Here is a 72089-nt window from a genome sequence, read left to right as displayed (position 1 = left end):
AAAAACCACAAATGCGCGCATACCTCTCGTAAAAAAATTAAGTTTTTAACTTTCAATTCGGGTGATAAATGTTTTCACAAATTATAGAATAAAGGTTCGTGCCAAATATTAATAAATTACTGAAAGATAACATCTGGTCAAAATATTCTTGCGGCCACCAAGATTTTCCTTATCAGAGTTCTGCTCTATGGCTAATTTCCTTCTGGGTGTTTTTGATTTTTTTTCTATCTCTATGGTCATTTTCGTAAGATAAAGTTTAAAAATGAACAGATGTAAATGTACGCTAAGAGGCCGTCTATGGGTTTTCGTGTGATTAAGCATCAGCTGTAACTGAATTTCATCCAAAATAAACTGCCATGTAATAATACAGGTATTCGATATATTCGATGGCGTTTCTATAAATTAAGCATTAACTATTTCAATTCAGTCATAGTCAATATTTAATTTATATACTATATATTATATGTTAAAAAATGGCTACTTAAGATTTCTATGGAGGCCAGATTTATAATCAGTTTATGTAATGCATTGATTTCATCAAATGATAAATTTTTTGATGAGAATCTCCAAATTTTCTCAAATTCGGGGGGGGGGGGGGGGGGCATATTTTAGCGACCATTAACTTAACGTCAGAGATAATGGTTGATAATGTTCGATTGGCATCAGTTAAATCAAAAGGCGGCAAGAAACGTTTATAAGCTATATGTTTTAAGAAAGGACTATATATGATAAGGGCCTAAAATGGCCCCCTAAAATGAACATCATCATTTTACTATCATTCTTTGTTTTCTTAGTACAGATATGTATGTGATGTGTTTACATAATATTCATTTTTGTTCAAGTGCCTACAATTTAGAAATATGACATTGTAAAGACAACCTTTTCCCGCCATTTTTGCATTTTTAGCGTAAAACAGCGTGTTTTCAAGCAGTTTTTTCTTCCGAAAACATAGAGCGCATTCTTGAACAAATAAAATATTTTAATCAGAGATGTATCTAGCCAAGACTAATAAGTGACAAAAAAATTTTCCTTGTTCAAGCATGCGCTCTATATTTCCCATTCGTAAATAGATAAGAAAAATGTCATTTTTTGGCTGATTTTGATTGAATTATAGAAATGGGGTCACTTCTGACGTCATATACTGCCAGTGAGTGCAAATAAATCAAATAAATAGATGAAAAATATATTTTATATTAGCTCTTCTAAAAAATAACATAACATTTTATTGTTCCCGAAACACTTATAAAATGGCGAATTAAGGGGGCCAAATTTAACTCTTATCATATATAGTTCTTTCACAGGTTTTCGAAATGTTTAACTTTTTTATTTTTACAGAGATAAGACAAATGCTTCAAATAACGTTAACAGTTTTTTTTTCGAAGTGGAAATGAAGCTTGTTTTAAATTGCCACCCACACAGTAACCCCCCCCCCCCTCCCTACCACCACCACCGCCTATCAATGAATATTTTTTTGACTTTTAATATGAAGGGAGGATAAATCAAAAAATAAATTTATTTTCTTTTGCAAAAATCATGTATTAATATATATAAAGAATGTGTTAGGTTGCACAGCCTGCACTAGTTATAAGGGCGTCTTCTTTTACCAAGCTTAAGATCATTTGCTGCGTTATTGAAAAAAATGCAATAAACAGTTTGCTACGGCGTATTATGATATTTTCAATTATATTTGTGCAATAAAAATAGTCCCTTCCCAGGCACGTAGCATCAGGGGGGCCACTTTTTCTCGCAGCACCAATTTTTTAAAATTTACGTGTAAAAATTTGAACTATAAATGAGTTGCCCCCCCCCCACACTTTTTTGGAAGTATGGAAAAAATTGATAAGAGAATAAGGAAATGAGGTGTGCGATTTTTGCAATCAAAGGTTTGATTGATTTCCGTTCTTATATTCCCAAGACAACCATTAGGGCAAAACCACAAAGGCATTGAGTGTTTATTTGATATTAATCAAATGAAAGTTTATTTACAATGGAACAATAATAGCTGTTGAGTCACTTTATATATTATACTCTTGTTCAATTTTTTCACTGATTGTTCTCATGCAAGGTTCAAACAGATACAATTCCATGCATATACATGTAACTAATTTTTTGCCATCTTTTGTATTTCCCTGTAGGCAGTACTCTAAAGAAAGGGGGTGGAATTCAGACGTTTCTCTTTCATCAATTAAATGTTTGCATGCATCGCATGTCCACTGAGGTAGTTCATGTAACCCAGGACTAGGTGTTCTTGATCAATTAACTCGAAAATCTTACACTCTTAATATTAAATAATTTTCGCAGACTTTCCGTCATGCGAGGTTCTTGAGAAATTAAAATCGTTCAAGAATGATTTGCTCGAATATCAACAGCATGGTAGTATTAAGTAAATCAATATAGATATTTTAAAAAGGGTCTTGGACACGATTTGAGATCAAAAATTTTGTTTTTATTTTTTATGTATAAAATGGTTTACTGGTGCATTTTAAATGATTGACTAAAATATTGAATGTTAAAGTCAAGTTACAAGCGATATATACAGAGGTAAGAATTGGTTGTTATGTAAACAAAGCTCGAGTCTTATAGTTGTTTACAAAAAATGCACTGTATAGTATAACCATTTCTTAGACAAAAAATGGCAAGTAAAAAACAATTTAAACTAACTCAATATCTTCAAAAATTCTAGTATCAACCAAAGAAAAATGCATTTGATTGAAATTTTCGAGCTTTGTTTACAAAACAAAGAATTATGAACTCTGTATCTTGCTTTTAACTTAATATTTGACTTTCAAATTTTGACATAGCATTATAAACTTCTATAATATTTATCAGTATAAACATTGAAAATGGAAAAATAAAACTTGAAAATTTTAGGTCAATTCGTGTCCAAGTCCCATTAACTAAAACTACTTTAATGTGTTTAAAAATCTTAACCCCACCTACATCTCATGTGTCGACAAATCTTCACCATTGACAATGAAAGTACTGTCATGGCCAAATGTCATGATTTCAATACCGTTTCTGCCACGCAATGTTTATAACAGGTGGACACAGCTCTATGGTCAGTAAAATTGATGAAAATTTCAAGGGAAATAGTAGAACATTTATTAAGGAGTGGTCCACACCCTCTCTCTAGAAAATGTAATACGCAAATTTCGTTTCAGAGATGTAACCATTTCTTACTTGTTACCCTTGTGAATACACATCCTGTAGTACACTTGTCATTAAGACATGCACATATCTATAAATATCTATATTTAACCTTGAATGCCAAAGTTTGCTGGCCTTGAACACATTAATTCATATACATTGTAACATGCTTTCAAGTTTCCGGTCGGTTTATATGTGAAGTGCATGCATGTTGTCGTCTGCGAAGGCACGCGCTGACATCTGTAATTCAGATAATGTTACTATCGTTACAATTTCACATATATAATTAGAAAATATGTTAAGCGGAAGAAGTACTTGTTAGATCGTGAATTCATTAAGGAATATTTAGAGAGAGAACAACTGATATTTAAGATCATGTACTTCAATCTTCGTAAACATATACTTGCGAACCCTTTCATTGATCTCCAGAGGATAAAAAAAACCCAGCGTGGAGAAGTGCCATGTCTACTTAATAAGATTTATCAGAAAGTTACATTATAAACAAAAAGCTAATGCATGAAATGTGTTTAAAATTTACGTATTTACGATATGTTTTGACAAGTTAAAAAAAAAACCCACATTTTTCAAATACACTTTGGATCTGTCTGCACTCTGCATCTGCTGCAGCTTAAGTGCATCACAGCAGTGGAAATGTCAATCTTTACCAAAACTTAACTGTTTGAAAGGCTCTAAAAGACGCATGCTTTTTGAAAAGATAGCGGTGTTTCGTCTTGTATTGAACATCTATCCCTCTATAATTAGTTCCGTGGCAATCCTTAGAACATCACTGTCAGCCACTTACGCAAATTGTTCAATAGACTACCGACATTTTTTTTTACAACTTCAGTATGTTGAACTGCATGTACCTGGTTTCTAAAATGTAAAACACAAAGAACACTATTTTGGCTTTATACCTTTGGAAAACATTAGGAGTATATCCGCAGTATAATACCCCATATCAAATTAAGTATTTGTGTAAAAGCATTGTTATTTTCCATAAAACTGTACAAATGCATTATTGATTGTGGTTTTGCATTCCAAAACTCGCATAATGCAAGTATAACGTTTTAATGCTTTTAAAATAAGACAACGCTTGCAAAAATCGAAAATGTCAACCAAGATTGGTTTACAATCAATGAAATGTACAAAGCATACAAGTAAAAGCAATTGTTAAAATGTTCAACATCTTAATTATGTCATCATAATAAAACAACCCCCCCCCCCCTTCATCATCATAATATAACAGCAACCCCCTCCCCCCGTACAATCAGTGGCCATAATTTGCTTATCCTTCGATTTCAATTTTGGTGGTTTTAACCATTTGTGACAACCACTAGCACAAAGTTAACGTTCTAAGCGTACATAGTTCCAGTACTGAATAAAAATAACTTTTTTTCCTTTACATTGCTAAAATCGAACAAGTTATAAAATATGGAACAATGTAACCTCGATTGTCCTCGAATGCATGTTTCTGTTTTTCTGTCCCTCGAAATACCTAGTTCATGACAGTGTATGACATAGCATCCAATTTGTATACAGTGAGCGTATTTTCCATTTAATTATCTGTTAACATACAGTGTACCTCTTTATTAATAGTACTCGATTCAAAACTTACTAGTAACTTAAATCACGATTTTACTGTTTCATTTTTTCAAATTATAATTACAGTTCAAAGCCCCGTTGGTATAATGTCTGCTGTTAAAAATTCAATTTTAATTGCAAATGGCACGTTGCATTTTTAGGACAATGTACCTTAAATATATGTATCAAAGTCGGCGTTTGTACGAACAGCAATATCATACTAAAAACACAGCACGAGCCTAGCACATAATCAATATCTATATAACGGATTGAATTCACAACAATACATCGGTACAATGCATAATTTGTGTGTTTTGTTAAATCCTTTTGTATTGATTATATTTGATTATTAAAACAAAACACAAAAAACCCTTGCAGTATAAACATATATGTCAGACATATCCAGCGCATCTTGCTCCATCAATTAAAAAAATAAAAATAAAGGTTGGATTGGACGCAATCAATAGGCTGTAATTCAAAAGAACTACATGTATAAACGCCACTTTATGTTTGTGACTATTCAATATTTACACAAAATGTAGCTCGTCAATCACAAAAAGGGCCATGGTTTATCTCCCGGAAGGAGAAGATATATTAATCAGGACCAAAAATTGTCACCCAGTCAGTCATGCAGGCCTTCTGGGTAGGGGGTGGGGGGGGGGGGGGGGGGCACGACCTGGGAGATTTTGGTCTAGTTATTACTTAATGCACTATACGTTGGTCTACTGTAAATTAAATCGCAATGGTGAATCAAAAACACAGTCTTGGAGGTTTTTTTTAGTCTAGTTTTCTTTTTAACTGGTTCACAGTGAGATAGTAGTAATGCATTCATGGCGGTCAGCTTCTTGGAGTCCTGGAATAAACTACCTGAATGTCTCTGTGCCAACGGAATGCCCGACGCTGTTCCTGGATTGAACTTTCTTGATTAAGTTAACTTCCAATTAAAATGTCAATACCAATTCAACAATGCGTTTTTCTTTTATCGGCCATTAGTAAGAAAGAGTATTTGAGAATCATTCTCAGTATTGAACGCACGGTTTTTTTTTATAAGTACACCTATTTCATCATCAAGGTCATTTACACTATTACGGGTTGGCCTTTTTATAAATATAAAACCACTTTTAAAGCCTTCTCTGTGATAAAAAAAACGAATCTTTTTGTAAAATCAAAATCTTTGATGACCCTTCCACGATGATATCTTTTGCAATAATGAGCTTGTCAATGATTTATTTTTTGCACCGCCAATAGTAATATTCCATTGACCTGAACGATGCATATTAACAAGGTGACACATGGCATTTCACCTCCATACCGACCTCATCAATATGATCCAATCAATACACATAATTATGCATGTATATTAAGATTTATTTTTGGCAGCTGTTGCATATTATATATTTTGATAATCTCTAGAATATCATTATGATTAATATATATATATATATATATATATATTTTTAAGGATGTTTTTATCATACACAAAATTATTAGAAGAACAGACGCACAAGAATATACGAGATAAAGTTTGATAAACATGCAGACATGTACTGCCTTCGAAACCTCAGGATTTTTCAAGCAGCTGTTTATTTACATCTCGGAACGATCAAAGATTACTTCCCTGAGAATAAAGAAAACATGTCCAGATCAAAAAAACACACACAGCAGCAGAACCACGGAGATTCATTATGCCCCTACTTAAGAGTGTTGATTAGAATATCTTTTTTTCTGTTGGATGCTGTACATAGTTACGTTTGATAAATTCTCAAAAGAATTCAAAAATTACGTAATATATGTACATGTACTAAGCGCGTTTGTCTAGAAGCAAACATTGTAATATTTGCTAAACATGCGAAATAAACAGATGATACCGTCGGGGATTTGCTTATTTATGACGCATGCCCTGCGTTTGATATCTGGTTAATCGATATCGATAAAAAAGCAAAGTACAGTTAGTGTAGTATACATGCACCCACTTTCCCTTGTCAATCAAAAAACTGGTGCTTGAAAAATAAAATAGACACTTTATTGATAAAGTGAAAGAAATTAGAAATTAAGAGTCTCAAGTCCATGTCTATATATTTTCCATCATTTTTTTCCCTTCTAGTGGGTGAGACTTTCTCGAAAAATCCTTAGGGAAGGGTTTCAAAAACACCATTCCCTACCCCCTACCCCAGCCCCCCCCCTCCTGCGGCTTTGAAGATCTGCATGCTGACGGTGAGGTGATTGACAGGTTAATTGAAGACCTCTGAGTTATTTTGTGATTAATCTATAACAAAAAGCTCTATGAAATTGCATTCATTTGACATTTGTCAACTCTACAATCAATTATATCGGCTATACTGTGCTCGCTGTCTTCTCCGGAGTGGAGATTAGATAGAATTGGCTTTATGGAAGAATGTAGTATTTGTTTTAGCGTCCGATCAATTGTTAGCGATACACATACAACAGTACGTTTCCATTTTGTTGAGAAGGGAAACAATTCACCACTATATATGTACACTAAAAAAGGCCTTCCATACCAAAAATCATTTAACTAGGTATTTAACGAAAGGAGCAGACAATTTTAATGTAAGGCTTCTATCCTCGGTAGCATTGAGAACCAAGCATGCGCAATGGCAGATCTTTATAAAGTCACTTTCCCGATAAACGAGATGCCATTACCTGGGCTAATTTAAATTTTTTTTGAATGCGATCAAAATGAACTGAAATTAATTACAAATCAAGCAATTAATCCTTAAACACAAAAAAATCCAATTAATATTGTCTGCAGGTGGATGGAATAAAACTCTAACGAAGTTTTCTTTTGATCGAATGATATAATTATACGTAACGGAATTTTCATTACACGTTTATTTCACTGACATTTTCTTTAAAAAAATACCATGTAGTCTTTAAGATGTTCCTGCACCTCTTTAAGGCTATAATAAAAGAGTGGCCAGAAGCACCATTGGATCTCTTCAAAAGAAACATAATGATTAATTGTAAACTTGTGTGCAGCATTTTGGTCGCCTTTTTATACAATTAGACGTATACATCAAATGTCTATCTTGTTAGAGACGCTCTGTAATTCTGGACGCAGGCACCAATAAATTTTCATTTAACTGATTTACACACGAACAGGCCCGCTTGTGTATGATATCTATCTAATGGAGCTCTCTGAATAAAAGACTGTAATAACATGCAAGGTTTATGACCGAGCTCTTCTGTTATCTCAGTTTTACGACATACTTAATTCTTTAATGAGAATTTCAAACCTCATATCGAATACCTCTTTCCTCCTTCTTGGAGATGAGTGTTCCAGATAAATCACACAGTCGTTAGATGATGGAAGAATTAAAACGCTACACAGTTTTTAGGGGGTGCTTTTAAACTTGTTTTGTTGAGGATCTTCCAGTTCAATGTAAATTCAAGCCCTTTTTAAAACATTATATTGACTTATTCCCGTATCACTGGTTTTTTTTTCCTTTTTCATCAGAACATGCACAATTAGAGTATAAGAGGTCGTTAAATTGACATTTAGCGCATCACTAATGTAATCTGCTATTAAGATAGTTCACTTTTTATGTGTTTTATCTAGATTTTATCTCTCTCTGTTGCCGAGTTGTTATTTGTTAAACGATGGCTAAATGAACCCGTCATATTAAATCATGTCATTCAAAAGCAGCAGTGAAAATTATTACAGCGAAAGCTGCATTTTTTGTATTTAGCTTTACAGTCTATTGTAAAGCACTTCGATTTTACAGAAGCAAACGAAGTCATCAAATTTGATCGTCTGCAAACATTTCGCATACGACACAATCACCTCAATCACGTACGTTTTTTTTTAAAAGAAAGTTCTATATTATTCCGATATGAAACATCTTAAAAACAAATCTCTCTCTCTCTCTCTCTCTCTCTCTCTCTCTCTCTCTCTCTCTCTCTCTCTCTCTCTCTCTCTCTCTCAAATGCACGTATATAATCATTAATATACCAAAGAATAATTAACCAAAAATGAGGTATCTATTATCATAAACTGGTTTTAAAACTTTGCATTTCAGAAGCATATACCAGTGGCATGATTTAAGAACTTGTGAACTTCTTTTTAACTTTGCGAATAAAATAGATTGTTTGTATTTCGAGTTCACTTGTTTCAGTTTTAAAAGAAATTCCTTTTGTATGATATTTGCCTTGCAAAGATTTGACAAATTTCAGAATAACATATCAACAGTGCTTTAGGGTTTCCAATAAATACTGCGCGTTTTGAAACGCTAACGCCCATGTCTTATCTGTCCAAGGAAGCATCACCGCCTGTGAAATCTGCCCAGGTATCAACATCTCGGGATGAGTTTGTTTCTTAACATAATAATGCAATCTTACAGTGTTGACTCTGTAAGTTTTGAGTTTTTAAAGTATGTCTTTAGAAAAGCATTTGGGGGGTTTCATTTTGACAGTTGCGATCTCCTGTACTATAATGTTAAAATGCGCGGAGTGTCTACTTAACAATTTGTTTGGTTTAATTTCGATCCTTTGCAAGGGCACGAGTAGAAGTTAGATACAATATCTATATCTATACTAGTACTATAATAGAATAATAGACTCGAAATTTTGGGCTTCCATACCGAGAAATCGGAAGAGTACTGCCTTTTGTTTTCTATATCTTAAACATCATTGGTACTTGAAGATTACCAATTTGTTCTTATTTTTTCTCAATCAAGCTTCGCTAATTAATAATCAACGAAAATTCCTTTTCAAAATCGGGAAATCATCTGATTTATTGGGGATTTTACAATCTCGCGCATGCGCATTACATTCACCCTACTCAGGCTCTTTAGCTTATGTTTCCACAATATCACATTTGCATGGATAAACTCAGAAACGATACTACAAATGCGTGTAAATTTTCATTGAAGAAAATAAGGGAGATAACTCTAACTCAGTGCATTTAATATGAAAAATCCCGAGAGTTCCGAATGTCAACATGATGTGTAAATTTGAAGCGAGTACAAAATGTTAATGAAAAAGTGTTGAATTCTTCATTGATGTGAATTAAATTTCTAGATGAAAGGTATTTACAGCCTCAAAATGGTTTGTTATGAATAATTTGACTGTTATTTTTAATGCAGCTTCATTAATTTTCTCCAAAATCGTTTTGGAGCGATTCTGCAATTTTTTGCTAAATTACGGGTATTTTAACTGTGGTGAAGGCCTGTCCCGAGACATAGTTACATGTACATTATTCTAACTAAGCAGAGTGTAGTGAAATTAATTATAGCATTATTGTAGGCTTAAATATATAAGCTTGATTATGTAAAGGTCAAAGTACGGTGTGTCGATGTATCTATTTCCTGATGTCCGATATCATATGCAATATGCCAACTCGTGCACGCACGGGTCAGAGTGTAGTGTATACTATATGTACTATGTAAGCTTACAAAACAGGCTCTGCTAAGAAGACTGGATGGTCAACAAGTTAACTCTCATGTTTGCCTTACATTTTAAAACATGGCATTTGTTTTTTGCCATAAACTATCAATTAGTACAGAAACAAAATTTGAATATTTCAGCCTTAGATTTTTGAACATTTTCCTATAACTTCATGGATACAGAGCTCTTCGTATATTGGAGGTAAATAAAACCTTAATCTGGCCATGACCATTGAGCCCTCTTGATTGGTAAAAAAAAATGTGTCAGAATACGTCACATACTGTCAGTGAGCACTACTAAGAATTCCATATTTAGATTTTATTGCAAAGTGTGCGTAAACTTCCATGACGTCAAATGTTAGGATGGATACATGTACATCGTCATACTCTTTCAATGTTTTTTTTTGTAAACAGAATCATCAGAAGCTAATACTAATATAGATTCAGTTACTGTAGATTGAATGGCAACTTTGACACGTCCATATTATACCCTGTTAGCCATTCGCGCATCTTTATTTAATGATTTTACTATATTAATGAGGTGAGTCTTTTTTTTATTTTCATTTTTTTCATTTTTGGTACAACGCCAAAAAATCCGAACAGAATGGTGCTCGATCCTCGATTACTTGAATTATCTCCCTTTGTTTGACGGTATGGGCGGTCATCATCAATTTCTAATATTAGATACAGATAAGGTATCACTATAGGATAACGGCATTACAACAAATACTCTGATAGATCACTGGGACAAATCGATAAGTAGATGAAATAGTTCAGAATTCCCATGCATACAAGGATGTTACACCATTTAGAACAATGCTGAAATCTTTCAGGCAGATATAATTTTGTATGTATCTAAACATTCTGCAAGGTCGTTTTCATTTCAACGTCATTTCAGTAGATCCAAATCAAAGTCTTTTATTCTAAAAAAGAGAAAACTCATAACTTCTTCATATATTTCCATGTGCCCGTTGCTTTTACTGAATTAGTCATCGTCTCTCATGGATTTGTGTCCCCAACCCAGACTCCAAGATTCACATCTACACTTCCAATATTGATTTGGTTTCATCGATGCACGTTTTTGGGTTTATCAGTTTTCGTGAAATTGATAAAACTCTCAGATTTGATAAACAAATTTAATGACATTGGTCAAACTAATAAATCTGTTGTTACTTATTATACCATATCCTATCTGATGAGTGTTTGAATTCGTGATTTTACCTCATGATAAACAAAGTAAACCGCGAAAATTCATATTCATTGAATAGTATTAAAATTGTATTATATTCAATATGAGTTTCATAGCAAGGGTACTGGTTTGTCAAGTGCTAAATTATCCGATGTTATGTCCTTTTAGAAAGGTTATAACTGCAACAGTTGTTTCATTGATAAATAGCGTACAATGTACCTAGCAGAATGTACATGTACAAATGTATACAATGTGTAAAAAGGTCAGATTTGTATGCGGCCGTCCAGAACTATCGGCATCGGGATCTATCATCTGAGCCATCTGTGTGGGTTAAAGTGTAACTAATAACTTGTATGACCCTTGAGGTTAGGGACAGATGGTTTTATAAACAACAGGATAGGTGGAAGAGGGTAATAGTATATGGTATCATAATCAAGTATGGAATAATCTTTAACCGCATAAATTGTTGTGTGCTGTAAAGATCTTATATCTTGACTTCAATAAAGTTTGAAATTGAACTTACCTTGATTGTTACTTCGGAACAGATCGTGAAATTTAGGCACCGCGAAATATAAACGATTTAGCATAATAATTGTGTAGATAGCTGCAGACCATTTTGATTAATATTGAAATATCGTGAAATTATAGCACCATGTAATTAAAACGACTTACAATACTGCATGCAGTTACATGAAACTAGCAACACGTGGACGGGTGAAGGGTTGCCCCAGCCCCCCCCCCCCTTCCCCCTCCAATTCAAAACGATTTAACGTTCATATGGTATTTATATCAATGAAAAAAGAAAGTTTTAATGATGATACTTTCACAATATTGACTTTTTTTCTTACTAATTAGCATTTCAGTACAAGAAAAAAACAACTGATTGAAAACTTGCTTTCAATCACATTTAAAAGGTTCCTTTGGGAAAGAGGAATGGTGGAAAAACGATTTTTTTAGGAAATGCTGTTATGATAGTCAACTGGTTAATGCCCTTATTTAAACTAGCTCAGATTAAAACAGCTGACACCACACTTATAATTATTCGCGTTCCGTTGCATTATTATTTGAATCAAACTATTAAGAAAAGTTTCCTTCAGGAAAGAGGAATGTCGGAATATTTTTTTTTTTGAAATGCTGGTAATATTTGTGCCTCACTCGGGAAGTTATAGTGATATTTAATTGGTTCATTCCCTTTTTTTACAAACTTGATTAAATTAGCTCTATTTAAAACAACTGATATCTCATTTATAATTTGAAACAAATTAGAATTTTCCTTCAGGAAAGAGATATGGTGCAATACGGATTTATTTTTAGGAAAGGCTGGTAATATTTGTGGTTATTTGGGGAAGTTAAGACGAAAGTCAATTTGTTCATTCTCTTATTTACAAACTTAATTAAATTAGCTCAGATTAAAACAGCTGACAACGCCTTTAAAATATTTTATTTTTGTTGCATTAAAATTAATTGATGGCCACATCGTGTATAGTCAAAGTCAAGTAAAATCTTCCTTGCCCGAGGATATCATAACAGTGTGAAACAAGGCCACTACTATCAGGGGGAAAAAGGGAAAATTTCTAAAATACTCGAACTCTGAAAAGGGAAAAGTATGGGTTGTTCATGGCAATTTGTACTTTGCCTTTATTATCTCAAATGAACATACATGTAGATCTCTAATTCTAGATCGATTTTGTTTCTCCTCCGCCTTCACTTTTTCTCACCATCCATATGTCTCTCTTTGAAATAAAACGTTCAAAGACCCCGGCAGAAGGTGGCAAATTGAACAAGAGCAGCAAATCTTCTTTTTTGAAAATACAAAAAAAAAAAACTCCCAATGCTAATCAATTTTTCATGAACCTTTCTTTCTGTCCAGTCACGAACTTCAAGTTTCCTTTTAATTTCTTCTCTTGTGTTCCTTTTATGGGTTGGGTTTTTTTTTATCCCCAGCGTTGAGCGTTGCATCATCTGTAGCCATCATCATTCTGTCCTCGTGTCGTAAAGTAATTTAAAACATTGTTCGGAATAATTGTGTTCCAGTTTCCTTAATGTTTGTAAATTGAATTTAACATTGTGCAAGACAGTGACAAGTTATACGGATTTGCGGGGTTTTTTTTTTAAAGACTCAAGAGAAAACAGAAATCTGTAACCGTTTTTTAACATTTTTAAAAACCACGCTCATCCTTTTCCCAAAACCTTCGCTATCAAAATTTATTTTAAGAACGTATATATATACATGTAGGTGTGTGTGTTTACTGTACAATTGATGCAGTATATTAACATGATTCGCCGTCTCAAATAGCGAGAGGTCCGATTCGTGCCTGCTGAAGCAAACATTTTTTCGTTGAAATTTTCTTTAAATTAAACGAAAGAAGGTTAAACTCATCAAATTGAATTTAAATGCCTTGTTTTAAATTTTACTTATCTTGCAGGGAAATGTTCCAAAAGTTTCTGACTTTAATTAAAAAGTTCAATCTTCACAAAATCGTGAAATTTTCTGACAGTAATTTCAACATGCTGGATGCACTGTATTTTTCTTTTTAGCTATATAGTTTATATTACTATTTCCATCATCTATTTTGATAGAAACCAATGACATTTACGATCCTCTGGGTTCATTAAGCATTTAGTGCATCGTCATGCTTTTGATATCAGATATGTATATATATATATGTGTGTTGTCTAGTTTGATGTTTTCAAATGTCTTTTGCACTTCTTGGTTTTCGTGCAAACAGAACTTGTGTGTTTAATACGCGACCAAACAAAAGCTCGATTGGTTTAATTTTGTATGGGCCTCGATGGTAGGGGGATGGGTATTTTGTCATTTGTAACTTTTTATCTGTTTTGCTAAAAAAAAGTTGAAGAGAAAATAAATAAGGAAAGTAAACATGTTCAATATATTAATCATATATACATGTATATTAAATCATAGTCAAACATCCAATATCTAAATATGTTACTTTTAGAATTGCCGATGTTAATTTGCAACATAGCTAGCTAGTTCTCTCTCTCTCTCTCTCTCTCTCTCTCTCTCTCTCTCTCTCTCTCTCTCTCTCCACACACACATATTGATCTTGTTAATAAAGCTTAATTTGAACTCTCGAACATCGATCTTTGTATATAATACCTCATGCGATCTCTTCGCTTCCACAATGACAACAAACATTATGCATTAACATCATTTTCTCCTTTCTCTTCATTTACAGCATCAAAGCGCATTTACACAATAAATATTATTAAAGCAGACCTGATCCACGCGTATTTTCGTATTAAGGCTTCATTGGATCTAGACATAACTCACGGCTTAACCCATGAAAAAACAATCACACACTTGTATTGAGCTGAATCTGATGAATATTCATGAACTATTCAACTGTTCAAAAAACAGACCCAAAAGAAAAGCTCTTGAAGTATAATTTATATACAACCTATGTCTCACTATCGTTCATTGACTTTGAGAAATAAGATTGTTACATTAAAAGAAATGTTCAAATGGCGCATGTCTTACAATCTTTAAGTTGTTCAGTCTATGTTGTTTGTTTATAAAGGTAAATGTATATTTCTTCATCTTATTTTCCTTATATACGAGTTTGTTGTCACCGAGTTTTACTGTGTATCACAACATGACACAAAATGAATAATTCTAATTTTTTTTAACAAAAATAAGAGAAAAAAACACAATATTTATTTAAGCAATATTTTATTCTATAAGATTGGTGTGTCATGTTGTAAATTTTGAATTTACAAGGTTGGTGTAAATACAAAATTTACAACATGACACATGTTGTAAATTTTGTATTTACTTGTGAATGTACACCCACCCAGTAAATTCAAAATTTACAACATGACAGATGGATTGGGCAGCAGGCACGACCTATTGTAGCCTTCTCCCTACATCAAGGTCAAATGAACAAATTGAATATATATACTTTAGTATAACTCATAGTATAGGAAGAATACGAATGTAAAAAGTAAAAAACATAGGATGACTATACAAACACCGAAATTCTTGTGCAGCTTTTCTTAAATCTTTAAAGAGGCTGGATGGTCAACAAATTAGAACCATTTTAACAAGACCTTGGACTTTCGGTTGGAAATTACATGCGTCAAAATCAAAGTACTGAAGAACTGACGGGAGTTGATTTTGTCGATGTTTATTTATTTTAAAATCAATGATATGTTATTTTGCATGACAAGTACATGTATACGTAGTTTCTAATTTGAATTACGCATATTTTATAATATGAATGTTTGAATTTTTTCGACTAGAATGTCGAGAAACCTCCATATGAATCATGTTAAATAATATTTAAAGATAAAATTAATTCAATCAAACTATGTATCAGTGGTAGAAATATTTCTCGAAAATTGTATGGATCCAAGCAATATTGAACTCTAGTCTCGTTCAACCAAACGCTCGGCTGACACCGTAAATCTCCGACAAGGGTTTACGGAGACAGCCGAGCGTCGAGTTGAACGAGACTATGTTGAACTCTGGCGTAGGAATACATACGACTACAAAAAATATTTAATTAAATTGTTCGTACCATTTAAAATCTGACTATTTTTAAGGTATTTGTAAAAACGTTTCCTTGAAAAACCATGCTATAGCATACATTACATCGAATTCATCAATTATTTTCAAGAACTAAGTCTTGCCAGGAGCAATGATTTGTGCTGAGGTCCAAACACTGTTTCACTTTCGCTTTGTTCACGTGACTGCATAGGAGAGTTGATTAAAAATCAACTCCCAACAAGTTAAAAATGACGCAGTTTCAAGCGAAATATGCACCAATTGCGTAGTCTTAGCTCAAAAGCCAGACAAATCTTGTTGATTTGAAAGAGCCATGGCTGAGTGGCCAGCAATGAAATAGACAGGCCTACGTACCATTGCTGTTTGACACATCTACCGAAAGTCCAAGCTCTTGTTAAAATGGTGCTACCTATATCAGATATACCGTAGAATTCTAAATGTGGTATTTTTTACCCTATAAACGTTCCATTTATTGCAAAGAAAAAATCCAGTTGCAAATAATTCAATTAAAAAAAATCTATCGTTTTACAGAGCAGCTCTTCATCTCAAGAAAATTAAATTAGTCTGAAAATGACCAAGACCATTTGGTTCCCTAGAGAAGATTTAAATTCAAAACTTATCAAATTTTTCTTTATGTTCAATCCAAACATCTGCAAAGTGAAGTTCATATGATATAGTTTGAAAAGAAAATTTGTCCGCGGTGCGATCAACGATACACATTGTTAAGTAAAACTATAACATTTGGAAACTAGTTAATGGAACCAGTGCTCACCCGATGGCATAAACGAGAAATAAAATCATGTCACAAGCGCATAACGGTGTTTGATGTTTAGTGGTCGCAGATCTCCTTCTTGTGTTTTTGGACTGGGAAATGGCGGTCGTGTGTTGATGATTAATGGCCCGGGGTTTTTTTTCCTGCTAAGTACGACCTTCGTTGCAGTTTGATGATTCTACCTCCTCTGTTTCTGGTCTGCAAAAAATGCTCTTTTCGTAAAATAAAAAAAAATCTGTTGAATTCATTTTTGTGAGTAGTGTTTCTGACAAATGTATGGCAAACTATGCATGTTAACACAATTTGATATTTATGGATTTCCTGTGAGGAGATGGATTCCAGTCAGTTCGGTATGCTTTTTATCGGCAAAATGGGGGGAAAATACAATTTTGTTAAGATGCCTGGTTATTTGAAGTTGACAATTCTCTGATGCTGTAAATTTATTTCTTTTTTTTTTCTCATTTCTTCCATGTCTTTGATGTTAGAATTAAGTTCTTCAAAGAAAATTCTTAAATCTTCAAATTTCCGATAACGATCGATTTTTAGAATAGAGCGGAAAAGTCCTTTTTTTGTAAGTATCAACACCCATGACTCAATCACGACATTCTAGAATATACATTATCTAACTCCCTACATATGTCTGGCAGTTTCTTAATATCATCAGCGTGCGCCTGGGTTGGCATAATTATCTCTATCAACACTGATTTTTTTTGTGTCTTTTTTTCAATGTACATTTGAACCATGTTAACGACGAATTTTCACCAGGGTTGAAAATTTACACGGTCTTTTATCAGTGTTGAATTTGGAGACGTAATGTGTTTTTGTTCCATGGGGAAAAAGAGATCCTATTCTTGAGACATTGTTTTCTCGAAAAGACATTATTATAATACAGTGGTGACATCAAAATTTCTTAAACCAAAGCACAGGGGCCAAGCCCGTTTTAACATTAATTTCGATGTTACCATAAATTAAGATGGTTACATTGAAATAAACGTTAAAACGGGCTTGGCCCCTGTGAACCAAAGGTTGTTTTATCTTTGTCAAATTATACTCAATGTGAAATCTATTTAATGACCGTAAAGTGTTTTGCGTTTTATACAATTATAATTACATGTAATTTCACAACATAAGAATGAAACTTCTTCAAAAACCATCTCAAGAAAATGAGTATTTTCGGAAGTCTGGATCTTTCTCCATAGGATTATTTTTCCTTGCGGGTTGTTTTCTCATCATGTGTACATTGGTTTGAACCATTTTGTGTTCATTATTACACGTATATACCTATCTGCATATTTACATACGAGAAAGAGAGTAATTTATTCAAAGTAACCCTCGAAAAAAAATGATGATTCTTAGAATTTTAGATATGACTAAAAGGATCGTCAAAAATTAATGAACACTTTATTTAAAAATTCTAATGTTTTCGATATTACGCTTTTAAATGCTCTAATATTTGAAATTTGAATTGTTTTCATTTTTTGGAAGAGGAAAAATAACAATAACAACTCGTCAAGACATCTCAGATTTTTTCCTGAGAAAACAAATATTAGCGAAGATCTGTTTTGACAATTGCATTTCATCGAAGTGCGTTTTACAACTATACCTGTATAAATCACCGTCAGTCATCGCGATTTGTAACTTGATACCCTGATTCTCAAGAATTTCGCAATTTTTATACACAAAAATAATCATATTTTTTGACGTTGCACAACGTGAATAACTTTTCGTCTTCACTGCTTATTCTTTTTAAGTCTGGCATCTTCTTCGTTTTTTTTTCTACAGTAAATAAATAATTACATAAGACGCTCAGCATGCATATATGTTATATAGCGTAATGATATCTATTAACAGTGGACTTTTTCCCATATATACCGGTGTATATGTATCATATAATTTTGACCATGGTTAAAAATTGACCATGAAGTCATTTACAATATGACTTTAAATTATGACCAATGGTGTTTTGATCTCAAAAAAAGAAGAAAAAAACAATTCCGATTGAATAATCAACGCCGAGCCATAAATCCTGTGTCAGATTTCAATCTTGTTCATATTTCTTTGTTAGACAAGAACAAATCGCCACATTGGGTTTTTATTTATGATTTAGCGCCACTGTGGCGCTTGTATGCGACGCTTTAGATTTATGATCAATGGTGGTTGTTTTTTCCTAATTACTAGCTCACAACCCTGTGCATTTCTTTTAGTCGCAGAGCCCCTGTTTCGGTCATCTATCTTTTCAAACCAAAAATATGTCAACTGTTTTTACGGTGGGTGTTTTTTCTGTTTACAGGTACAAATCACCACTCTATGTATTTCCATTAGCCTGAGCGCCACCGTGGCGCTTGTATGCCTCTTCACACCAAAAATGTACATCATCGTCTTCCAGCCGGAGAAAAACGTCAGGCGTCTCACCATGAACTCAGCCAGCTACAAAAAGCCCGTCACAAATACCTCCTCTGTGTTAGGAGCCAACAATCATGGTAACGTTATCGTCGTTCATTTTTGTCAATGGCACAGTCAAACAATACAATTTCATAGATACATGTAGGCTTGCATTTAACGAGTTAAACACTGCAAACGAACTTTTTTCGCGTGCTAGAAAATTTAACGATTGAGATTCGATATTAGGAGCGACTTAGGGGGGGGGGGGGGGGGGCGAAAATTTGTTGTCGCTAACCATGCCGCTTAGCATACATTTGATAAACCATGAAAAAAAGTCGATGCGAATGAAAGCTGATTTGTCGTATCAACTCGTATGTATATTTAGGGAGTATAATTTATTTATAGGACTTTTTCTTGTTTTTGAAAAATTAATAAAATTAATACCGGGAACACTTACATATATAAAGATTTTTTTTTAAATCTATCTATTAGATCAATGTAGTACAATGTACTAGATACAGTACAAGTATTTTACTTTTTGAGGTTTTAAAATGACGTATGACATGTATTAACCAATATTTGCCTATGTCTATTTTTATCTTGTGAACTGCAATATGTATTATCACGTATGATATTACTTCACAGTTTACACTATTTAGCGAGGTTTCCTTTTTGCTATCCTTTTTTCTGCTTTATAATTGACGGATCCCGATACAGCGAGTCTTTGTCCAGTTTTTCTATTAAGCCTTTATAAGACAAGCAATTAAGTCTTCGCAACATTCAGTAACGAACAGAGTAGTGCAAAAATAGCGTGGATAATACTAACAAAGGAAGGAAAGGTTAAACTAAGAGTCAACTTTGCTTCGTCAGAAACACGAGTCTAATATGTGATAATGTAAATGGTTATCAGTATGACGGTATGCTACATGTAATTAGGCCATCTCGTTCGATCTCAAATGACTTATTTCATAATTCAGATACTCGAATTTCTTTTCATACTAGTAATCAAATTTGATGAGAGGTTAAGAGTTGATGGGGTTTTTTTTCTTCTAAATCATAATTTTTTTTTTTATTTTCAAAGTAAGTTTACTCTCTGTTATTTAAAAGATTATTCAATAAGTCTATTTTACACTTAAATAAAAATAAATATCTATACCTTTTCACCTGTTTTTTTTTTTTTTTTTTTATACAATTTTAGGTTATTTAATCAGAATAAGCAATCATATTACATGTATGTACAATATAAAAAATAGGTTGTCAAAAACTTTACAAAAAATCCAACATAAAACTCTAAACATGGGCTATCTTACAACAGACTATTTTTAGCAAAGAAAACTCTAAAATCAATTCGAACCTTTAAAAACTGGGTATATCAAATTTGCATAAATACCGATCGAGCTTTCCTTCTCCGGGAGGTTAGAATAGTCTAAAAATGTACTCTCTTAAGAGGCCGGATGGTCAACCAATTACCTGTTATCCATCTAATTGTAAATTTTGATAGGATTATTTTGCCATCAAATACATGTAATATTCATAGAAAGAAAAATCGATACATTTTAGCTTTAGATTTTTTTTTATGAATTCCTATATCTTTTTACATGCATATAGCTCTTCGTATCAAGGAGATTAACCTCAAGATATAGTACATTAAGCAATTTTAATAACATGTCGATTTATATGTAGCTATATATATTAAATGATATTATACAGATATGAAATTGATTCATGGAAGGTATTGCGTTCCGATATATAAATGTATTTCTGTCAGATAGCGCTGTTGAAAAAAAGGGGTTCACACAATATTATGTACAAAAACCTTCTTTAATATATAGTACAAAAGTAACAAAACATCTTATATTAATGTGTCAAAGATAAGACTAATTCCATGCACTTTTTCTAAGACTAAAAAAATCCAGAGATTTTCGAAAACAGATTCAGGCTTTCATGCATTCTGTGTTTTTATTCAAAGATTCATAATCTTCAACTGGGATAGGTGATAAGAATTCGCATGTTATTGTATTTAGATACAGATTTGTCTACACTCTTTCAAAGAGATATCAGGCTCTGTACAATTTGATTAAGAGTCGTTCAGCAAACCAAGTTTAATTTGGATATATTTCAAGAACTGTAATATGTTTTTGCAGTTGCATTAAAAATTCAGAAAGAAGTGCACCGATATTCAAATTTTAAAGTTAACACCATCAGACAATTCTGCTTTTAGATAGATATAAATAACAACATCAAAAAACAAACGTGCATTTCTAAATTGAGTTTTTAAACCATGACTTTAAAAAATAATAATGTGCAAAGAACAAATAATCCTGCAGTCTCTATATGATTTCAATATATATGTAAGATATAAAAATTGTGAATTTGTTATCATTTGGCTTTTTTCAATTGGTGAATACGCAAAAAAATATGCAAAATTCTCATATGCATTATCTCTGTGTAGATTTTAGATAATTATGTAAAATCGTAGGATACGTGTGATGATTTTTTTCTTTTCAAAATGACTTTTCTCAATTGGTGAATACGCAAAAATAAATGAAAGACTCTCACGTAAATGATGCATTTAATTTGCATAATTATATGATACTGATACATGTATAATGCACTATATATTCGTAGTGGTCACTTTAAACATGTATATCACAATAATTCTGACTTATTTAAATTTTTTTCTCTACAGATAGTTACACTGACGAAAGAATCAAGCTGAATGTGAATTACGATGAACGACATGGCGTTAGAACTGTTCCGGTTCCGGTTTCAAAAACAAATGGCGACCAAGACAGTTTACATTCCCTCTGATATAGCTGTGTTCAATTCGGTTTTTTGTTATGTGTTATCACTTGTCGATAGTAAAAAATGACATAGATATATACATTTAGATCTTAACATGTACCGTTTTCTTTATGACAGCGTTTAGTTCTAAAAATGTTTTTGATATCAACATGCATATGTGATCATCTTGAAATCTTTTTTTTTTTTTTAATTTCATTTGCTTAAGATTTATTCAATAAGTTACAATCAATTACAGATGGAGGCAACAGTTGTTATTCGGTTAAGATTTGTTTTTTAAAAGATATCCGTTTAATAAACAATATACATGTACCATGCAGCTACCCCTGCGTGATCATGCCATAAATGATTGTGTACAGCAAGAAATGAATGTATATGTATTTGTACCTGATAATTACCTGCAGTAGTTTGAATTATTTTTTTGATTTCCTACATAAATATAAAAAAAACTCTGACTTTTTGTGTAAAATTATTAAGACAATGTTTAGATACGACTAATGTATGTGAAATCACGAATTAAGCAATTGTCTTTCCTATCTTTAATTAATGTATTTGGACTTTTATATGATTTATAGAAATTCGATAAAATAGATTTTATTACAGTAACTATCAATAAAAATATATGAAAAAAGTTCTGAGGAAAAATAAGGCATGTGAAATTTAGGCCTTTCTATATCCGTTGTGTATACTTTACATGTTGCCTCTCGCCTTGTAAAATTCAGTATAAATTGTACCATATGCCAGCCCCTATCATGGATGTCGTTAATTCTTCGTTGTAAAGTTGAAAAATGGTTCTTCAAGAAAAATTAATCATTTGAATGTTGAAATTGAAACTTTTGAATGAGTTTCCTTTTTACACTAATTGTATGCGTTAACTTACAGATCTTGAGAAAGTTTTTTTTGGTGTTTTTTTGTACTGAAAAGCGATTTGATGTAGTATACCCTTCATATTCATGTGATACACATTTCATATTATGACGTCATAAGTGTCATGGTGTAATACTCAAGACATGTTACATGTATTTATAAACCATGCCATCACGCTTTATATATTTTGTATGTAAATGACACTTATATCTAGACAAAAATAAAAAAAAAAGTAACGAGCCAAAATTTTAACACGGAACTTTTGTTTTGTATTGGACATTCTAGAAAGCCACACAAAATAATGGTACGCAGTATATATATTACTAAAACCGATTTGGTTTGACTTTTCCGATCGCGTCGCGTTCAACTTTTTCAGCTACGTCATACATAAACAATACCCGCACCTTAACCACAGTTTTTTTATTGGTGGATTCAGCTTACCGCTGATTGGCTGCTGGTTAACTAAGACTAAATTATGCACGGACAGAACAACAACATATCAGAGAATGAAAAATTCACATGGGTACTCATGACTGTCGAAATTGGGCTATTTTTTGAAAGTGTACACTTGTGATAAAACAATACATACGGTACATAACATATATAGCTGTAGCTCTGTGTATAAATTTTGGGTTAGAAAATATAAAGCTACAGTGCATACAATACTTACATGTACAAAAAAACTTTAAGGCAATTTGCCGCGTATAAAAATAACACTATTTTTGAAAAATATTTACATCATACCATACCACATTTTGTGCAAATAATCCATTTATATAATTCTTCATTTAGTTTACTACTGTTAATAATTGTAGCTTTACCCGCCCCAAACTTTCTCCTATTGAACAACCTTTAACCGTACTCGGAAAGCGGATCAAGAACTGTTTTTTTTTTGTATGTAAACAAACCAGTGTTCATGTATGGAGCTGGTGATCGGGGGTTCAGAGACAGGTAAAATAAAGAAATCTGCAGTAAATGGTTTGTGGATATTTTAGTATATATATTTACACCGAAAGTGATAGGGCAACAGAAGAGAAACGAATCGGACACTTGCCTAATGAAGACGCACATGTACAAACCTCCTTGCACTCTCCACTTCCGTCTCGTTCTTTCACACCATCGTTCAATACTTTTATTGACTGTCGATTGCTGATCCTTTCGATCGTGTAGAAATCGAGGAATTCATACCTATCACTTTGACTGGCAAGTTAGTAGGTAATACATGTGCATTATACATTTACGGTATTTACATGAAATGAACGCTTAGCACATGCAACTTTTAAATATTATATTTTTTATAACGCCGTACTCTGGACCGTAGCTTGAGGCTATGGTTTAACGCCCGTTTACAGAGAGAGAGACAGAGAGAGAGAGAGAGAGGGAGAGAGTTTTGCACAGAATTTAAACATAGGGGATAGTCGATTTTTAATGAATAATATTGGGGGGAAATAAACTGTTCTGAGAAATCCTTCAGCTCTGGCATTGCATAAGCGTATACTGATAACTCGGCCTAAAAATAGGAGTTAACCAATCATATAGTTTTCACAACGGCGGCGTGTATAATTTATGCATGACGTAGCTGACAGAAATGATCGTGACGCTATAGGAAAAGTCAAACCAAATCGGTTTTGATAATACCATTGGAATGAACCATACTTCACACCATCTCTTTGCCCAAGGAATCTCAATGAAGAATTCAGAGCAAACTTTGCATTATTAAATATCTCTATAAATTTGTAAACAATTCCTGTTTGTCTGACGCTTCACAATTTTCCGAAAAGATTTATTTCAATTTATTAAGACCAAAGTTAAAGAGTACATATCAAAACAAGCACGAACCTGGTACCAGCTGTTGTTCATCCAGATGCTCTGCTGCATGTTGCAGAAATGAATTTTGATGTAGGCCTACCAGAAAAATGCACTAGCAATGACATTCTCAATCGTTTGAGTGTTCCATAATTTTCAGGAATGGGAAGTTTCAAATTTAGTATCTTTGATGTAAAATCGCTAAACAAGTCATATCTGTAAAATTTTAGGCAGATCTGATGCTTGATTTGTTGACCACACAGCCCCCTTAAAGGATGAATTGTCGTTCCTGGATTTTGAACGCTGATTCTTGTTGGTGATTGGTGGTTATTAAAACCGTATGCCCTTTTGATTGGTCGTCCACGAAAGGAACTGGTTTCAAACACTTGAAGTAAAAGTATAAAATTATTTATTTTAGCAAAAATCACACTGACAACAGAACATTATAGTATTCATTATAAACGGCGTCAAACTTGACAATGCGTCTTTAGATTGCACATTGATTATATATACATGTATTTTGTAGACCGTTTTATTATGCACTTCCGTAGAAGTCTATTAGGAACAGTTTTTCTCAATAGTAATACTTCATCTGGTGGCCAACATTACCAGATTTATGACCATTTAATCTTGGTTTTTATCAGAAAATATGTCTGTCTGTCTCTCTCTCTCTCTCTGTCTCTCTCTCTCTCTCTGTCTCTGTCTCTCTCTGTCTCTCTCTCTCTCTCTCTCTCTCTCTCTCTCTCTCTCTCTCTCTCTCTCTCTCTCTCTCTCTCTCTCTCTCTCTCTCTCTCTCTCTCTCTCTCTCTCTCTCTCTCTCTCTCTCTCTCTCTCTCTCTCTCTCTCTCTCTCTCTCCCCTGTCTACGTGTATAGCAATTTTAGCATTAAAATTTTGTAGCATTCTTATACACTTAGCATTCTTATACATTTCGCCCCAACCGTTTCGATCAGTTTTCTCTGGAGGAACGTTGTCATTGTAAAATATTATTGACAGCAACGTTAGCCGTTAGTCCACTTGATTAGATATCGATGTTCACAATTCAAAACATGCTTAGTCTTTTACAAGCTGATAATGATGGATAAGGCTTCTTATCATGCCCAATTAACTGTGTAATGAAACCTTCGGAAAATCGCTGGAAGCTTTGAATATCGTCATAGCATCGATTCATTTCCTTATTACCAAGTAAAGAAAACGTTAAGTTCTCATCAAATTTGTCATTATATTTGGGGTTATTATCGAAACAAGATTGCCAAGGAAGCCGTATACTCTACTTTACGATGGGGGTCTTATCAAAAGTAAAGTCAGCTACCCACACGACTGCGCATGTCTTTGCGTCACGTACGTGCATGCATGTGCTGAAGATTTTGAGGTCTGAAACCTTTAAAAATGTCTTAATTATTTATCAATGATTCATTTATCGTTAATGAAAATTATATTCTTGAGATACATAAACTATTTGAATCCCCGTATATATATACATCGGAACATGTGAACCCGTCAATGTATTGATGATACACGTATATTTTAGACAAGTTGGCCAGTTATGGGTTTACATTACTACATGTACATGTAAGTCGAACATATATAAAATATGTACACTATAATTTACACTTCTTGAATGATCGGGTTTTTAATGGACGGTAGATGTAAATTACAAGTACAAGCGCGGATTCAGCAACTTTTGTCCAAGGGGGGAGGGGTGTCCGAGAAATGACTAGATTTGTCGGAGGGGGGGGGTGGGGGTGGGGGTGGGGGGTCGCTAGAGGCTTGAGTGAGGGGTTGGTGTAAAATGTATGATGTTATTGACTAAACTTTGAATGAAAAAAAACAAATTTTGTAACAATCGATAATTAACATTATATAATGAATAGTTACATGATCTGAACTTTCGCAACTTTGATGCTAACTTTGAACAAAAACTTAACTTTGATGTTGTTGTGGACAATGTTCGTGCATATTGCATGAAGAGTGACATGTATTGAGAAAAAACACTTCGGTCACTATGGAAAAAAAAAGGTTGCGGTTGATCCAACTTGTTGAACGCCGCAACGCCCCCCCCCCCCCCTCCAAAAAAACAAATAAAATAAATTGGAGGCCTAAAGTCTAAACCACACACATAACATCCTCATGATCCTTCTCTGCTCCAAGGCTTTAAAAATTACAGAAGTTGAAAACGAAACAATTATGCTCGAACTAGTTACTAGTAATATGGAACTCTTTTCATAAGGAGATAGAAAAAAATATTACTAGGATTACGTGATTTCGGATTTCGGCAAAGAAGGCAAACAAGTGTATTTTATTTTATGGCATCATTATATGTGATAATTTTAATTGAAAATGACATATCAGTTCATAGAAAAATTATCATGACTTGTTTATTGTGTTGACATGTATTCTGTCTCACATTTCCCAAAGAAATATTATATGTTCGAATTTTCTCGAAAGATTAACACATTTTCGCAAATTTTAGATTTTACGTTACATATATTTTAGAATACAAAAAATTGTCAGCATGGTTGTGAGAACTTACAATGATGAACTTAAGTACCTAGAAAAAATAAGCAATTGTTGCTGGAGGATCAAGAAAGGATTTGTGGACAATATGAACGTAAGATTCTAAACCAGTTCTACTTATCAATAGTCGATACATTGGATAATCAGCTACTTTAATGTTAGGCCCTACCACGGATAACGAAATTTCCTCATTTAATTGTCACTTTTAATCTGATTAATTAGCACCCTAAATTTTTATGTGATTGAGTAGGTAACTGAGTTGATTAATTTCAAAATTTTATTGAAATTCTGTGTTGTACTGTGGTTTCATCAATATTTGTTGAATATCAATTTTCGTGGATTTCGTTGTTAAGTTCATCCACGAAATTAAATGTTCATTGAATGATTGAAGTGCAATTTCTATTAACATTTTGTATTGATGGGGTCATTGACAACGAATTTACGTATCCTTGAAACTATGATTTTCCCTATATCCACGAAAATAGATACCCTTGATTATTAATGAAACAACAGTATTCTGGTCTTGTGTAAATGAAACTGCAGGAAAACTTGTTATGATAGATTAGATAAAATATATTATTGCGAAACCTCCCTAGAGACTGTATGATGGTTTTGATGGATGTAAATGGATTGACTTTTAAAATAACCAGACAACTCCATTATTAATTGTAATTTTTAAAAAAAATCTACATATTTAAGAAGTTATGCCCCTAGTTCTAATCATTCACTTTGTGTGTGATTGTTAAGACTGGTTCTATTTAATGAGCATTGATAAGATTCTAGCTTTAAAAACATAATGCCTTTTCATTTTCACGATTTTAGTGTCATTTGAAATAGCATAATGAAGAACACCTAGTATATCTCTTCAACATTCACTATTGAATCACACTTGCGATTGATCTTTCTTTTAGGTAGAGGGTATATTTTATACAAATGAAACTCTTGAGAAACTTATGTTTTGATGAATTAAAAACAGTCCTGTCGGACTCAAGGTTATGGAGGGTTTCTCCCAGGGATGAAACAAATAGGAAACGTGGCTGCTCTGCCTGGAATAGTGGGGGTAAGTGTTCAAGCATATACACATATTCATGTATCTAATATGATTTGGTATAACAGAAATGTTGCTCTATTGAAAATCAAGATTGCTGCGGTATCAAAACATTTGGTGCTACAATGAATATGGTGTTTATTGATCTGACATCATATCTTGGCAAAACTTTTTAAAAAAATATTGTAGAACATATCAGAAGTAAAGAAAATACATTTCCCATTTACTTATTATGCATTTAAAAACATTGAGGTGTGCATATTTTTAAAAAAAAAATTTTTCCTCTGCAGAAATCAATCGGTCTTCCTGATGTCCATTCAGGGTATGGATTTGCTATAGGTAGGATACAGGAACAAAATATATATTGCTATGAAATTTGATCTACCAAGTAGATGTAGACCTTAGATTTTGAGTCATTTTGCATCTCGGTCCAGTCACCATAGAACACATAAAAATACCTTATCAATAAAATGTTATGGGACACCTGTCAATATTGATGTGGATTTATAAAAGTACATTTCAAATCAAAATACTTTCACCATTTTATAATTTTCAGATTTTACAATATTTGACTACACACTATTTTTGAGAAACTTTCAATCTCATAAACTGGCAGAAACACTTGTCTTATTTTCAATGAAGTTAAAACTTGTATATAATTAATTATATGCATGTACTATACCGGTACATATCAAAGCTGCTGTTTGATCCATCGAAAAATTTCATACAATTTCATCAAATCTTTGGGTCTGAGATTTAAACCTTATCACCATCCCTTCCCATTTAAAGAAAAAATTGACATTTGTAGTATTGATTTGGAGTTAATTCTATTAAGATGATACAGGACATGAAAAGCCTGATCTTTCTTTGAAGTCATCTGTGACTTTGTAATTAGACATTCACATCTGACAGGCAGAAGTGAATTTAACTCATGTATGAGACTCAAATCTAATCATTAAGCCATTGAGCTGAAAAATGAATTGAGCTTGAGGCAACATTGCCTGTAACAACTTTTTAATGGAGAATCTGGGGAGGAAAAAAATATAATGAAAAAAAATTGAAATTAATGTTTGGTGGTTGGGTTATTGTTATTTTTTCCTGCCAAATCAATACTTGCAACTGGGCCAAAGAATTATTGTCTGTTTGCCACCTCATGAGGGGGGGGGGGGTATTTCAATGAGGTGGGAGGCAATTTTAAATAAACCATAATTTTATTTTGGCCTAATTGAGTTGAATTGTATACTTTTCAAAAAGTCTGAAAATTCTTTCTAAAGCTTGATGAAATAGCACACACAGTCATTTATTCTCCCAAAATAATAGACAAGACTTCTTGTTTGAAATTTTGTAGTGCTGCCATTTGATTTCAGATTTGAATCTTTTTTTTTAGTTAATAGATCTATGTAAAATGGTGTTAGAAATGTTGTAGGAAATATGGCCGCCTTTGACATGAGTAACAAAGACGCAGTAGTCTCGCCTGGAGGGGTGGGGTTCGACATTAACTGTGGGGTCCGCCTGCTCCGTACCAATCTGATGGAGAAAGATGTGGCCCCTCTCAAAGAACAGCTCGCTCAGTGCATGTTTGATCACATCCCAGTTGGTGTGGGCTCGAAGGGAATCATTCCCATGACAGCACAGTAAGTACTGCCTCAAATCTCGGACAAATTTGCAGCCATGACAGTTACCCTGGTTTCATTAATATTAGTGTCACCTTATTAACAGGTGTATCTCAGATCTGTCAGTCAATATTGCGATCGGGTCTCAACAGCTCAGTGGTAAGAGCAGCATGGTATGCCAGAGGCTCTGGGCTCAAGTTACAGTTAATTAATTGTGACGTGAAATTTAACCATCAGTTACATTTTTTCAATTTCAAGTAGATTTAGGGGAAATCTCAGTTTCTTGGAGACATAAAATTAGTAGCTAAATGATCTAAACAATACTGTGCATTTAATATTGCACTTCAATGAACATATATTAAATTTTGTGGATCAGGTCAACAACTTGATTCACCAGAATTAGTAATCGATGAATACTGATGAAACCACAGTAAATTTTAAGGGTGGTTAACATACTGATTAAAATACCGGTACTCAGCCCCCTTCATTTTTAGTAAGGAATGAGTGGGGGGTTTTTTGTGGGGGGGGGGGGGTGGGGACAAGAATGTTTAAGGGAGGAAGGGCACTTTAGAAAATGTGATGCAGAAAAACATAGATTTTTAAAAATATCTTCTATTGTAACCATTCATCATCATCTGGAAGACTTATGCAAATTGTAAGGCCAAAAATAATCATTTTGTACATTTCAATATCTAACAATCTTAAGTACCTTAATAAGGGTTAGAAATACAGAAATCAAGCCTTAGAAATGTAGAGATAGGAAATAATTAGGATGGCTTGTTTATGGACGACAGTCATAAAAAGCCCCCGTAATTAAGATGTAGTCTATGAGGATTATAATGATCTATCACTAATAAGTCTTCTTTCTCTGTCACAAATTTGGTCAAATTGAATCACCATTACTTCTGGACATTCAATGAGCAGTAGAACAAATGAGAGTCATGCAGAGACCTCTTGTAAGAGATCATTAGCTGTACACACAGATTATGTTCTAATGCTTCAGAAAATGATATACATGATATTAGATGTTGTTGTTAAGAGATAAGCCCTTCATGAGGTACATTGCATTGCCATATAAATGTGTACCCGGTATATTTTTGTGGTGTTGTCTGATCTGATCCAATGCTATATTAGTACAATTTTAATTAATATCTGTCAATACTTATCCCCTCATAATTTTGGACAATGGGCCACAATGAAATCATAACTCCTTTATGACTCAAAATGTTCTTGATAGTGATGTATTGATAAATATTATATTTGTCTTATATTTGTGCATACATCTGTATATGTACGAAGCCTCTCCGAAAAAAAAAATAAAAAAAAATGGGAGAGGGCTACATTATTGCAGCTAGTACAAATATAATGCATCTAATGATTTTCTGAATATACACACACTATTTTTTGGGGATGTCAAAAATGCAGTGCTAGAAATCTGAATAAAAGAAATTAGACTGAGTGTTATTGTCTGGCAGACATCCCAATGGATTTCTGTGAGATTTTTGGTTGTTAAGTAAATTGATTCTTTTACCACTGTTATGAAAAGGTCTCTGACATTATCATATCAATCTCTGACAGATTTTTGTTAAACAAGACAGAGGTATTAGTTTTGTTAACTAAGTTGATTTCCCATCATCCACTAGTCTACATGTATCTTGGAAGTGAAGGAGAGTCATTGAGATTTGATAGATTTCTACCATGAACAGATTCTTTAAAGTATTATGAGTTCAGTTATGTTTTGACACTATACAGAGATATATGCATGCTAGGCTGTAAATTTGTGTACATGTTATATCCTATGGGATAATTCCTGCAAATACTGTAAACAGTAACGGCATACCTTAACACTGTACATGTACATACTGAACTTCATAAAGGGATGGTAATATTTTAGCATTGCTTCTTATCTGTATTTCTGTCAAAGACCATGTATACACGTAAATGATAAAAGTAAAAACATTGAAAGAAACTTAACTCCTAGAGGTACTGCCAATAATATGAATGTAGGACTTTAAGAAAAAATTAGTTCAAAAAAATTATGATGATTTCATTAAAATGAAATTTAGGAATTGCAATAAGCCACATGCATTTAATTAACAATTGGTTTATAATTGATTAGATCAACAATCATATAGTTACTAGGTATTTTTTCTCTTTAACATGCAGGTAGTTTGGATCTATAATTAAAAATATTTGTTACAGGAATTTAGAAGAGGCATTAGAAATGGGCATGGACTGGTCTCTCAGAGAAGGTCAGTATGATATACATGTATGTAGGTCAGTATGATATACATGTTTGAAGGTCAGTATGATATAACGGTACATGTATGTATGTCAGTATGATATGTATGTAGGATCTCAGGATTAGTAATGGTTTATGGTATATTTTGAAAAAGAAAATGATAAGTCACAATATGGAAGTGATCCATACCACTCTAACATGAAATCCGTGAGAGCCGGCTTTATCATGTTAATTTCACACGAGAATTCCCATGTCAGTTATTGTTAGGAGGTCGTTGACATTAATTGCTTGATCTATGTCAGGGTATGCATAGATACATAGATTCTTAATGCAGTTTTGTGTTTTGTTTGTCAGGTTATGCGTGGGCGGAGGACAAGGAGCACTGTGAGGAGTACGGGAGGATGTTACAGGCCGACCCCGGAAAAGTCAGCAGCCGGGCCAAGAAAAGGGGACTACCCCAGGTCAGTGGGAAAAATCAAAACTTCACTTGTTTCTAAATGGTCAAACTTGTTTCTTATTTATCAATGAATTATTGTGATGATAACAACATTCCTTACATTTTAAGAACTGAAACAAATTCATCACGTCAAAATTACCTATTGAAAAATTTGAATCTTTTTCTCAATAGGTAACATGTACTTTGAAACATATAATTATGAAATCTCAGAGTCTCTTAGAAAAAAAAACTCTGAGAAAAAAGGTCCTGTGATTTATACAATTTTTATGTGTCGGCGATCTTGATTTCAGTTGGGAACTCTGGGAGCCGGCAACCATTATGCTGAGATACAGGTGGTGGACGAGATCTACAATAAGTTTGCCGCCAAAAAGATGGGCATCGAGTGTAAGGGACAGGTGTGTGTGATGATCCACTGTGGGAGTCGGGGGCTGGGCCACCAGGTAGCAACAGGTAAATAACATACCTCACAGGTAGACAGTAATAAAGTGCTGGTCAGGTTTTAGTTACCATGTATTTATCATCTGAATCTCTGATGCCAAGTGTTATTTGATGATTGTTTCAGTACAGAATAATTTTTGGAAACAACGATCCAGATATGTAGTCACAAACTGGGTTGGTTTGGTTTTTGATTCTGAGACACTTGTAAAAGAATTCTTGCGTTCAGTAAATTTATTTTACAGTTTCACATACAGGTAAAATTGCATGATAAAGCTACTATACAAAGTAAAAATTTTTTTTCTGGTGACAAATTTTTTTTAAGATTCATTAAAACATCATTAAAATGAAAATTACTTGCTATTAAAGGAATCATTTAATGCCATATGTATCTATGATTTTCTAGATGCTCTGGTTGCTATGGAGAAGGCAATGAAGCGTGACAACATTAAAGTCAACGACAGACAACTGGCGTGTGCCAAGATTTACTCCCAGGAGGGTCAGGACTACCTCAAAGGAATGGCTGCCGCCGCTAACTATGCGTGGGTCAACCGCTCCAGCATGACCTTCCTCTGTAGACAGGTACTGCGGTTTCTTTATTATTTGCTGAGCACTAATTTTTGCAGATTATAATTATTGTTTAGTGGAACAGTCGATGAAACCAAACGTTAATCCAAGTAAAGACTGAAGCAAACATGTTATTGGAAGAGCCAAAATTTCTATGAAACTTTTTTTAAACTGCGTGTTTCAAATGCCTATGAAAATTGATACTCGTCCACAACTATTAATCAAACCATGGCAGATGCTTTTTCAAAGCAGGAAATGGTTCAGATTCATTTTCGGAGTGGTCATTTGAACTGAAAGTGTTTCCATTTTTTTCTTTAAGGCCTTTGCGAAGATGTTTGACAGTACCCCAGACGACCTTGACATGTTTATGATTTATGATGTGTCACACAACATTGCCAAAGTAGAGGAGCATTTTGTGGACGGGAAACAAAAGACTTTACTGGTTCACAGAAAGGGCTCCACTCGGGCCTTCCCGCCCCATCACCCCCTCATTCCTGTAGATTATCAGGTGAGGAAGTGGTCCATGGTTATATATTTTTAACTTCTATGAGGAATAAGTCAACAGCGCTATCTTGTGTTTCTTTATGAAATATTTCATATTTGAATAAGCATCTAACTGATTTACTCAAATAAGATTAAAAAAAACACAATAAAAGATATAATTCTTAATATTATGAAATTTGATTTTCTTTTGCTACCACCCAAAACCCATCACTATTTACTCCTAATACCCTTTCTGTGTTTAAATGATACCTATATTTTTCAAATTAATGTACTTTAAGCTAGTTCAGCAATTAAGGTATAATGCAGTTGAATTATTACCATCTAATTTTTAAATGATCAGCTGACTGGACAGCCTGTTTTGATTGGAGGAACCATGGGAACGTGTAGCTACGTGCTGACTGGTACACAGCAAGGAATGGATGAGACGTACGGAACCACGTGCCACGGAGCTGTAAGTGAACAGCTCCATTCTTGTTATGTAAAGAAATGTCTTTAACATTATGAAGTTTTTTTAAGTGCAGTCCTGTTGACTGCAAATTTTTTTTTTACTGAATATGGTCAAAATTGGTGGATTACTTCAATTTCAGAACTATATGTATATGCTCAACTTCAGATTTTTTGGAAATATTTTCTAAAGGGTCGAGCTTTATCCCGAGCCAAGTCTCGGCGTAATCTGGACTACACGGAGGTCCTGTCAGCTTTGGAGGAGAAAGGAATCAGTATCAGAGTGGCTTCACCCAAGCTGGTCATGGAGGAGGTACGATCACAGTCCAAGCACTCACATTTTTGCGATCAAAGTTTTTTGGGGTTTCACTCCTCTCCCCATGCATGTCGAAATTGTTAGCTAGCTAACTGAAGATACTTCCTAAAAAACTTTGGACAATTATGTCAGAGTTTTAAAAAACCCAGCTTGTATGTATAATACTGAATGTTATTAATTTGAAGTTTTGGACTAAAGCAGAGTTAAATATTACATGTTGCACTTTTGTATTATGATTGAGTTTTACACATACTGTTGCATTTAAAGAAGAGTAACTTGTCTCAAGAGATATAAAATTACACAATACATGTATTTATCATGATGTATATGAATATGGGTTTACTATACACAAACATTTAAAAGTAGTTTTCTAAATGTCAATAAAGGCCTGAGAAGGTTTCAGATTTGAGGTGGTTTTAAAGGTAACATTGGATCTTTTGCATATTATAATTACATGCCACATATCAATGAATTCCTACTCTTTTAACTTTCATTTTCCAATTTTTGCTTTTTTACAGGCACCTGAATCTTACAAAAATGTTACAGATGTTGTAGATACTTGTAAGTATAGGCAGTAGTCACAACTAGATATTTGTAGATGTCAATTGATATCATGATATCTAAAAAATGTTGTTCCTGACTCTAAGATTTTGTATTTAATATAATTTCATTTCATATTTGTTTGCAGGTCACATGGCAGGCATTAGCAAAAAGGCCATAAAGCTACGTCCTATTGCGGTAATCAAAGGCTAAACTAAGTGATAAGACAACTTGACTTCTTGACCACAGGAATGGATCTTTACAACTGGTGCAATACTGCTTTGGCGACCTCTTACTTGTATCTGGTGGAGGAAGATTCTATGTTTCATTCAAGACTTTATGTTAACTTAACTGAAGTCTTATTTAGTTGTAAGGGAAAAATTATAGCATATCATCTTGCTTTGTAATGCAACTTTTTAAACTTCAAAAGTGTGTTCAATTTTGAACTTTTAAGACTTGTTTTAAAATGTACATTTCATGCAGTTTAGTGGGTTTCTTTGTGTTTATGTACATTTACTGTACCTGTTTGTTTGTCAAAAGAGTCCCAAAATGTATCTTTGATATTTCATATATGTGCCAAACAATTTTCAAAGAATACTTACATGTAAACTGTTTGTTTCACTACAAATTTTCCACATGAACATACACGTATATGACCTCCAAAAACTGATTTGTTAAACTGTTTCATTAAAATACATTGCCAAAAATTTATTGGATTTTTTTTATTTATAACACTACTTGGACAGAGAGTTTAAGGTACAGTTATGTATTGTGATTTATGTTTAATAATTAACATAATCATATATACATTGACAGTACATAAATACAAGGCTGTCGCACCGTCACCCTGTTAATTTTGCACATCCTCTGCTTCCCCAAAAGAAAAAAAAACCAAGAAGATAAAAGTGAAAAACAAAATTTGAAATCAAATTTTATTAGGTCGATCTGTGTTTATTTGAGCGGCATTGAAAAAGGTGATGTGTGATCTTCTGAATTCTTATCTGCAGTATGCGTGGGGGAAATTAGTTGGAAAATTTTTAGTTAAGATTTTTTATTAAAAATGAATTGACCATACCATCCCAAGAAAGAACTGTAATTTTTAAAGGCATTTTTGACCACTTAGTTAATGACTAAACTATTTTTTCTTAGATTATTTTAAGAAAATATTTCAAATACGTAAAAATCTATAATTCCCAATCTAATTAAAATTAGCGAGTAAGCGAGCGGATCTAACGTCTAATTTTAATTAAATTGTATAATTCCTATCGTACTTTGAGCAGATGTAGTACAAAAAATTACGGATTTTTCATACGAAATAAAAATTAATTAAATTGCCTTATCGTTTAAGGAAATAATTAATATTAAATCAATAAATCAGTATTTTTGCAATTGTTTCTACTTTCCCGGCCCACATGTATTCCCTTCACATGCAGCGTGTTGTTGGAAATTATCTGTCCATGTTTATTGTACAGTTTTGTTGTACAAAGAGATATAATTATGTTACAACCTAAAATTGTCATTGGGCCGAGGCGTCTTTTACATGGGCCGATCTGTCGGGGCCGAGCTGTCTTTTGTGGACCGAGGTGTCGTTTGTCCGAGGTGTCTGTTTACCGAGATGTCCACGAGCCCCCCCCCCCCCCCCCCTTGATAGCATTCAATCATTTCTGTTATTTTAATGTTATTTAGGATAGCGTATTTTATCTTGGATACAAATTTGACCCTTTCCCCTAAAGAACTACAATTCGTATCTGTACAAGAATATTATTATATTATTAAGAAAATAGTCATTTCGCCGAGGTACGTGTCTTCTACATGGGCCGAGGTGTCTACCGAGGTGTCCATGAGCCCCCCCCCCCCCCCCCCCCCCCAATCGGATAGCATTGAATTCGATAATTTCTATTATTTTAATGATATTCTATTTTCCCCTTACCCGTAAAGAACTGCAACTCGTATCTATACAAGAATACTTTAATTGACACACGGGAAGTAACTCTTAATTGTAAATATAAATATACTGTCAGGTAACAAGCCCAGCCATGTTTTGACAACGAACCTGTCTGGTAAGATAAATATGTGATTTCTATATTCCTTGTCTCAGAATGCATTTCTAAACTAAATTTACTTTAAAAACAAATAATAAAGCGTGAAGGTGTGTATAATTACTAGTATCCAAATTAAAAATATGTACATTTACTTTCGTTTTAATATTCTAAATAATATCTTTGATTCATAGTATATACGTATTCGTAACTTATTTTATTTTGACAAGTATACTGAAAATTAATTTTTTTAAAGCAAACATGGATGCTCGCTCTACTGCTCAGGATGTTCATCGATGTTACCTTTGTGAGACCGCCATAGCACAGAGTTACTGTGACTTTTGTGATGTCAACCTGTGCAGGCCCTGTATAGGGGAACATATCTTAGACGAATATGATACACATAAAATAGTCCGATTCCAGGATCGAAGATCAACCTTGATTTATCCAAAATGCATAACGCATACATCAAAAAACTGCGAACTCCAGTGCAAGGACTGTGATAACAATTTTATTTGCTCTTCTTGTACTGCATCTGAACAGCACAGAGGACACATATTTGTGGAAGTTATTGAAGTTTACAAGACAAAGAAAGAAGTTATTGCAAAGGATACAGAGAAGTTGAAGAATTTTATTACTCCTAAATATGAAGAAATTGCAGTCGACTTAGAAAATCAGATTGCTAACATTGATGGAGGATATCAAAATATTACAACAGAAATTTTCAAATTAGGACAGGTATGGCACAGAGAAGTCGACATTGTCATCAACAAAATGGAAACCGAAATCATTGAGATGAAAGTAAAACAGAGATATTTTACAGAAACACTTGGATGAAATTAAACAGATACAACTTCTAATAAATAAAACGCAACTGTCTATAGAGGAAATTAAGGAATCCACTGAAGTATTGCCAACCATTGAATACAGGTCTCAGATTAGAGAATTCAGTAAGATGCCACCCAAAATTAAAGTGACACTGCCCACAATCGTTCCAAAGCCAGCAGACACCGAGAAGCTGTATAATTTGTTTGGACAGATCACCCCATTATCTACTTCTACAGAAGAAAATGTCTTGTCACTGACTTCAGTCAGACAAATACTGGATGAACCAGAGCTTATTGCTACAATACATACTGGTTATAAAGAAAATCTATACAGTGTAACATGTGAGATTGAAGACAGGATATGGACATCTGGAGAAAGTAGAGATATTAAATGCTTTAGCATTAAAGGTTCACTGTTGCAGAAAATCCAAACAAAATCGGGACATTGGCCAAATGATATAGCTGTAAACAGCGATGGGGATTTATTGTACAGTGAATGGTTTACAGAGACAGTGAATAAATTAAAGACTGGAAAGACAGAAGAGTTGATCAGATTACAGGGATGGACGCCTGTTAATTTGTGTTCAACCTCTTTTGGTGATCTTCTGGTTACCATGTTCAGTGATGATGAAACTCAATCCAAAGTTATCTGTTACTCAGGATCTACAGAGAAACAAACGATTCAATTTGATAATGAAGGTAAACCTCTGTACTCCGGGAATCGTAATATCAAATACATCACAGAGAACAGAAACCATGACATCTGTGTAGCTGACAGTGAGGTCGGTGCGGTAGTCGTGGTTAATCAGACCGGGAAACTCAGATGGAGATACACTGGTCATCCCTCAGTTACCAAGACAAAACCATTTAATCCTCATGGAATCACAACAGACAGTCAGAGTCTTATCCTGACTGGAGATTTTGATAATCATCGTATCCACTGTCTGGATCAGAATGGACAGTTAATCCGATGCATTGATAACTGTGATCTGGAGAATCCTTCTGGTTTATATGTGGACAAGAGTGACAATCTGTTTGTGTGCGAGTGTTTCAAAGGCAATATCAAGAAACTGAAATATTGGAAATAGACACTTTTACAATATAATTCAAAAGGGGATTTTCGTCAAAATGAATTCAGTTCATATTATTTTTAAAATTTAAATCAGATGCATTTTAATTGATCTGTAATGATATTTATTATTATAAATTATTTAGTTCTTAGAAATCAATATGTTTGTAGGCACGTAATGTTTGTTTTGATGAACAGTATCCATATTGTGACGTATTTCCATTAAAAATCTCAAAACAGTAAAGTCTAGTGTAATTTAAAGTATATTTTCTTCACCAAACTTAATACCTGCATATAACAGCGTAGCGCATTGGAGAAAAACAGTAATTTAACCACGAAGTCATTAAGTCTGTAGGTCATTAATTCGAATACTGATAGGGCTTTTCTAATTTTTACCATTCCAAAAAAAACTTATTGCAAGTAAAGTTTGAAAATCATACACCGGTGAAAGTATTTTAATTATAATAAACTTTTATCCACATTAATATTGACAGTATTGATAGACGTTTCATAACACTTTAACAAACTTAAAATGTTGTAAATGTTGATCAATGAGGCTGACGACAGATGTTGTAAAGCTGCTTTCTCACCTGTACCTGTAGCACCCCATCGGGGTGAGGGGGTACTATATATAGTAGAGTGACAAAAATAGAAAAAGTGGCTTATTTTTTTAGTTTAATTGACCGGCATACCTCACGACTAAAAGTTATTTTTTCTTAAATATAACACCCTCTTTTAACTTTTTTGTCTGGCCGTAGAATTTTCTCGAGTCAAATTTTTTTTATGGAAGATAATTGGAGATTTAAGCGTTTTAAAAGGATTTTATTTTCTTTGTTGACAACCGTTCTTGTTTTTCATTTTCAAACATTTATGCAAGTATATATTTTAGTATATGTTTTGTAAATAAAACAAACAGATCTACTCAGGTATTAATAAACTGGTAGGTCTGGTATTTATAAACTGTTGAACACAAGAAGGAGTACGTGAATTTACGAGGGAAGGTCCAAAAATAATGTCACTTGTCAAATAACATGCAATACAGGGTTAATTTGACATTTGAATTTCTTGTCACGCATGATTTGGTTTATATTCTATTTATGGCCGTTTATCTAATCTTATTTATCATTGAGTACTGTTTTTGAGAAACTGGTATAATATCCCCATTCAAGAAACTGTATAATTAAAGCAATCATTTAATTTCTTGTATATATACTTACCATTTTTTAGATGCTATGGTTGTTATGGAGAAAGCAATGAAGCGTGACAACATTAACGTTAATGACAGACAACTGGCGTGTGCCAAGATTTACTCCCCGGAGGGTCAGGACTACCTCAAAGGAATGGCTGCCGCCGCTAACTATGCACGGGTTAATCGCTCCAGCTTGACCTTCCTTTGTAGAAAGGTACTGCAGTTACTGCTGTTGTTTAATAGAACAATCGATGAAACCATATGTTAATCCAAGTAACGAATGAGCAAAAATATTATTGGAAGAGCAAACATTTCTATGAAACTTTTTTCAAAACTGTATGTTTCAAACACCTATGAAAAATGATGTCCATCCACAACTATTTATCAAACCATGGCAAATGCTTTTTCAAAGCAGGAAATGGTTCTGATTCATTTTTGAATTGGTCATTTTAACTGAAACTGTTTCCATTTTTTTCTTGAATGCCTTTGCGAAGATGTTTGACAGTACCCCAGACGACCTTGACATGTTTATGATTTATGACGTGTCACACAACATTGCCAAAGTGGAGGAGCATTTTGTGGGTGGGAAACAGAAGACTTTACTGGTTCACATGAAGGTCGCCACCCGGGCCTTCCCTCCCCACCACCCCCTTATTCCTGTAGATTATCAGGTGAGGAAGTGGTCCATGGTTATATATTTTTAACTTCTATGGGGAATAAGTCAACAGTGCTATCTTGTGTTTCTTTATGAATTATTTCATATTAATAGCATCTAACTGATTTATTAAAATAAGATTTAAAAAACACAATAAAAGACAATCTTAATATTATGAAATTTGATATTTATTTGCTACCACCCTAAACCCATTACTAATTACTCCTATTACCCTTTCTGTGTTTAAATGATACCTATATTTTTCAAATTAATGTACTTTAAGCTAGTTCAGCATTTAAGGTATGATGCAGTAGAATTATTACCATCTAATTTTAAATGATCAGCTGACTGGACAGCCTGTTTTGATTGGAGGAACCATGGGAACGTGTAGCTACGTGCTGACTGGTACACAGCAGGGAAAGGATGAGACGTACGGAACCACGTGCCACGGAGCTGTAAGTGAACAGTTACATTCTTGATTATGTAAAGCAATGTCTGCACCTTTTTTTAAGTGCAGTCCAAAAAAAGAGTTTAATGAATATGGTCAACATTGGTGGATTACTTCAATGTCAGAACTATATGTATATGCTCAACTTCAGATCTTTTTTGAAATATTTTCTAAAGGGTCGAGCTTTATCTCGAGCCAAGTCTCGGCGTAATCTGGACTACACAGAGGTCCTGTCAGCTTTGGAGGAGAAAGGAATCAGTATCAGAGTGGCTTCACCCAAGCTGGTCATGGAGGAGGTATGGTCACAGTCCAAGCACTCACATCTTTGCTATCAAAAGTTTTTTTCCCTTTCAATCTTTTCCCCTTTTTATGTTGAGAGTCTTAGCTAGCAAAGGTACTTCCTAAAAAAATTATGGACAATTATGTTGGAATTTAAAAAACAACTTGTATGTATTATACTGAATGTTATCAAATTGAAGTTTTGGACTAAAGCAAAGTTAGGTATTACAGGTACCTTTGTATTATGATTGAGTTTTACACATACCATTGGATTTAAAGAAGTTTAACTAGTCTCAAGAGATAAAAAATACATGTATCTATTTGATGTTTATGAAAATGGGTTATCATATGATTACTACATGATTGAACATTTAAAAGTGATTTTCTAAATGTCAAAAAGGCTTGAGAAGGTTTTAGATTGGAGGTGGTATTAAAAGTAACATTGGGTCTTTTGCATATTACATGCCAGATATATCAATTAATTCCTATTCTCTTCGTAACTTTCATTTTCAATTTTTGCTTTTTCACAGGCACCCGAATCTTACAAAAATGTTACAGATGTTGTAGATACTTGTAAGTATAGGCAGTAGTCACAACTAAATATTTGTAGATGTCAGTTGATATCATGATATCTAAAATATGTTGTATCTGACTCTGAGAATTTGTATTTAATATGATTTCATTTCATATTCGTTTGCAGGTCACATGGCAGGCATTAGCAAAAAGGCCATAAAGCTACGTCCTATTGCGGTAATCAAAGGATAAACTAAGTGATAAGACAACTTGACTTCTTGACCACAGGAATGGATCTTTACAACTGGTGCAATACTGCTTTGGTGACCTCTTACTTGTATCTGGTGGAGGAAGATTCTATGTTTCATTCAAGACTTTATGTTAACTTAACTAAAGTCTTATTTTATTGTGAGGGGAAAAAATATAGCATATCATCTTGCTTTGTAATGCAACTTTATAACTTCAAAAGTGTGTTCAAATTTGAACTTTTAAGACTTGTTTTAAAATGTATATTTCTTGCAGTTTAGTGGGTTTCTTTGTGTTTATGTATATTTACTGTACCTGTTTGTTTCTTAAAAGAGTCCCAAAATGTATCTTTGATATTTAATATATGTGCCAAACAATTTTCAAAGAATACTTACATGTAAACTGTCTGTTTCACTACAAATTTTCCACAGGAACATACACGTATATGACCTCCAAAAACTGATTTGTTAAACTGTTTCATTAAAATACATTGCCAAAAATTTATTGGATTATTTTTTTATAACACTACTTGGACAGAGAGTTTAAGGTACAGTTATGTATTGTGATTCATGTTTAATAATTAACATAATCATATATACATTGACAGTACATATATACAAGGCTGTGACACCGTCACCCTGTTAATTTTCCACATCCTCCGCTTCCCCAAAAGAAAAAAAAACCCAAGAAGATAAAAGTGAAAAACAAAATTTGAAATCAAATGTTATTAGGTCGATCTGTGTTTATTTGAGCGGCGTTGTGTGATCTTCTGAATTCTTATTTGCAGTATGCTTGGGAGAAATTAGTGGGACAAATTTTTAGTTAAGAATGTTTATTATTTTTTTTTTTGGGGGGGGGGGGGAGGGGGTAAATATGTAGAGGAACTTCATTAAAAATGGATTCACCATACCATCTCATGAAAGAACTGTAATTTTTAAAGGCATTTTTTGACCTTTCACTAAAATATTTTTCTTAGGTTATTTTAAGATTTAAGAAAATATTTCAATTTCTTAAAAATCTATAATTCCCAATCTACTTAAAATTAGATGTGTAGCGAGTAAGCGAGCGGATCTAACATCTAATTTTAATTAGATTGTATAATTCCTTCGTACTTTGAGCAGTATGTTTTGTCATATGAATAAGAATAAAGGCACAAACCGTAACGCAATTATGGTCAGCAAGTCAGTACTTAATGTTCTTTTTAAGTAGTACAAAAATTACTGATTTTTCATACGAAATAAAAATTAAGTTGCATTATCATTTAAGCAAATAATTAAATTATAAATATTAAATCAATAAATAAGTATTTTTGCAATTGCATCTACTTTCCCGCCCCACATGTATTCCCTTCACATGCAGTGTTGCAGTGTGTTGTTGGAAATCATCTGTCCATGTTTATTGTACAGTTTTGTTGTACAAAGAGATATAATTATGTTACAACCGAAAATTGTCATTGGGCCGAGGCGTCTTAAGATTTTTACATGGGCCGATCTGTCGGGGCCGAGCTGTCTTTTGTGGGCCGAGGTGTCGTTTGGCCGAGATGTCTGTCTACTGTGATGTTAATTAACGAGGCCCCCCCCCCCCTCCCACCCTTCGATAGCATTCAATCATTTATGTTATTTTAATGTTATTTAGGATAGCGTATTTTATCTTGGATACAGATTTTACCCTTTCCCCTAAAGAACTACAATTCGTATCTGTACAAGAATATTATTATATTATTAAGAAAATAGTCATTGCGCCAAGGTACGTGTCTTCTACATGGGCTGAGGTGTCTACCGAGGTGTCCATTAGCCCCCCCCCCCCTTTCCATCGGATTGCATTGAACTCGATCATTTCTATTATTTTAATGATATTTTATTTGCCCCTTACCCCTAAAGAACTGCAACTCGTATCTATAATAGTGGGACACGGGAAGTAACTCTTAATGTAAATATATCTATTGTCAGGTGACACGCCTAGCCATGTTTTGACAACGAAATTGGCTGATTAGGTAAATATATGATTCTTATGATATTTCTGATCTCGGAATGTATTTCTATTCTTAATTTTCTTTTTAAAAATAACGAAGCGTGAGACTGTGTATGCTTATCCAAATCAAAATATATCCGTGTATAAATATACTTTCGTTTTAATGTTCTAAATATTTTCTTTGATTTATAGTATATACGTTTTCGTAACTTGTTTTATTTTGACAAGTATACTGAAAATTATTTTTTTTAGAACAAACATGGATCCTCACTCTAGTGCTCAGGATGTTCATCGTTGTGACCTTTGTGAGACCGCCATAGCACAGAGTTACTGTGACTTTTGTCATGTCAACCTGTGCAAGCCATGCATAGGAGAACATATCTCAGACGAATATGAAACACATAAAATAGTCCGATTCCAGGATCGAAGATCAACCTTGATATATCCAAAATGCATGACGCATACAACAAAAAATTGTGAACACCAGTGCAAAAATTGTGATAACATTTTTGTTTGTTCTTCTTGTATTGCATCTGAACAACACAGAGGGCATATATTTGTAGAAGTTTTAGAGGTTTACAAGACAAAGAAAGAAGTGATTGAAAATGATACAGAGAAGTTACATAATCTTATTACTCCTAAATACGAAGAAATTGCATTCGACTTGGAAAAGCAACTTGCCAACCTGGAAGGAGGATATGAGAAACTTACAACAGAAATTTCTAAACAAGGAGAGAAATGGCACAGAGAAATTGACATCGTCATCAACAAACTGAAAACCAAAATTGGTGAGATAAAAGAGAAACACCGAGCTATTTTACAGATACATTTGGAAGAAATAAAACAAATACAGTCTCATATAAATGAAACATTACTGTCTATGAGTGAAATCAAGGAATCTAGAGAAGTAACTCCGACCATTGAATACAGCTCCAAAATCAGAGAATTCAGCAAGTCGCCATCCAATATCAAGGTAACACTGCCAACATTTATTCCAAATTTGATAGACCATGAGCAGCTGGAACGTTTTTTTGGACAGATCACCCCATTATATTCAGCTACCGAAGAAAGTCTCTCGTCAATTCACCAACCCAACACTTCAGTCAAAGAACTACTGGATGAACCGGAGCTTCTCGCCATAATACGTACTGGACATGCATCTCTACTTAATGTAACATGTTTAAATGAAGACAAAATCTGGACGAGTGGTTTGACCAAAGAAATCAAATGTTTCAACATTAATGGTTCGCTGCATCAAACAAACACCACAAGATCAGGGAACCGGCCGAGAGGTCTAGCAGTAGACAGTGATGGGAACCTTATATACACTGATGATGAATCAAATACAGTGAATTTACTAAAGATGGGACAGACAGAAGAGTTGATCAGATTACAGGGATGGGTGCCTAATAAGCTGTGTGTCACCTCTACAGGTGATTTACTGGTCACCATGCACAATGACCTTAAAATTCCATCCAAAGTTGTCCACTACTCGGGGTATACAGAGAAACAAACAATTCAATTTGATGATGAATTTAAACCTTTATACTCGAGGAATAATGATATTAAATACATCACAGAGAACAGAAACCATGACATCTGTGTAGCTGACTATGGGGCCGGTGTAGTAGTGGTGGTTAATCAGGACGGGAAACTTAGATGGAGATACACCGGTCAGCCCTCAGTTACCAAGAACAAAGCATTTAGACCCTATGGTATCACAACAGACAGTCAGAGTCGTATCCTGACAGCAGACAGTGACAACAATTGCATCCACATTGTGGATAAGAGTGGACAATTTCTCCGTTACATTGATAACTGTGATCTTGAAAGTCCTTTTGGTCTATGTGTGGACAACAATGACTATTTGTTTGTGTGTGAATGCAACAAAGGCAATGTAAAGAAAATCGTATATTCAAAGTAGGCACAAACGTTTGACAATGATGTAACTTAAACATAACATTTTCATGAATACATACAAGCATATATTGGAATCTTCAATCAGTATTATACCATTTATATTTAGTATTAAAAATTGTATTGTTCGTTCAATAAAAAAATGATCTGTTTAAAGTCATCCAGGTTTGGTTGTTTCAATTAACTTCTCAATATTAATAAGTTTTTATTATAAAGGTTTATCCCTAAGATTAGTACTTTATTAAGGAGTTAGAACTGATTTATGTAATATATATTATAATGCATTTTAAGTAAATCAAAAATCAGGTTTGGTTGTTTCAATTAACTTTTCAATATTAATAAGTTGGTTTTTTTTATAAAGGTTAATCCCTAAGATTAGGCTTTTATTTGGAACTGGTTTATGTAATATATATCAAAATGCATTTTAAGTAAATCAAATATCATGCACATATGTATGTAAATAAAAAAAGGTACATTCAGAAATACACTAAATCAATTTATTTGTTTTTTGAACATATTACACGTTAGTTTATTTCAGATGATTAACGTTCAAGCAATGAAATGAATCTTTTTCAACACCTTCACTTAGTGTTTTACGTTGTGTTTTTAAGGATATCTGATGGCACGTTTAATGTGGAAAACATTCTAGGTCACCGTGACAAAATTGGGGGAAGTTAATGCTGTTACTCCAGCATCGGCTTCTGGGCCTGGTTAAAGTTTTTGAAGCATCATAAATCATAAAACTAAACATCTTAAAAATGGAAAAAACAGTGGAAAGGTGGTGTCATCTCTAAAGCAGACTTTTGCCTAGACGAAATGAACGGGTGTCAGATCATCAATATTTCCTTTCATTTTAATATATTTTTAAGAAGTATTACTTATAGCTGAAATACCAGTTCTAACACTCGTGTCAACGATTCATGGTAATACTTTAGTCAATCGTTGTGAAAAACAAAAACAAAGTCCAATTCAGTTCAGTATTACAAAGAGCAATAGAGCTTTAAAAAGGTTATAATGGTTTCTGCATTTTGTTATGTTTTACCAATTTGATGACTAAGATTTTTCTCGTTGAATTGCAAGTAGTTTGGATCTATATTTTAAAATATTTTTTACAGGAATTTAGAAGAGGCATTAGAGATGGGCATGGACTGGTCACTTAGAAAAGGTCAGGATGATATACATGTATGTAAGTCAGTATGACATACACATATGTAGATCAGTATGATATACATGTATGTAGGTCAGTATGATATACATGTATGTAGGTCAGTATGATATACGTGTATGTAGGTCAGTATGATATACATGAATGTAGGTCAGTATGATATACATGTATGTAGGTCAGTATGATATACATGTATGTAGGTCAGTATGATATACATGTATGTAGGTCAGTATGATATTCATGTATGTAGGTCAGTATGATATTCATGTATGTAGGTCAGTATGATATACATGCATGTAGGATCTCGTGAGTAGTGATGTTTTATGGTATATTTTGAAGAAGAAAAACTATATGTCACAATTTAGCAGCGGTCCATATCTTATGAAAGCATGAAATATATGAAATCCATGAGGGCCGGCTCTTTTCATGTTAATTTCACATGAGAATGCCAATGTCAGTTAAGTTACTTGTCCTTGCCTGTAAATTTATTGCACAATTTCATTCAAGATTCAGACTATGAGGTGGTCATTGGCATCAATTGCTTGGTCTAAATCATGGTATACATACATTATATATGCAGTCTAGTGTTTTCTGTGTCAGGGTATGCGTGGATTCATAAATTCTATTTTATGCAGTCTAGTGTTTTCTGTGTCAGGGTATGCTTGGATACATAAATTCTTAATACAGTCTTGTGTTTTCTGTGTCAGGGTATGCGTGGGCGGAGGACAAGGAATATTGTATGGAGTACGGTAGGATACTGCAGGCCGACCTCGGGAAGGTCAGCAGCCGGGCCAAGAAAAGGGCGCTACCCAGGTCAGTGGGAAAAATCAAACCTTCACCTGTTTAAATGGTCAACCTTGTTTTCACGTGTTTGAGATCTCGATTTCAGTTGGGAATTCTAGGAACCGGCAACCATAAAGCCGGGATACAGGTGGTGGACAAGATCTACAATAAGTTTGCCGCCAAAAAGATTGGCATTTAGTGTAAGGGACAGGTGTGTGTAATGATCCATTGTGGAAGTCGGGGGCTGGGCCACCAGGTAGAAACAGGTAAGTACCACACTTCACAGGTACACAGAGATATAGTGTTGGTCAGGTTTTAGTTACCTAGTTTACATGTATTTAATATCTGAATCTTCAAGTGTTATTAGATTACTAGTACTGTTTCAGTACAGAATATGTTTTGAAAACAATGGTCCAGATATAGAAAGTCACAAACTGGGTTGGTTTGGTTTTCGATTGTAAGGAATATGTAAAAGAACTCTTGCGCTCATTAAATTTAATTTACAGTTTCACATACAGGTAAAATTGCATGATAAAGCTAGTATATACCAAGTAAGATTTTTGGTGACAAAAATTTGGTAAGATTCATTAGAACGCCACTATCATGAAGAGTACTTACTGTTAATGCAATCATTACCTTTTATAATTACAATTTTATAGATGATCTGGTTGCCATGGAGAAGGCATGGAAGCGTGACAGCATAAACATCAACGGCAAACAAATGGCCTGTGCCAAGATTTACTCTCCAGAGGGTCAGTACTACCTCAAAGGAATGGCTGCTGCTGCTACAACTATGCATGGATAAACCGCTCCAGCACGACCTTCCTAAAGACAGGTACTGTGGTTTTTTTATTATTTGCTGAGCACTAATTTTTGCAGATTATAATTATTGTTTAGTGGAACAATCGATGAAACCAAATGTTAATCCAAGTAAAGACTGAAGCAAAAATGTTATTGGAAGAGCCAAAATTTCTATGAAACTTTTTTAAAACTGCATGTTTCAAACACCTATGAAAAATGATGCCCATCCACAACTATTAATCAAACCATGGCAAATGCTTTTTCAAAGCAGGAAATGGTTCAGATTCATTTTCGGGGTGGTCGTTTGAACTGAAAGTGTTTCCATTTTTTTCTTTAAGGCCTTTGCGAAGTTGTTTGACAGTACCCCAGACGACCTTGACATGTTTATGATTGATGACGTGTCACACAACATTGCCAAAGTGGAGGAGCATTTTGTGGACGGGAAACAGAAGACTTTACTGGTTCACAGAAAGGGCTCCACCCGGGCCTTCCCTCCCCATCACCCCCTTATTCCTGTAGATTATCAGGTGAGGAAGTGGTCCATGGTTATATATTTTTAATTTCTATGAGGAATAAGTCAACAGTGCTATCTTGTGTTTCTTTATTAAATATTTCATATTTGAATAAGCATCTAACTGATTTACTCAAATAAGATTCCAAAAACACAATAAAAGATATTCTTAATATTATGAAATTTGATATTCTTTTGCTACCACCCAAAATCCATTCCTATTTACTCCTATTACAATTTCTGTGTTTAAATGATACCTATATTTTTCAAATTATTGTAATTTAAGCTAGTTCAGCAATTAAGGTATAATGCAGTGGAATTATTACCGTCTAATTTTTAAATGATCAGCTGACTGGACAGTCTGTTTTGATTGGAGGAACCATGAGAACGTGTAGCTACGTGCTGACTGGTACACAGCAGGGAATTGATGAGACGTACGGAACCACGTGCCACGGAGCTGTTATTGAACAGCTCCATTCTTGTTATGTAAAGAAATGTCTGCACCTTTTTTTAAGTGCAGTCCAAAAAAAGAGTTCAATGAATATGGTCAACATTGGTGAATTACTTCAATGTCAAAACTATATGTATATGCTCAACTTCAGATTTTTTTTGAAATATTTTCGAAAGGGTCGAGCTTTATCTCGAGCCAAGTCTCGGCGTAATCTGGACTACACAGAGGTCCTGTCAGCTTTGGAGGAGAAAGGAATCAGTATCAGAGTGGCTTCACCCAAGCTGGTCATGGAGGAGGTATGATCACAGTCCAAGCACTCACATATTTGCGATCTAAGTTTTTTGGGGTTTCACTCCTCTCCCCATGCATGTCGAAATTGTAAGCTAGCTAACTGAAGATACTTCCTAAAAAACTTTGGACAATTATGTCAGAGTTTTAAAAAACCCAGCTTGTATGTATAATACTGAATGTTATTAATTTGAAGTTTTGGACTAAAGCAGAGTTAAATATTACATGTTGCACTTTTGTATTATGATTGAGTTTTACACATACCGTTGCATTTAAAGAAGAGTAACTTGTCTCAAGAGATATAAAATTACACAATGCATGTATTTATCATGATGTATATGAAAATGGGTTTACTATACACGAACATTTAAAAGTAGTTTTCTAAATGTCAATAAAGGCCTGAGAAGGTTTCAGATTTGAGGTGGTTTTAAAGGTAACATTGGATCTTATGCATATTATAAATACATGCCACATATCAATGAATTCCTACTCTTTCAACTTTCATTTTCCATTTTTTGCTTTTTCACAGGCACCTGAATCTTACAAAAATGTTACAGATGTTGTAGATACTTGTAAGTATAGGCAGAAGTCACAACTAAATATTTGTAGATGTCAGTTGATATCATGATATCTAAAATATGTTGTATCTGACTCTGAGATTTTGTATTTAATATAATTTCATTTCATATTCGTTTGCAGGTCACATGGCAGGCATAAGCAAAAAGGCCATAAAGCTACGTCCCATTGCGGCAATCAAAGGCTAAACTAAGTGATAAGACAACTTGACTTCTTGACCATAGGAATGGATCTTTACAACTGGTGCAATACTGCTTTGGTGACCTCTTACTTGTATCTGGGGGAGGAAGATTCTATGTTTCATTCAAGACTTTATGTTAACTTAACTGAAGTCTTACTTAGTTGTGAGGGGAAAAATTATAGCATATCATCTTGCTTTGTAATGCAACTTTATAACTTCAAAAGTGTGTTCAAATTTGAACTTTCAAGACTTGTTTTAAAATGTATATTTCTTGCAGTTTAACGGGTTTCTTTGTGTTTATGTATATTTACTGTACCTGTTTGTTTGTCAAAAGAGTCCCAAAATGTATCTTTGATATTTGATGTATGTGCCAAACAATTTTCAAAGAATTCTTACATGTAAACTGTTTGTTTCACTACAAATTTTCCACATGAACATACACGTATATGACCTCCAAAACTGATTTGTCAAACTGTTTCATTAAAATACATTGCCAAAAATTTATTGGATTATTTTTTTCATAACACTACCTGAGCAGACAGTTTAAGGTACAGTTATGTATTGTGATTTATGTTTAATAATTAACATAATCATATATACATTGACAGTACATATATACAAGGCTGTCGCATCGTCATCCTGTTAATTTTGCACATCCTGTGCTTCCCCAAAAGAAAAAAAACCAAGAAGATAAAAGTGAAAAACAAAATTTGAAATCAAATTTTATTAGGGCGATTTATGTTTATTTGAGCGGTGTTGAAAAAGGCGATGTGTGATCTTCTGAATTCTTATCTGCAGTAAGCCTGGGGGAAATTTGTGGGAAAATTTTTTAGTTGAGAATTTTAATTTTTTTTTAAAGGGGGGGGGGTGCAGGGGGAAGAGTGTAAATATGTAGAGGAACTTCATTAAAAATGGATTTAACATCTAATTTTAATTAGATTATATAATTCCTATCGTACATTTGTACTTTGAGCAGATATGTTTAGTCATATGTCAAAAACAGAATAAAGGCACAAACCGTTACGCATTTATGGTCAGCAAGTCAGTTCTTGATGTTCTTTTTAAGTAGTACAAAACTTACTTATTTTTCACACGAAATAAAAATTAATTAAGTTGCATTATCATTTAAGCAAATAATTAATATTAAATCAATAAATAAATATTTTTGCAATTGCATCTACTTTCCCTCCCCACATGTATTCCGTTCACATGCAGTGTTGCAGTGTGTTGTTGGAAATTATCTGTCCATGTTTATTGTACAGTTTTGTTGTACAAAGAGATATAATTATGTTACAACCGAAAATTGTCATTGGGCCGAGGCGTCTTTTACATGGGTCAATCTGTCAGGGCCTAGCTGTCTTGTGTGGGCCGAGGTGTCGTTTGGCCGAGATGTCTGTCTACCGAGATGTCCACGAGCCCCCCCCCCCCCCTTCTATAGCATTCAATCATTTCTGTTATTTTAATGTTATTTAGGATAGCGTATTTTATCTTGGATACAGATTTGACCCTTTCCCCTAAAGAACTCCAATTCGTATCTGTTCAAGAATATTATTATGAAAATTGTCATTGCACCGAGGTACGTGTCTTCTACATGGGCCGAGGTGTCTACCGAGGTGTCTATGAGCCCCCCCCCCTTCCCAATCGGATAGCATTGAATTCGATAATTTCTATTAACTATTTTCCCCTTACCCGTAAAGAACTGCAACTCGTATCTATACAAGTATACTTTAATTGACACACGGGAAGTAACTCTTAATTGTAAATATAAATCTACTGTCAGGTAACAAGCCCAGCCATGTTTTGACAACGAACCTGTCTGGTAAGATAAATATGTGATTTCTATATTTCTTGTCTCAGAATGCATTTCTAAACTAAATTTACTTTAAAAACAAATAATAAAGCGTGAAGGTGTTTATAATTACTAGTATCCAAATTAAAAATATGTACATTTACTTTCGTTTTAATATTCTAAATAATATCTTTGATTTATAGTATATACGTATTCGTAACTTATTTTGTTATGACAAGTATACTGAAAATAATTTTTAAGAGAAAACATGGATCCTCGCTCTACTGCTCAGGATGTTCACCGATGTGACCTTTGTGAGACCGCCATAGCACAGAGTTACTGTGACTTTTGTCATGTCAACTTCTGCAAGCCGTGTATAGGAGAACATATCTCAGACGAATATGAAACACATAAAATAGTCCGATTCCAGAATCGAAAGTCAACCTTGATATATCCAAAATGCATGACGCATACACCAAAAAACTGTGAACACCAGTGCAAGAATTGTGATAACATTTTTGTTTGTTCTTCTTGTATTGCATCTGAACAACACAGAGGCCATATATTTGTAGAAGTTTTGGAATTTTTTAAGACAAAGAAAGAAGTTGTTGAAAACGATGCAGAGAAGCTACAGAAACTTATTTCGCCTAAATATGAAGAAATTGCACTCGAATTGGACAATCAGATTGCTAACCTCGACAGAGGATACGAAAAGCTTACAACAAATATTTCCAAACAAGGAGAGCAATGGCACAGAGACATAGACATCGTCATCAACAAAATGAAAACCGATATCGGCGAGATAAAAGAGAATCACAGAGATATTTTACAAAAACACTTGGAAGAAATAAAACAAATACAGTCTCTGATAAATAAAACATTACTGGATATGCGGGAAATTATGGAATCTAGGGAAGTAACTCCAACCATTGAATACAGCTATAAGATGAGAGAATACGCGTATAAAAAGCTGTCTCCTAAAATTAAGGTAACACTCCCTACATTTATTCCAAAATTAATAGACTGTGAGCAGCTAAAAAGTTTGTTTGGACAGATTACCCCATTATCTTCAGTTACCGAAGAGTGCATATCGTCAATTACAGGCACGTAGCATCGTTTTTGAAAGTGGGGGGGCCAGACCCATCCAAAAAATCTTGACAAGCAAAAAAAAAAAAAAAATTGAAAGTTTCCAAAAATCTTCAAAATCCTAATCCATGGGGGGGGGGGGGGGGGGGGGTACTCTCAACTCTACTTCCAAAAAAAAATCTTCCCTACCAAAATTTTTTTCCCTCCAAATCATCAAATTCCTAATCCGTGGGGGGGGGGGGGGATGTTCAATTTGACTACGCATTTTATTCTCATATCAATTTTTTTACTAACTTCCAAAAAAAGTGGGGGGGGGGCCAACTCCATTATAATTCATTTTTTTATATGTAAATTTTAAAAAAATTTGTTACTGCGAGAAAAAGTGGGGGGGCCAGGCCCCCCCTGGCCCCCCCTGATACTACGTGCCTGAATTAACCAACTCAACACTTCAGTCAAAAAACTACTGGGTAAACCAGAGCTTGTCGCCGCATTAAAGACTGGATTTGTACCCCTTTTCAATGAAACATGGTTAAATGAAGACAAAATCTGGACGAGTGGAATGACAAAAGATATCAAATGTTTCAACATAGATGGTTCGCTGCATCAAACAAACACCACAAGATCAGGGAACCGGCCTAGAGATTAAGCCGTAAACAGTGATGGTAATCTTCTATACACTGATGATAATTCAAATACAGTGAATAAAATAAAGAATGGACAGACAAGTGAATTAATTAGATTACAAAGGTGGATGTCAGGTACTCTGTGTGTCACCTCTATTGGTGATCTCCTAGTTACCATGAGCAGTGATGATAAGACTCAATCCAAAGTTGTCCGGTACTCGGGGTATACAGAGAAACAAACAATTCAATTTGATGATGATTCTTAACCTTTGTACTCAGAAAATCACAACATGAATTACATCACAGAGAACAGAAACCATGACATCTGTGTAGCTGATTGTCGGGCTTCTGCAGTAGTGGTGGTTAATCAGGCCGGGAAACTCAGATGGAGATACACCGGTCATCCCTCAGTTGCCAAGAACAAACGATTTGAACCCTATGGTATCACAACAGACAGTCAGAGTCGTGTACTGACAGCAGATTATAAGAACCATTGTATCCACATTCTGAATCAGAATGGACAGTTTCGCCGTTACATTGATAACTGTGATCAGAAGCTTCCTTTTGGTATATCTGTGGACAGTAATGACAGTCTGTTTGTGTGTGAGCGTTACAAAGGCAGTGTAAAGAAAATCTTATATTCAAAATAGTCGTAAAGGTTTGACAATGATGTAACTCAAACATGATACATATATGTATTTTCGTAGATACATACAATGTACATATTATGTGTTTTTACTCAACAAGTGTTCATCAGAAACAGCCCATCTATATTTAGTATAACAAATTGTATTCAATAAGAAATGGATGTGTATGAAGTCACGCAGTATTGTTTGTTTCAAATAAATTTTCAAAATTATTAAGTGTTATAAAAAGACATATCCCGAAGAATGAGCCTGTATTAAAAATTGATTCATGTAATATTAATTAAAATGCATTAACATGTAATGTCAAAACAATTTTTGCTTCGTGAACATATTACACATAAATTAATTGCAGATGATTATCTTTCAAGCAATGAAACGGAATCTTTCTGAACAATTTAACTATTTTTACATTATGGGCCCGTTTTATTGACTCTATTAATTCTAGGGTTATATAAGATGAATGTGAATAAAACGACACGTGTTCCTCTAGTATTTAAATGCCTCATATCTTTCACCCCCGCGAATGTGTTCGGAATGTTTTATTTATCTTTGCTAAGTATGTAATAAATCCAGAGGTGCTCGAATGAAAGTTCACGAAACTTCACCGAGATTTGTTCAGTTCCTTTGAAATTTCGAGCAGAAGTATAAGTGCTCGGATTATATTCTCAAAATACGTAAGTACTGGTCGTTTTTCATATCATATCCTACTTGGATTTATGTTAAAACATGAAAACCTTTTGGGATGCAAGTCTTTTTTTACCATCTAGCGGTTATTTACATTAAACGATAATATTCAGAACAGAGTTATCGTTCGTGTTCAACCACGTGTAGAGTGGTTAAAATATAAACATAGCCATGTTTGATGCTTGTGGTGTGCAATACCATGTTTTTAGAAAATTAATGGGTGTCTGTTTGCATTAAAACTTCGTATATCGAGCCATTTTCAAGGAACATTCTGCATAAAATAGTACAGTCTATTTCACTATTGATGCTATTACTAGGTCAGGTGCGGATCGAAAATTAATCCTTTGGGGTGATCTCTACAAGAATGTTAATTGTTGCAACAGCAGACAAAAACTATTTTTTTGTATTGTCGCATTTATTTCTATAACACATTTTATCCACCAATTAATGAAAATCAAGTTTAAAATCAACAAACCTCTAGATTTTATATTTGGCTACAATTCTATGATTCTATGAAATACACTATAAACACGAGGAGTGATTTTTACTGCGAAACTGAAAGGGTCAGTTAAAATCACGTGGTCTAAAATTTAAATGACAATAACATTCGCAGGGGTGTCTTTGGTTTTCTTCTGGTAAGCTGATCCACGGCTAACGCTTAAGTAGAGACATAAGTAACATTATGTCTCTGCTATATAGGCTTGCTAAAATTTACATGAGGTGTATTATTTGTGGAGTACTTACTATTAAAATTCTAATCTCTTTAGTAAAAAAAACATTCATCGTGTTGTAAAATTTTCCTCTTATTCAGAACTTATAAGATTCCCACCCCCTTACCCGACCTGAAAATGTTTTTGAATTGAAACACGCAGACTAAGAATTAATTTAAAGAAGCTAAATTTAATGACGCGTTTTCCTTTTAGAGTTATCGTTACAAATTCAGCATTAACTTAAGCTTTAATTGTTAATTTTCTCTCCGTTTGTCTTTAACTTTACATGAAATCTAGGGAAGAATCAGTTATATAAACGTTCTAGAAAGAGAAGGTTTCAGATTGGAGGTGGTGTTAAAGGTAACTTTAGGTCTTTTGCATATTACATGCCACGTATATTAATTAATTTTTACCCTCTTTATGACTTTCATTTTTCATTTTTGCTTTTTGACAGGCATCCGAATCTTACAAAAATGTCACAGATGTTGTAGATACTTGTAAGTATAGGCAATAGTCGCAACAAAATATTTGTAGATGTCAATTGATATCATGATATCTTAATTATGTTTTGCTCGACTCTGATATTTGGTATTTAAAGTTCTTTTTTTCATCATAAAAATTTTACTTACACTTCAAACTTTATAAATGAAATGACTAAAAAAGATTTTTGTTGATGGCATCCATGCACTTAACGAGGTTATTGCATTTTCGGCAACGATGTACATGTGTATATAATGGAATAAATAACGTATGCAAGGGGAGATCAAATTAGAAAAAATTTGTTGTACCAGTGCATGCATTGTTGACTAGAACCCCTTTATCTCTAGGTAGTAGGTCTCCAATGAGCCACTAAACCAAGCAGTAATTCGTTGCGTATGGTGATGCGTAATATTAACACTTTAAGACTAATTAAATTTTTGTATACAGAAGACAGATTTAAGGTACGAATAAAAAAAATCTAGATAATTCAGAGTTATCGAAAATTGCTGAGGATCGGAGATTGTAAATATAATTTAACATGGATCTAAAATATTTTGTGCCAGACTCTAATATTTTGTATTCAATATAATTTTATTCCTTATTCGTTTGCAGGTCACATGGCAGGCATCAGTCGAAAGGCCATAAAGCTACGTCCTATTGCGGTTATCAAAGGCTAAACCATGTGAGAAAATAACGTGACCGCTTGACCACAGGAATTGAACAAAATATAGCATATCGTCTTGCTTTGTAATGCTCTATAACTAGAAAAAAGTGTTCAAATTTGAACTTTTAAGACTTTTTTAAAAATGTATATTTCATGCAGTTTAGTGGGTTTCTTTGTGTTTATGTACATTTACTGTACCAGTTTGTTTGTCAAAAGAGTCTCAAAATGTATCTTTGATAATTAATATATGTGCCAAACAATTTTCAAAGAATACTTACGTGTAAACTGTTTGTTTCACTACAAATTTTCCACATGAACATACACGTATATGACCTTTAAAAACTGATTTGTTAAACTGTTTCATTAAAATACATTGCCAGAATTTATTGGATTTAATTTTTTATAACACTTTTTGGACAGAGAGTTTAGAGTATTGTGGTTTATGTTTAATAATTAACGTAATCATTTATACATTGAAAATACATAAATACAAGACCGTTGCACTGTCACCTTGTAAATATTGCCCCATCTCCTCTCCCCCGAAAGGAAAACATATAAGATAAAATTGAAAAGCAAAAATTTGAAATCAAATGACTGCCGTCATGAGAAAAGGGCTTTTATCTTTTGACGTCACAATGCCCAGAAAACAACCTCAAAGTAGCGGCATTGTAGATGCAGTTTTTTGGTTGCTTTTTTTATTAAATTTCCTGTTTCTATTTTTTTTCTGCGTCTGTGTCGTGGATTCATCATAAGTGAATCTGGATTAGCTGCAGAACTTTAACTGGATATTAGGAATGTTTAGTTCTCTTTTGTTCAAATTGTAAGCAATATAGATTTGTAGAAAATTATAAGTTAATTCTACATCAAACAATTTAAGACAATAAAAGGAAGTATAGAAAACTAAGAGTTGTCTCTAAGACACCGGGGAGGGGGACGGGCGGGGAATTTCCCCTCCTATAATGGCGTACGTAATTACCCGGCTATTATTGGATTTCAAACACAATGTCGTTATAAGCAAGACCCCCAGACCCCCCTTCTACTTTTTTATTTCTTCCCTCTACGTCAATTTTTAGAGACAACCCGGAGACTGAAAAAAAATTAATGCAAATCATAATTTGACGTTTTTCACGTCGTGACGTTTTCGACCAGCTACGTCAAAGTCGTGTTAACATGTCTTACTAAAATTGTCATTAAATGCTTAAAACACACAAGCATTTGGATATCTTTGTATATTTGTATTCAGAAAGAGGTGACTAATCGGAATTGACAAAAAAGTGAATTTGTGAAATTTTGACCTTAAAGGTCCCTTTTTCGTGACGGCAGTCAAATATTAGGCAATTAGGGCAATCTGTGTTCATTTGAGACGCGATCATAAAGGCGATGTGTTCGTTTTCCGATTTCTAATCTGAAGTATGCGTGGAGGAAATTAGAAAGGGGGAAATTTTTAGTTAATTTTTTTTAAAGTGTGACCACATAGTCAATGACTAAAACGTGGTGTATTTAAAGATTATAAATATTTTCAATGCACACGATTTAAAAACTAACAACGTGGAGTTGTTCCAGTAACAAAATAGAAAATAGAAAACATTATCTACTTTCCCGCCCCACGCACTTGCTTTACCCGCAATGTCACTCTTTATTGTTGTACAAAGACAGATATATCGGTAGTTAAATTATTTTTGAAAATAATCTATCAATGCGGAAATATTTTCAGAAACTAATGTTATTGTGAGTTTCCTCTATTATATACCTCAGTGATGTTCAGCGTGTCTCTTTTTGCTATGTCTAAAAATATCCCGACGTAAAATGTTAATTTCAGCGCCTGCTACCATACGTAAACAGAAATACCGTGATATGATAGAACCCGCGATATGATAAGAAACAAGTATATACATTTATATTACATCCGAAAATGTTCAATGTGCCGAGGTATCTTTTACAAGGGCCGGCGTGTCATTCGGTATGGACCGACCTATCAGGACCGAGGCGTCAACACCAAGCGGCCAAGGTACCGCTGGGCCGAGATGTTTGTCTACCAAGATGGAGATGTCCACGCGAATTATCAAAGAAAGCATTTTATTATTTATATTTACATATATTTACCTAAAATATCGATAAATTGTTCGAAAAAAGTAAGACTAGTTAACTTCACAAAATTACTGTTAATGTTCATCAGTGTGTTAGCTAAAAGAAACAGCAACATTAAATCGTCTATTTTTTGGAATTTGTCTAGCATCATCATAATTATTTCATACAGTCCGTGATTTTTCTTAGGTCGCTGTAGGTTTCGATCACAGGTGCTTAAGGACAGGATAAACCCCCCCCCCCCCACTTTCCAGTAAATAGACCCCCGGGACTTTATTCATTTTTTTTAATTGAATAATCCTTTTAAGATTAATCAAATATATGTTTCTAATCAAATATATTCATTCATTGCCCAAATTTACCAAAAATAAACATTTTTTTTAAAATCAGACCCTCTGTGTATATTATACAAGCCTTCTTGTTTTATGTATTAAGACGGTCTAATTTTTAAAAAAAAAATTGTTTGAGGTTATTTTATGCAGAGATTAGATTAAAAATATGTCCTAAAAGGATAATTTAATTTAAAAAAATGAAAGTACCGGGTGTCTATAATCTTGGGGGGTGGGGGGGGGGTCGATCCAGTCCTCTAGCAGCTGTGGGTTCGACCAATAGATTGATTGAGCGTTTATATTTCAGTCCTGTCAGATTTTATAGCTGATTTTTAGAGCTAAATGTATGAATAAACTATAGGTTTCCGTAAGAAATAGAGTGAATCGTACTCGGTAGATGTAAATATATCAAATTGAACGACGCATGATAAGAGAAATATGCACTGAATATAGATATGTTTGTACAGTGAGACATAGGGAGAAACTCGAATTGTAAATATTAATCTATTGTCAGGTGACTAGCCCAGCCATGTAATGACAACGAACTGATTTGATTAGGTAAATACATTTTATGTGATTTCTATGATATTTCGGATCCTAAAATGTATTTCTTTTTTAAATTTACCTAAAAAAAAAATAATGAAGCGTTAAGCTGTGTATGATTATCCAAATAAAAATATATTAAGATACTTTCGTTTTCATGTTCTAAATTATGGCTTTGATATATAGTTTATCTATTCATAACGTATTTTGTTTTGATAAGTGAACTTAATTTTTTTTTAGAACACATGGATCCTCGCTCTAGTACTCAGGATGTTCATCGATGTGACCTTTGTAAGACCGCCATAGCACAGAGTTACTGTGACTTTTGTCATGTCAACCTGTGCAAGCCTTGTTTAAGAGAACATATCTCTGATGAATATGAAACACATAAAATAGTCCGATTCCAGGATCGAAAATCAACCTTGATATATCCAAAATGCAAGTTGCATACACCAAAAACCTGTGAACTCCAATGCAAGAATTGTGATAACATTTTTGTTTGTTCTTCTTGTACTGCATCTGAACAGCACAGAGGTCATATATTTGTAGAGGTTTTAGAAGTTTACGAGGCAAAGAAAGAAGTTATTGAAAAAGATGCAGAGAAGTTACAGAATCTTATTTCGCCTAAATATGAAGAAATTGCACTCGAATTGGACAATCAGATTACCAACCTGGATGGAGGATATGAGAAACTTACATCGGAAATTTCGAATCAAGGAGAGCAATGGCACAGAGAAATTGACATCATCATCAACAAAATGAAAACTGAAATCGGCGAGATAAAAGAGAAATACAAAGATCTTTTACAGAAACACTTTGAAGAAATAAAACAGATACAGTGTCTTATAGATAAAACATTACTGGACATGAGTGAAATCAAGAAATCTAGAGAAGTAACTCCAACCATTGAATACAGCTCTAAGATCAGAGAATTCAGCAAGTTGCCATACAAAGTCAAGGTACCATTGGCAACATTTATTCCACATTTAATCGACCGTGAGCAGCTTGAAAGTTTGTTTGGGCAGATGACCCCATTATCGTCAGCTACCGAAGAAAGCGTCTGGTCAATTAACCAACCCAACACTTCAGTCAGAGAACTACTGGATAAACCGGAGCTTGTTGCCACAATAAAGACTGGCTATGGATCTGTACTTAACGTGACATGTTTAAATGAAGACAAAATCTGGACGAGTGGATTGACGAAAGAAATGAAATGTTTCAATATTAATGGTTCGCTGCATCAAACAAACACCATAAAATCGGGAGAACTGCCTAGAGATCTAGCCATAGACAGTTATGGGAATCTTCTGTACATTGATGATACATTAAATACAGTGAATAAAATAAAGAATGGACAGACAAATAAATTAATCAGAGTAAAGATATGGGTGCCTGTTAATGTATGTGTGACCTCTGCTGATAATCTCTTGGTTACGATGTACAGAAATTTTATAGCTCAATCCAAAGTTGTCCGTTACTCGGGATCTTCAGAGAAACAAACAATTCAATTTGACGACGAATCTAAGCCGTTATACTCAGAAAATAAGGAAATGAAATACATTTCAGAGAACAGAAACCATGACATCTGTGTAGCTGATTGTCGGGCTTCTGCAGTAGTGGTGGTCAATCAGGACGGGAAACTTAGATGGAGATACACCGGCCATCTTGCAGTTGCCAATATCAAAACATTTAAACCCTTTGGTATCACAACAGACAGTCAGAGTCGTATCCTGACAGCAGACCGTAACAACAATTGTATCCACATTCTGGATCAGAATGGGCAGTTTCTCCGTCACATTGATAACTGTCTGAATGATCCCTGGGGTTTATGTGTGGACAATAATGACAATCTGTTTGTGTGTGAGTGTTACAACGGCAATGTAAAGAAAATCAAATATTCAAAATAGGCACAATAGTTTATATATTTATTTGTAAAAATTGGATTAGTCATTCAATAAAAAAATGATGTGTTTAAAGTCATCCAGTTTTGTGTGATCCAAGTAACTTTTTAAAATTGATAAGTGTTTTATAATGGTGCATCCCCAAGCTAAGATTGGGTCTTTTTTAGCGCTGATTTATGTAATTATATACATGTTTATTAAAATAAATTTCAAGTAAATCTAATGCCATGCACATACCTACACAGACAGCTTCGCCACACTGGATGCACATATGTGAATCATACTGTTTACCCAGGGGGGGGGGGGGGTTGCGTGTCACAAAAACATGTGTAGCATTTTTTTTTAGCGCAGTCAATTTTTGCAATTTAAGAATGTTCTTATAGAAAATAATACCGAGTATAATTTCTGCGTATTCAATAATTTGCGATTTAAAAAAGGTTGCGAAAATGCGAAAACTATATCACGCAAAAATTACCGGATAAACGATATGTGGATCATATTATTTGTTTCAAATGAGATCATAAAAAGGCATCATATGTGAATCATATGTATACTGTTAATTCCTAATTAAACGAGTAATCAATATCGGCGTAAAATCGCGAGAAGTATCCTTCGCGGATTTTAAAAATCTCGCCATTATTTTCAGAGAGTTGAAAAAGGAGAAAAGTTCAACGTTTGCGATTTTATATTCTCTGGATTTGATACAATCCAGCGGGATCGCGGAATTAAGTACTTGGGTAATATAAGGAATTTATAGCATTGCTTCATATGACCACATATGAGTGTTTATATGATTCTCATATGATCTGCCACATCTGATACTCATATGATTCGATATATATATGATTCATATATGATTCTTATATGAAAGACAATACATATGAAAATCATACGTTGCGAAAATGCCAAAGTGCACCATCTTCGCTAGCCAAGGGTTCTTGGTCCACATTGCTCCTCATATAAACCCACCGCATCACCGAGTTTTCGTAATGAGATCTGCCAAGGGTTTATGGGGAGCAGAGTTAACCGAAAACCCTTCGCTAGCGAAGATGATATGCACTGAAATCTTTTCTTTTACTTGTTTTTAAACATATTACACGTTAATTTATTGCAAATGATCAACGTCCAAGCAATGAAACGAACTCTTTCTGAACTCAGTGTTTTAAATTGTGTTTTACAAGGATGTATTAGAATAATTAATGCTGAATTACGTGTTAAAAGCCTGCATGTATTTAATGTGCTTGAAATGAACATCTTTTTTATACCTCAAATAAAAAATATAGATATTTCAATCTTTCACAATCAAAGATCATTATTGCTTATCGCAACAAAACATGATAAGAGAAATATGCACTGAATATGGATATGTTTGTACAGTGAGACATAGGGAGAAACTCGAATTGTAAATATTAATCTATTGTCAGGTGACTAGCCCAGCCATGTAATGACAACGAACTGATTTGATTAGGTAAATACATTTTATGTGATTTCTATGATATTTCGGATCTTAAAATGTATTTCTTTTTTAAATTTACCTAAAAAAAAAATAATGAAGCGTTAAGCTGTGTATGATTATCCAAATAAAAATATATTAAGATACTTTCGTTTTCATGTTCTAAATTATGGCTTTGATATATAGTTTATCTATTCATAACGTATTTTGTTTTGATAAGTGAACTTAATTTTTTTTTAGAACACATGGATCCTCGCTCTAGTGCTCAGGATGTTCATCGATGTGACCTTTGTAAGACCGCCATAGCACAGAGTAACTGTGACTTTTGTCATGTCAACCTGTGCAAGCCTTGTATAGGAGAACATATCTCTGATGAATATGAAACACATAAAATAGTCCGATTCCAGGATCGAAAATCAACCTTGATATATCAAAAATGCATGTTGCATACACCAAAAACCTGTGAACTCCAATGCAAGAATTGTGATAACATTTTGGTTTGCTCTTCTTGTACTGCATCTGAACAGCACAGAGGTCATATATTTGTAGAGGTTTTAGAAGCTTACGAGGCAAAGAAAGAAGTTATTGAAAAAGATGCAGAGAAGTTACAGAATCTTATTTCGCTTAAATATGAAGAAATTGCACTCGAATTGGACAATCAGATTACCAACCTGGATGGAGGATATGAGAAACTTACATCGGAAATTTCGAATCAAGGAGAGCAATGGCACAGAGAAATTGACATCATCATCAACAAAATGAAAACTGAAATCGGCGAGATAAAAGAGAAACACAAAGATCTTTTACAGAAACACTTTGAAGAAATAAAACAGATACAGTGTCTTGTAGATAAAACATTACTGGACATGAGTGAAATCAAGAAATCTAGAGAAGTAACTCCAACCATTGAATACAGCTCTAAGATCAGAGAATTCAGCAAGTTGCCATACAAAGTCAAGGTACCATTGGCAACATTTATTCCACATTTAATCGACCGTGAGCAGCTTGAAAGTTTGTTTGGGCAGATGACCCCATTATCGTCAGCTACCGAAGAAAGCGTCTGGTCAATTAACCAACCCAACACTTCAGTCAGAGAACTACTGGATAAACCGGAGCTTGTTGCCACAATAAAGACTGGCTATGGATCTGTACTTAACGTGACATGTTTAAATGAAGACAAAATCTGGACGAGTGGATTGACGAAAGAAATGAAATGTTTCAATATTAATGGTTCGCTGCATCAAACAAACACCATAAAATCGGGAGAACTGCCTAGAGATCTAGCCATAGACAGTTATGGGAATCTCCTGTACATTGATGATACATCAAATACAGTGAATAAAATAAAGAATGGACAGACAAATAAATTAAACAGAGTAAAGATATGGGTGCCTGTTAATGTATGTGTGACCTCTACTGATGATCTCTTGGTTACGATGTACAGAAATTTTATAGCTCAATCCAAAGTTGTCCGTTACTCGGGATCTTCAGAGAAACAAACAATTCAATTTGACGACGAATCTAAGCCGTTATACTCAGAAAATAAGGAAATGAAATACATTTCAGAGAACAGAAACCATGACATATGTGTAGCTGATTGTCGGGCTTCTGCAGTAGTGGTGGTCAATCAGGACGGGAAACTTAGATGGAGATACACCGGTCATCTTGCAGTTGCCAATAACAAAACATTTAAACCCTTTGGTATCACAACAGACAGTCAGAGTCGTATCCTGACAGCAGACCGTAACAACAATTGTGTCCACATTCTGGATCAGAATGGGCAGTTTCTCCGTTACATTGATAACTGTCTGAATGATCCCTGGGGTTTATGTGTGGACAATAATGACAATCTGTTTGTGTGTGAGTGTTACAACGGCAATGTAAAGAAAATCAAATATTCAAAATAGGCATAATAGTTTATATATTTATTTGTAAAAATTGGATTAGTCATTCAATAAAAAATGATGTGTTTAAAGTCATCCAGTTTTGTTTGATCCAAGTAACTTTTTAAAATTGATAAGTGTTTTATAATGGTGCATCCCCAAGCTAAGATTGGGTCTTTTTTAGCGCTGATTTATGTAATTATATACATGTTTATTAAAATAAATTTCAAGTAAATCTAATGTCATGCTTATACCTACACAGGCAGCTTCGCCACACTGGATGCACATATGTGAATCATACTGTTTACCCGGGGGGGGGGGGGGGGTTGCGTGTCACAAAAACATGTGTAGCATTTTTTAGCGCAGTCAATTTTTGCAATTTAAGAATGTTCTTATAGAAATAATACCGAGTATAATTTCTGCGTATTCAATAATTTGCGATTTAAAAAAGATTGCGAAAATGCGAAAACTATATCACGCAAAAATTACCGGATATACGATATAAGGTCTGCACCAAGCGGTGCAGACATATTGAATACCGCGCATTAGTTTCTGCACCAATTGGTGTGTTACATGTATAGGACCGACGGCATCCACAATAATCATCCAATGCTTATATTTATATTCATACTGATGTTTATTTGTATGAAATATATGTGTATTGTCGCTGTAAAACATTTATATACACTCTCAGTCAGGGAGATGAAACATACGTGGAACAGCGCGTTAGCGAGCTATGTATATTGTTTCAGCAATTATCTGCATGAATTATCAAAGAAAGCATTTCAATGTTTATATTTACATCTTTTTTACTTGAAAGATTGATAATTTTACCGTAAAAAATATATATAATTCATTAAATTACTGTTAATGTATATCAGTACGTTAGCTTAAAGAAACAGCCAAATCGTCCCTTATGGGAATTGGAATCTGGCATCATCATGATTATTTCGTGTAGTCGGTGATTTTTCTTAGGTCGCTGTAGATTTCGACAAATCGATATCGGGGCGTTTATATTTAAGTCCTGTCAGTTTCTACTGCTGTTTTATAGAGTTATATATATGAATTACCTATAAATTTCCGTAAAATAATAGAGGGAATCATACTCGGTAGATGTAAAAAAAAATTAAATTGAACGTCGCATATTTCAAATGAAAACATAAGGGGAAATATACGGTAGAAGTATACACTGAATGTAGATATACAGTGAGACACGGGAAGTAACTCTAATTGTAAATATGAACTACTGTCAGCTGACGAGCCCAGCCATGTTTTGACAACGGATTAGGTAAAATATATATGATTTCTATGATATTTCTGATCTCAGAATGTATTTCTATCCTTAATTTTTTTAACGAAAGAATAATGAAGTTTGAGACTGTGTATAACGATAATCAAAATTAAAATATATACTTTCGTTTTAATGTTCTAATTTATAGCTTTAATATATAGTATACCTATTCGTAACTTATTTTGTTTTGTCAAGTATAATGAAAATTAACTTTTTTAGACCAAACATGGATCCTCACTCTACTGCTCAGGATGTTCATCGATGTGACCTTTGTGAGACCGCCATAGCTTAGAGTTACTGTGACCTTTGTCATGTCAACTTGTGCAGGCCCTGTATAGGAGAACATAGGAGAACATATCTCAGACGAATATGAAACACATAAAATAGTCCGATTCCCGGATCGAAAATCAACCTTGATATATCCAAAATGCATAACGCAAACACCAAAAAACTGTGAACACCAGTGCAAGAATTGTGATAACATTTTTGTTTGTTCTTTTTGTATTGCATCTGAACAACACAGGGGCCATATATTTGTAGAAGTTTTAGAAGTTTACAAGACAAAAGAAGAAGTTATTGGAAAAGATGCAGAGAAAATACAGAATCTTATTTCGCCTAAATATGAAGAAACTGCACTCGATTTGGACAATCAGATTGCCAACCTGGATGGAGAATATAAGAAACTTACAACAGTAATTTCCAAACAAGGAGAGGAATGGCACAGAGAAATCGACATCGTCATCAATAAAATGAAAACGGAAATCGGCGAGATAAAAGAGAAACACAGATATATTCTACAGAAACATTTAGGGGAAATAAAACAGATACAGTTTATAAATAAAACATTACTGGCTATGCGTGAAAGCAAGGAATTTAGAGAAGTAACTTCAACCATTGAATACAGTTATCAGATGAGAGAATTCAACAAGTTGCCACCTAAAATTAAGGTAACAATGCCAACATTTATTCCAAATTTGATAGACCGTGAGCAGCTTGACAGTTTGTTTGGGCAGATCATTCCATTATCTTCAGCTACGGAAGAAAGTGTTTGGTCAATTAACCAACCCAACACTTCAGTCAAACAACTACTGGATCACCCGGAGTTTGTCGCAACAATACAGACTGGATATACATTTTTAATTAATATGACATGTTTAAATGAAAACAAAATTTGGACGAGTGGATCGACCAAAGAAATTAAATGTTTCAACATTAATGGTTTACTGCAGCAAACAAACACCACAAGATCAGGGAACTGGCCTAGAGATCTAGCGGTAGACAGTGATGGAAATCTTCTGTACACTGATGATAAACCAAATACAGTCAATTTACTAAAGAATGGACAGACAGAAGAGTTAATCGGATTACAGGGATAGAGGCCTAATAAGCTGTGTGTCACCACTACTGGTGATCTCCTGGTTGCCATGTACAGTGATGATGAAACTCAATCCAAAGTTGTCCGTTACTCGGGATCTACAGAGAAACAAACAATTCAATTTGATGATGAAGGTAAACCTCTGTACTTAGGGAATAGTAAGATTAAATATATCACAGAGAACAGAAACCATGACATATGTGTAGCTGACTGTGAGGCTTGTGAAGTAGTGGTGGTTAATCAGGCTGGGAAACTCAGATAGAGATACAACGGTCATCTCTCAGTTACCAAGAACAAACCATTTCAACCCTATGGTATCACAACAGACAGTCAGAGTCGTATCCTGACAGCAGACAGCAACAACCATTGTATCCACATTCTAGATCAGAATGGACAGTTTCTCCGTTACATTGATAACTGTGATCTGAAGGATCCTTTTGGGTTATGTGTGGACAATAATGACAATCTGTCTGTGTGTGAGCATTGCGAAGGCAATATAAAGAAAATAAAATATTCAAAGTAAACACAAAGGTTTGAGAATGATTCAACCAAAACATATTTTCGTGAATGCATGCAATGAATATATTTGAATTTTCAATCAGAAACATACCATCTATATTAAGAATTAAACATTGTATTATTTATTCAATAAAAATATTATATGTGGTTAAATTTAAGTCACTCAGGTTTGTTTGTTTCAATTAACATTTCAATATAATTATACTTTTATAGTCAGTGTTTTATAAAGGTATATCCTTAGGATTGTGCTTTATTGACTATACTGATTTATGTTTTTGAGCTTTTGAGATAACACCTTTTGAAAGCTTTCCTATAGTTCACTATAATTTTTCCACAAAAGACAAAGCACCTAGTTCAGTGATCACAAGCTAACTTCTGCAGTTCAATTTGTAAAGAGATGAGCCCAAACAGCGCAAACACTCTAATTTTTGCTAGTCCATTTTTTAAAATTTTACTCTTCTCTTCAGTTTAAAAAAAAGGAGTTAACGGAAATACTTTCTAAAACCATTGTACATCTGCCAAAGAATTTAAAGAAGTTTAATACATTCTCAAGAGAAAAAAGTTGTTTCCTACATGTTGTAAAGGCTTAAGAAGATTTTAGCTTGTTGGGGGATTAAAAGGGTAACACTTGATTTTTTGCATACTATATAGATCATTTACCACTCACTTTATAACCCTAATTTTCCATTTTTAGTTTTTTTTTTGCAGTTAGCTGAATGATACAAAAATCATTTTCAATCATTGCAACAAGTATATTAAAAATTAAATTATGAACTAAATTAAAACTATACATGACAAATTAGTTTTGACTCTTGAATTAATATATTATTTCATTTCATTTTGTAGGTAAGGTGGCCTGCATTATTCGAAATGCCTTTAGGCTGAGTTCCAATGCAGCAATCAAACGCTATTAAAAATTAGTTGACCGCTTCATCACAGCAGTGGATCTTGACAAAATGTCAATATATCAATTATTATTTTTTCACTTTTATATTTTGGAGAAAAATTCTTTGTTTTAGTCTTCCTGTTACATATAAACGCTTTGTTTCACCGTTTCAAATATTACAAATGATCATATATAACCTCTAAAAACTGATATGTTAAATTGTTTCATTGAAATACACTGCGCACTAAAAAATAAAAAATAAAAATAATATTTATGGTTTCTTCTCCATAACACTACTTGGACAGAAACATACCAAAGTACTAGTATTGTGAATTTTGTTCATTTTGCCTTAAAAAAATATATTCTACGTTTTTTCATTATTACATGTAATTGTCAAACTGCCCAATACAGCTGTAAAATTAAACATTTTTTTAAACATGGTTACAATCTGAACATACTTTGCTGGCATACAAGTAATTCATATCAAATGTATAAAAGATACACATGTATTTTATTTTCGAAGTGTGAGTCCAGAGAGCATACAAGTTTACGAATTCGTAATACTTATTATGGCGAATTCGTTATATACACGTTTTCTATCTAATTACTACCATGTGTACTAATGTGGCCAGGAATAGAGTACCTTCTTCAGAAAATTTTAAAATTTGATGGTAAATTGAAGGATTTATGTAAAAAAAAAAAACTCATTTAAAGAATTTTTTAAAACTATGAAAAACTGTCGTTGTAAAAGAAGTAAATTTCGCTTTTTTTACTTCTACAGGACAACAAAATAGAGTCTCGGTATCTGTAAATTCGTTACAACCGAATTCATTATAGCCGTAAAAGTTCGCAAGCATTTGTGAATAATTTTGTCGGACATTCCGTAAAACTTCGCTATATCCAAGAGTTTACTTTATTGTAGACACATATTTGTCATTAACATTTTAACAATATGCATATCTGTGCAGTCAAAACCATAGTTGATACAAATATGAAGAAAATATCATGATATGTTTAATAAGAGCAATTACAGTTACCTGTGCAAAATCCATGTTTACTGATGAACGCTTCAGACTAACAATAATGCATTGTATTTACATTTCAAAATTGAATACATACTAAAACCTGTTTGTGGTTGCTATGTATCTTATCTAGAAGGTAATTTTTGTGAGGTTGAAAGGTAATTAATAGAGCGAATATACGGTTGGTTCATCTAAAGATTGCAACCTGAGACTGATCAACCATCAGGCCGAAAAATCGGTGCAGTAATTCATTGATGTTGATTTTAATATTTAGTATTTAAAAGGAAGCACAAAGTTTTTGCTTATGCTTTGTGCTTATACACTTTTGATTGTGAGACACGGGAAGTAACTCTAATTGTAAATATATTCAACTGTCAGGTGACAAGCCCAGCCATGTTTAGGACAACGAACTGATCTGATCATTAGGTAAGTATGTGAGTGTATGATATTTTTGATCTCGGAATGTATTCCTATACTAACGTTTTACTTAAAAAAATTAAGCGTGAAGCTCTGTCTGATATCCAAAATAAAATATATACATGTACTTTCGTTTTAATGTTCTAAAAATAGCTTTGAAATAGTAACCGCAATCAATCTATATTAGCAAATATACCAAAATTTGATTTTTAGAACTATGGATCCTCGCTCTACTGCCCAGGACGTGCACCGATGTGACCTTTGTGAGACCGCCATAGCACAAAGCTACTGTGACCTTTGTCATGTCAACCTATGTAAGCCTTGTATTGGAGAACATATCTCTGATGAATATGACAAACATAAAATAGTCCGATTCAAGGATCGAAATTCAACATTGATTTATCCGAAATGCACAATGCATCCAGAGAAAAACTGTGAACTTCAGTGCAAAAATTGTGACAATTTTATTTGTTCGTCCTGTACTGCTTCTGAACAACACAGAGGACATGCATTTGTTGAAGTTACAGACATTTACATCGCAAAAAAAGAAGTAATTGAAGAGGATACAGAGAAGTTACAGAATATCATTATCCCTCAATATGAAGGAATTGCACACGACTTAGAAGGTCAGATTG

General features: G+C 33.8%; 8 protein-coding genes and 3 pseudogenes across 8 annotated transcripts in view; all 11 read left to right on the top strand.

Moving 5' to 3' along the window:
- The window catches only part of LOC128158900 (metabotropic glutamate receptor 3-like), a 30678-nt gene extending 7771 nt beyond the window's left edge, over positions 1-22907 (top strand). Inside the window, exons 4-5 of the mRNA XM_052821880.1 lie at positions 18910-19099; positions 21691-22907. Coding sequence (XP_052677840.1) covers positions 18910-19099; positions 21691-21812 — 312 coding nt within the window. The 3' untranslated portion in view covers positions 21813-22907. The remainder of the gene's footprint in view (positions 1-18909; positions 19100-21690) is intronic.
- Positions 22908-26805: 3898 nt separating this feature from the next.
- LOC128158903 (RNA-splicing ligase RtcB homolog) lies at positions 26806-35867 on the top strand. Its single transcript, XM_052821882.1, has 13 exons — positions 26806-27086; positions 27904-28052; positions 28331-28379; positions 29467-29674; positions 31856-31905; positions 32250-32356; positions 32643-32802; positions 33194-33369; positions 33674-33862; positions 34199-34309; positions 34496-34615; positions 35137-35179; positions 35307-35867. The coding sequence occupies exons 2-13, from the start codon at positions 28008-28010 to the stop codon at positions 35369-35371; spliced, it is 1323 nt and encodes a 440-aa protein (XP_052677842.1). The 5' UTR covers positions 26806-27086; positions 27904-28007; the 3' UTR covers positions 35372-35867.
- Positions 35868-37137: 1270 nt separating this feature from the next.
- LOC128158902 (uncharacterized) lies at positions 37138-39287 on the top strand (annotated as a pseudogene).
- A 1483-nt stretch (positions 39288-40770) lies between these two features.
- On the top strand, positions 40771-42916 carry LOC128158904 (RNA-splicing ligase RtcB homolog). The gene is made up of 5 exons (XM_052821883.1): positions 40771-40953; positions 41282-41392; positions 41562-41681; positions 42195-42237; positions 42365-42916. Exons 1-5 carry the CDS (start codon positions 40777-40779, stop codon positions 42427-42429), a joined length of 516 nt encoding a protein of 171 aa, XP_052677843.1. The 5' UTR covers positions 40771-40776; the 3' UTR covers positions 42430-42916.
- A 1423-nt stretch (positions 42917-44339) lies between these two features.
- LOC128158901 (uncharacterized) lies at positions 44340-46877 on the top strand. Its single transcript, XM_052821881.1, has 2 exons — positions 44340-44416; positions 44647-46877. The coding sequence occupies exon 2, from the start codon at positions 44654-44656 to the stop codon at positions 46316-46318; it is 1665 nt and encodes a 554-aa protein (XP_052677841.1). The 5' UTR covers positions 44340-44416; positions 44647-44653; the 3' UTR covers positions 46319-46877.
- Positions 46878-48479: 1602 nt separating this feature from the next.
- On the top strand, positions 48480-51074 carry LOC128160863 (RNA-splicing ligase RtcB homolog). The gene is made up of 7 exons (XM_052824173.1): positions 48480-48525; positions 48919-49054; positions 49422-49587; positions 49920-50057; positions 50199-50318; positions 50840-50882; positions 51010-51074. The coding sequence occupies exons 1-7, from the start codon at positions 48480-48482 to the stop codon at positions 51072-51074; spliced, it is 714 nt and encodes a 237-aa protein (XP_052680133.1).
- A 1718-nt stretch (positions 51075-52792) lies between these two features.
- LOC128158905 (uncharacterized) lies at positions 52793-55447 on the top strand (annotated as a pseudogene).
- Positions 55448-60950: 5503 nt separating this feature from the next.
- LOC128161613 (uncharacterized) lies at positions 60951-62614 on the top strand. Its single transcript, XM_052824926.1, has one exon. The coding sequence runs from the start codon at positions 60953-60955 to the stop codon at positions 62612-62614; it is 1662 nt and encodes a 553-aa protein (XP_052680886.1). The 5' UTR covers positions 60951-60952.
- A 1690-nt stretch (positions 62615-64304) lies between these two features.
- On the top strand, positions 64305-65968 carry LOC128161712 (uncharacterized). The gene has a single exon (XM_052825076.1). It carries the CDS (start codon positions 64307-64309, stop codon positions 65966-65968), a length of 1662 nt encoding a protein of 553 aa, XP_052681036.1. The 5' UTR covers positions 64305-64306.
- Positions 65969-67461: 1493 nt separating this feature from the next.
- LOC128161355 (uncharacterized) lies at positions 67462-69261 on the top strand (annotated as a pseudogene).
- Positions 69262-71402: 2141 nt separating this feature from the next.
- The window catches only part of LOC128161267 (tripartite motif-containing protein 3-like), a 2073-nt gene continuing 1386 nt past the window's right edge, over positions 71403-72089 (top strand). Inside the window, exons 1-2 of the mRNA XM_052824520.1 lie at positions 71403-71463; positions 71668-72089. The exon at positions 71668-72089 is cut by the window's right edge and continues 1386 nt beyond it. Coding sequence (XP_052680480.1) covers positions 71672-72089 — 418 coding nt within the window. The 5' untranslated portion in view covers positions 71403-71463; positions 71668-71671. The remainder of the gene's footprint in view (positions 71464-71667) is intronic.

This window comes from Crassostrea angulata, chromosome 8, assembly GCF_025612915.1.
Source record: "Crassostrea angulata isolate pt1a10 chromosome 8, ASM2561291v2, whole genome shotgun sequence".
Classification (NCBI taxonomy): domain Eukaryota; kingdom Metazoa; phylum Mollusca; class Bivalvia; order Ostreida; family Ostreidae; genus Magallana; species Magallana angulata.
This window is presented reverse-complemented; position numbering and strand designations above follow the sequence as displayed.

Coding starts and splice junctions, on each gene's coding strand:
- LOC128158903 (XM_052821882.1), top strand. CDS start 28,008: ATGAAACAAATAGGAAACGTGGCTGCTCTGCCTGGAATAGTGGGG. Junction 28,380..29,466: donor AGGGTATGGATTTGCTATAG/GTAGGATACAGG, acceptor GAAATGTTGTAG/GAAATATGGCCGCCTTTGAC. Junction 32,357..32,642: donor AGAAAAGGGGACTACCCCAG/GTCAGTGGGAAA, acceptor TCTTGATTTCAG/TTGGGAACTCTGGGAGCCGG.
- LOC128158904 (XM_052821883.1), top strand. CDS start 40,777: ATGTTTGACAGTACCCCAGACGACCTTGACATGTTTATGATTTATGAC. Junction 40,954..41,281: donor TTATTCCTGTAGATTATCAG/GTGAGGAAGTGG, acceptor TTAAATGATCAG/CTGACTGGACAGCCTGTTTT. Junction 42,238..42,364: donor TACAGATGTTGTAGATACTT/GTAAGTATAGGC, acceptor ATTCGTTTGCAG/GTCACATGGCAGGCATTAGC.
- LOC128158901 (XM_052821881.1), top strand. CDS start 44,654: ATGGATCCTCACTCTAGTGCTCAGGATGTTCATCGTTGTGACCTTTGT.
- LOC128160863 (XM_052824173.1), top strand. CDS start 48,480: ATGATCCATTGTGGAAGTCGGGGGCTGGGCCACCAGGTAGAAACAG. Junction 49,588..49,919: donor TTATTCCTGTAGATTATCAG/GTGAGGAAGTGG, acceptor TTAAATGATCAG/CTGACTGGACAGTCTGTTTT. Junction 50,883..51,009: donor TACAGATGTTGTAGATACTT/GTAAGTATAGGC, acceptor ATTCGTTTGCAG/GTCACATGGCAGGCATAAGC.
- LOC128161613 (XM_052824926.1), top strand. CDS start 60,953: ATGGATCCTCGCTCTAGTACTCAGGATGTTCATCGATGTGACCTTTGT.
- LOC128161712 (XM_052825076.1), top strand. CDS start 64,307: ATGGATCCTCGCTCTAGTGCTCAGGATGTTCATCGATGTGACCTTTGT.